The 72,089-nt window shown below is 33.1% G+C and overlaps 3 protein-coding genes and 1 long non-coding RNA gene across 7 annotated transcripts; 2 read left to right on the forward strand and 2 right to left on the reverse strand.

Annotated features, from left to right (window-relative positions):
* The first annotated feature begins 6,686 nt into the window (after window positions 1–6,686).
* Window positions 6,687–16,004, forward strand: LOC124840704 (protein NRT1/ PTR FAMILY 5.5-like). The gene is made up of 4 exons (XM_047316806.2): window positions 6,687–6,961; window positions 7,040–7,260; window positions 8,953–9,753; window positions 15,158–16,004. Exons 1-4 carry the CDS (start codon window positions 6,856–6,858, stop codon window positions 15,830–15,832), a joined length of 1,803 nt encoding a protein of 600 aa, XP_047172762.2. The 5' UTR covers window positions 6,687–6,855; the 3' UTR covers window positions 15,833–16,004.
* Window positions 16,005–17,803: 1,799 nt separating this feature from the next.
* LOC124840705 (protein NRT1/ PTR FAMILY 5.5-like) lies at window positions 17,804–28,309 on the forward strand. Of its 2 annotated transcripts, XM_047316807.2 has the most exons (3): window positions 17,804–18,231; window positions 18,311–18,531; window positions 26,560–28,309. In XM_047316807.2, the coding sequence occupies exons 1-3, from the start codon at window positions 18,126–18,128 to the stop codon at window positions 28,048–28,050; spliced, it is 1,818 nt and encodes a 605-aa protein (XP_047172763.2). In that variant the 5' UTR covers window positions 17,804–18,125; the 3' UTR covers window positions 28,051–28,309. The 2 variants fall into 2 exon arrangements, with proteins under 2 accessions (XP_047172763.2, XP_047172754.2); XM_047316798.2 differs by lacking the exons at window positions 17,804–18,231; window positions 18,311–18,531 and adding an exon at window positions 22,158–25,153.
* A 1,005-nt stretch (window positions 28,310–29,314) lies between these two features.
* Window positions 29,315–33,378, reverse strand: LOC148190756 (endo-1,3;1,4-beta-D-glucanase-like). Of its 3 annotated transcripts, XM_088102272.1 has the most exons (8): window positions 33,156–33,378; window positions 32,621–32,734; window positions 32,384–32,544; window positions 31,337–31,406; window positions 30,596–30,797; window positions 30,300–30,390; window positions 30,107–30,196; window positions 29,315–29,599 (listed from the first exon to the last, which is right to left on the reverse strand). In XM_088102272.1, exons 5-8 carry the CDS (start codon window positions 30,761–30,763, stop codon window positions 29,511–29,513), a joined length of 438 nt encoding a protein of 145 aa, XP_087958398.1. In that variant the 5' UTR covers window positions 30,764–30,797; window positions 31,337–31,406; window positions 32,384–32,544; window positions 32,621–32,734; window positions 33,156–33,378; the 3' UTR covers window positions 29,315–29,510. The 3 variants fall into 3 exon arrangements, with proteins under 3 accessions (XP_087958398.1, XP_087958397.1, XP_087958399.1); XM_088102271.1 differs by lacking the exon at window positions 32,621–32,734 and having other exon boundaries at window positions 32,384–32,563; XM_088102273.1 differs by lacking the exons at window positions 32,621–32,734; window positions 33,156–33,378 and having other exon boundaries at window positions 32,472–32,587.
* Window positions 33,379–36,404: 3,026 nt separating this feature from the next.
* Window positions 36,405–38,300, reverse strand: LOC148190757 (uncharacterized). Its single transcript, XR_015783114.1, has 3 exons — window positions 38,229–38,300; window positions 38,026–38,112; window positions 36,405–36,979 (listed from the first exon to the last, which is right to left on the reverse strand). It is a non-coding gene; the product is annotated as an uncharacterized LOC148190757 (long non-coding RNA).
* Between the last annotated feature and the right edge of the window lie 33,789 nt (window positions 38,301–72,089).

The raw sequence follows: 72,089 nt of genomic DNA on the forward strand, positions 1-72,089 counted from the left end.
ATCTATTACAAAGGGTAGCCATTTTCATGTCCAAAGGTTGTTTATGGTTGTCTGAGTGATTAGTTATTGTTGAGAAAGTTTTTACAAGTGTTGTTGGATGTTGGACCAAGGAAATGGGATTCAAAATTATGATTTTTGAAGGGTTTCACCCACTAAAAAGACTGTTGGAAGTTAGTCCAAAATTAGTTGTAAGTAATGTTTGATGCAATTCTTTTTGCCCTATTTTGGATAAAAATAAGATGGCAACAAGGAGGTCACATAAACTATTGTGGTGCAATTCTAGAAAATGTGAGCTTGATGAAGTGGTTGGTGTGGCCACTCATTCTTACGTCTAAATAGAAGAACTAGGGTCACTTTTGTATAAAAAAATGTGTGGTATCATTGATATCTAGTGGAATTTTGTTTTGTCCAATGTTTTTTTGTGTGAATTCACTCTTTATTTTAGTATTATAGATGGGGAAAATGTAAAATATATTTTTGGTGAGGAAAGTGTTACAATTTTGAAAGTTTTTTTTTAAAAAACAAAGTGCTGGACAATTTTCATTGATCCTTTCTTTTCATAATAAGTTGCCTTTGATTAGCGGATAATTTGTCCTATTTTGGTGGCATCCAAAGTCGTTTACGTAACTAGAAAGTCACTAGTCCAGTCAAGGGAAACGATAACGGTTATTTTTGCCTATAGGCAACAGTTCTTGAACGAAGGCATATACATGTGAGGCAAAAAGTCTACCATTTTTTGCCTCAGTTCAAAAATCGAGGCAAAAAAGGGTAGGATTTTGCCTCGGTTCATAGGTAACCAAACCAGTAAAGTTTTTCATTTTATTTATTTATTTTTTTGACAAACTTTTCGTCTTGGTTCCTATTGAACTGAGGCAGTATGTGAGCCTCTACTACCTTGGTTGTGACCTGAACTGATGCCATAGAGGACTTTCTGCATTGGTTGTGGTCACAACCCAGGTGTATTTCCTTTTTTTTAAGAACATGTCTGTTTCTGCAACATTTCCAACTGTAGAAACAGACCTGCATATATTTAAGAACCCAGAACAGTCCAGAACAATCCAAAAGCATATATTTTCAATAAAAACTATATTAAAAAATAAATCCATTCAATGTAATCATAAATCAACTTCTTAGAAGTATAAATCAATTCAATCATAAATCAACTTAGAAGCATAAATCAATCCAATGTACAAAGTTAAACTAATAATAAATATGTTAAGGTAGAACTTACTATATCCTGATATCTACATACTATTATAGAGTTGAATTATATATTTAGCAAGTGTTTTCCTTATGTGTCTAAGAGACTTCTCTGGAATTGAAGTAGTAAAATTGAATCTCTACATAAAACACAATGATTTCAATTAGTGTATATGAAATCTAAAATATAGAGAAAATAAAATTCAAACCAAAATATTACTATTTTCCATCCACTGGTAACATGTGCATGAATAGTGGTCATCATCCAATACATGATGTAGTAACCATACTCATATGACCTGATTTGTCTATTACACTACAATATATCGTCATAATTATAAAATGTTAAGTAACATCATTGGAATGGTACAAAATGTAACAAAGTATGGACTAAAATACCAAACGTTAAGGGCCAACCATACAAGCTTTTTAGCTTTATAATAGTTGATCTTCCAAATAACATCATATGTGCTGCAAGGAAACAATTAAAAAAAATTGCTTTAACATACATTTATATAATAAAGAAAGTTCAAACATTGAGTTTCTTACCAATCTATTACTTGTCTAAAAGGGTTAGGAGGAAACTTGAACAAAACCATAGAACAGTGTTCTCCGGTATGGAGATCACAAGTAGCTACCAATGACGCCTGAAATTTGTAATAACTTAATTGTTATATACTAAAATCATAAATGAAACTTTAAAGTTAACGGACTTTCATTTACCCTAGTATATAAGGGAGAAAATATAGCTCCTTCCCCATTGCAAAACAACTGATGACATATTCTTGGATGTCATCAAATTTATTTCCTTCGTGAGTCATTTGGGGGTCAATGAACCCATACACATCATTGAACCCCATCTTGTTACTTACACCAAACATATACCTGAAATCAAGAAATGATCTAATATAAGTAACTTGATAAATCAATTTTATATAAAAAAAGTTGTCATAAACTTACATCATCCACAACAGAACGAGTGAAATATTGATCTCTTCTCTCCCAGACGCAATCTCCTTAATATCTTGCTGATGCAAGTACAATGAGCTCTCATAGTGTCTTCCAAATGTAATAGAATCCAATGGTACAATCATCGACGCATCTGTAATGATGTTATAAAGCTCCTCTAACGCACCAAGAGGGTCATCCTCAGATAAATGAGTCTTCTTCGGTGTAGGACTTCCCTCTTTTTCTGTATGTTGTTAGATGAAAAGATGGTTATGTTTTGACGTCAATAAAAAGTAAAGTTTAAAATTGAGAAGTATATAGTAGGAGTCTTTACTGGGCGGTCAGATACAACACTAACCAAATGTCTAGGCCAAGCAGTGAAGCACTTAAATGCCTGTGCCACAGTGTCAAACTCTTTTGTAGGCAAAGGAACAAACGCATTTGATACGACAACTTCATCAACCGTGACCTCACTAGTAAAATATTGGCTTTTTAAATCGCCTAATAGACCTCGGTTAAAGCAAAACCGAAACATATTCAAAAGCGGTGGCAATATGGTAGTTTAGACGAACTTATATGACCTGATTTTTGCAGAACCGAAGCCTGTAGTGCATATTACCTCGGACCAAAGTATAACCAATGCCTAATACTATGTCAAAAAAGTCATTTTGGATCTGATAGTGATATAGTGCTTCGGTTCTACACAGAACCGAGGCCTAAAAGTCTGTCACAAGTCTGTCAAATCACATTGGTACCTGCGAGAAGGTGTTTATGCCTCGGTCAGAGATCTACCCGAGGTAATAGTATCCAAACCCTACTTCTAATTTCTGATTCCATTACTCATTTCTTCTCTCCCTCCATTCCATTGCAGCTTCTTCCTTACCCCCACGAACCTCCCACAACTAAACCACACCACTGCCAGCCCCAATTCTGCCACCGTTTCCGTAAAGAGCACGCGATGAAGAGGAAGGAGAGGCATATCGCGCAGTCGGCGGCGGCGGAGGAAGAGCAGCGCGTGACAGAGGAGAACGTGAATAGCGGCAGCGTGTCGATGACTGAGGCAGCGACGGCGGTGGTGGACAATCTCCGATGAGATGCGGCGGCTGGAGGAGAATATCGGCATGGCGGTGGAGGATGCGGAGGGCGCGGCGGAGGAGGAGGAGAAGCGACGGAGGCAGCAACGACTGAGGTGGTGGAGGAGGAAGAGACGATGATGAGAATGCTGGGATTGAGGCTCTGTAACGGAGAAGAACAGCGCGGGGATGGGGCCCTTGTGGCGGAGGCGGATGCGGAAGGCGTGGAGGCGAAATCCAGAAGCTTTGCACAGAGGTAATTTACCCTAACGGAGGCTCTGTAACGGAGAAGAACAGCGCGGGGATGGGGGCCTTGTGGCGGATTCGGATGCGGAGGGCGCGGAGGCGAAATCCAGAAGCTTTGCGCAGAGGTAATTTACCCTAATGGAGGCTCTGTAACGGAGAAGAACAGCGCGGGGATGGGGGCCTTGTGGCGGAGGCGGATGCGGAGGGCGCGGAGGCGAAATCCAGAAGCTTTGCCGCAAAAGGGGGGCCGCTTTCTTCTCTCAAAAAATGCAAGTTCCGCCATCCGGGCCCAGCAAGCAGTAGAATGATGTTCCAAGGCTTCGTTCGTTTCATTCCAGCAAAAGCAGTATATGGTTCGAAGTGCCTTGTTCCATCCGGCGAGAATCCCCTCAATTCTTTGACTTTGAAAGGAAATACATCTTTGTAGGAGGCCTAAGACGAAGAAACGCAGTTGCTCGATTGAAAGGTGAGGACGCAGAACTTCCCTTTTGGCTTTCTTCCACTAGGAAATTGGACTCTGACTGAGTGTGGATGACCGGCTTGGCATTCTCAGCCGGCCTCCTTGCTACGTTGAAATTTGTTGAATTGAATCTGAGAAGGATCCTTTGTACTAAAAAATTTGTTTGGTCTGCCATTGAAGCGTGATTCAAGCGTGTTTGGTCTGGTTTGTTTGTTAAATTTGATTGTCAAGAAGCTTGAGCGGAGACATAAAAGAAGCTTGAGCAGAGACCGAGGCACCAAAATTATACGAGTGGCTTCCAAAGAAGAAAAAAAAAATAAAAAAAGGACCCTACTGCCTCGGTTCAGGCTCCAACCGAGGCAGTAGAGGGAGTGAAACAATTTCGGTTACAATAACTGAGGTCTAATCGTACCATTATATGTCTCATTTCAAAACCGAGGCATAAAGTCTACCGCTTTTTACCTCGCCTGAATATGCCTCGGTTCAGGAACCGGTGCCTATCAGCGAAAATAACCGCTGTCATTTCCCCTAACTGTACTAGTGCCTTGACTTCATACTCTCCTAGCTTCATACCATGCACTATAATGGCTACCTCATAGACTATGCCACGAGCCACTAGCATGGTCCCGGTAGGATGTAGAATATATAGCTGACATGGACGAGTGTCGTCCATGTCGTCCCCTAGGGCACCGATAGTTGAGCAGCTTCCTTTGTCGCTTCTACCTATCAAATTAAATGTTAGTTTATACAAAAAGTAAATTAACAAACAAAAATGATTATTAAGTTTACTTATAGGAGGCCCAACATGTTCCGCTACAAGAGATGGCTGCAGACACATGTCATAACTCTAAAACTGTTGGAATTGGTGCATAACCATTTCAACGATTTTATCATACAACTATGTCCTGACCTTCTATATGATATCCTGCTTGATCTCCTTTGTGATGTTCTGCTTCAGGCTTTGTTCATACTCTTTACTTAATTCGTATGAAGATGGACGCGAGAAAGACCTAACGAACTGTCTACTGCCTATGCCAGTTCCAGCAACACACACTCGTCTTGGGTGCTCAGGTCGTCCAATAGCAGTGGTAAGAATATCCTGACGACCTTTCTGTGTGAATTGGCCTTGGGAGCACTACTTAACCAAGGAGTCTTGTAACATAACAAAACTTGAAAATTATTTGAAAGATCTATGTAATATATATAACAAAATTGTTGTCAAAATAAGAGAAATGACATCTTACAATTCTTTCTTATATGTCTCTGGCACTGTCGGAAGTGTAGGAGTCTGATGATCTTAGATGGACTAACTTCCACTTCTCGTGCCAAGATGATGGTAAAGGAGGAGGAGGATCACCACGCTCAGAAATTGGAAGCTTACTATCTAACTTCTGCTTGGTTATTTTTTGCTCAAACTTCATGTATCCATCATGAGATAGAAAGTGTGGATTTTTAAATTGAGCACTTATACCTTGTATTTTAGACATTGTTTCATGTGACAAAATGAAACAATTGTTATGATATAAAATTGAAAAAACTATGAATTGAATGATTTTACCTATACTTACCTGCCACGACTCGAATGAATAGAATTGTACAAACTAACGCCAAGTTTCTTCGTAAATTGCGGAATATTTTGAACATAGAATTTCATTTCTTTTTGCTCCAAATATATATATATTGATGTCAATTTTGTCTTAAAATCCAATAGCAGATTTGTAGAGAAACCAGAGAGGCAAATCATGACAGCAGGGAATCCTAAATCCAACTCCTCGCACCTCTACCACGGATTCACTACGAACGCTGTAATCTTGCACAACCATTGAATCCTAATGGTGCCATTTTTCGCAATCACAGAACCATCGTCTTCTTGGCGACTCCGAGCTGTTCAGAAAATAAACCAACAACCACCACTATCCTCTATCGGAATCTTGATCGCATAAACCCTTAAGCCACCAATAACCACCATTGAACAAAAATCCAACACTGAATTCACCAAATCAGAAAAATCCCATATCACCACTATAATTGTTTTGAAGCATTGAAGTGAACTTATACTTCCATTGCATTGTAAAACACACATAAATATATAATAGATAAAAAGTTTCATTGCGATTTATCTAAACCCATTATATCGTCACCCATTTCATTATGTTATTCCTACAACTAATGCAGACATAATCTTCCTATAACTTAGGAAGTAATTTTCGAAGTCAAAATTCACTTTTAAAATGTAAAAATATCATATTTGAAGCCCCCGTCTGTTTTTCTATTTTTTGTAATACAATTTTTTTGTGTTTTTTAATAATACCAATCTAGTGTTTAATTTTAAAATATATATCGTTCGACGTATATAATAAACATAACTTGTTTTTGGCGTCATAGCTACATAAACAACTTGCTTTTAAAACTAGTTACACAAAAATGTTAAAATCACTAACTATTTTATATTTTTTTTATCCTTATAACATTTTCTTTTGTAATAAATAAAATCCATTGCATTTACTCTGTAACACGACTTTTCAAATATATTAGGTTAAGATTCTTATCGTGTGGACATATAGTTTGAAAAGAAGTGCTTATCGAGCTTTTTTTATACCACACTTGCTATGCTTAAAGTTACAATAATGCTTGTTGCACATTGTTTAACTAAGCAAATAGTCGTGTATATAAAAAAGTTGACTTACTGTTTGAGTCTTCTTAGTACTATAAATACAATCCTTTTGTCGAACCAAAAGTCACCAAAACCATCCAAAAGCCTTCTTCGATTAACTTCCCTTGTTGTTTCAAAGAAGAGAAGAACTTTTCAGAAGTGCTTTTGCTTCTTCCCTTACTCCCCAACGCCGTTTGCAGAAGTTCGCATCGAATTCTATGCTTCCGTCATTAAATTGGTTTAACTGAGCGTTTTGCTTTTTATCAAACATCATCATGGTGCGGCAAGAAAACTCGTCTGCTTTTGTGAAGAAATTTTTGTCAGTAAAAGCTCGAATTCGTTATGTAATCCTCCGCGATGAGGCCCTTACTTTCATTGCTGGTAATTATAACTAATTGCGCTGTTTTGTTTATGGGAAGTAGAATTCAACTTAACTCTTTCTTCCTAATTTATTTTCAGTATTGGTTGTAAGTTACACATTTATGGAGATCGCGGTGTTGGCAATAATGATGGATTATCTCACCAATGCACTTGAAGTGCAGAATCAACGGATAGCTGCTATTGTCACAAATCTGCAAGATGCTTTATCATCTCTCTTTTTTGTTGTTGTTTCTCTGATCTCGCAAACATATACAGGTTCTTTCACTATGATCACATTTTGCGCTGCAGCTTCCATCGAGGTATAAATTCTTAGATCTGTATTATTGTTAGAATGAGGAAAGAAGTTTAGTAGGGCGAGTAACAGTATATTAAATATATAAGAAGATAGTTTTGGAGATGGCTCCAACCTGGATCAATTTATATTAATTTTAATTTATAGTTTAGATAATTTAATTTTCTTGAATCTTTAGAATTACTAGTGAATATTTATGGATAAATTTGTGATAATCGGGATTATCAATAGTTTTCATAAGTTATCGGTAAAAGTTATTCACGACTATTTTATTTACCAATTTTAGCTGTTATTAATTCGTCCATAAATTTGAATTGTCCATAAATTTTAATTATTACTGACGGATTATGTCCGTATGCGATTTTCTTATGATAAGTTATATTTAAACACCGTGTGCTTTGTCTTTGAATGACTGACATTATTCTTTTTCCATTATATATAGCTAATTTGTTGTTGTTTCTATCATTTTTGTCAACTATTCTTCGAAGTTATATTGTAAGACTTGTAGATTTTCTAGCTTTCATGTACTTTGATCCGTGTGCTATTGTTGATTTTTTTTTTGCCAAGAAAAAAAGTTCTCAATCTTAGTGCAAAGGCATAACCCGAGGTAATCTTTGTCATCTATTATTGTTATCCAATCACTATTAGTGTAGCTAACCAATCTTTAATTTGTCATAGTTTGGTATCATATACCAAACTCTTTTTTGTCTTTTTGAAAATATCTTAAAATTCTTTAGTTAAGTCTCAGTACTTTCTTTGAGAAATAAATATTCATTGCTTTTCATGTCTTACCATTATACCAAAAAGGAAGTAATTCAGAAAGTCAAGATTGTTCGTCTCAAATATTTTCATCATGTCTTCTTTTAGTTCCATCGTCATCTTTATATTATTTATAAGATCATCAACATAATTAAGGTTAGATAATAATCGTAGGGTCTTTATTTATCGTGTGAATCACTTTTGCTTCTCCTAAATACTTCAATAGAGAATTACTCAGTTCATTTATACCATGCTTGTGGGACTTACTTCAAATCATATAGATTTTCTTATATTTTGTACTTTAGTTTCAATTCCTTTGCTTACAAATATATATGGTTGCTCCATGTATATTTATGCTTTAATAACGCCATTTAGAAAGGCTGTTGCAATAAATAATAAAACTCTAACTATACCTAGGTGAGCAACTGGGGAAAATATTTCATTAGGATGTTGCTAATATTCTTTTGCATTATTCTTTTATATAATACCATTAGAATTGAGCTTTGTTTTGGAAGCCCATTTAAGTTCACTATATCTTTTCCATTTGAGTAATCTATAATATCTATTTTAGGTTGTCAAAACTAGCTTTAGATACGGAATTTGTAGAACTTTATATTGATTTTTCCTCTATGTTATTGCCTATTTATAGGCTTGATCCACCACTTCTACATTCTTATAGTTAATTCTAAATTATATAATTATCTAAACTTGTAGTTACAATTTCTAAATTTATAAATTACTTATATGCATTTACACCGTATATCTTTATTTTCAAAATTTTCTTCTTTTAACTTCTAAAAATTGGTATAAAATTTAACAATTATAATGTTCATTTTTCTTTCCCGTATAAATATAAGTATGATAAATTATGTGATAGGAAAACAGAACTAAGGGTTGTAAATACGATGGTTGATATATAAGGTGTCTAACTAACTGTCAGGGTTTAATGCTATTATGGACATCTACATCACCTGACCCTTCAGCGTTTGGTGCGGTGTATGCCGCCATAGTCTTCCTTGGAATGGGAAAAAGTGGTCAAAAGCTTTCAGAAAGTTTCCTTGAGTATCAGTTGGAAGAGAAAATTAAACCAAAGAAACAAGGCGAAAAAGATGGAAGCACACAAGACAGAAATAAGAGAAGCCTCGGCCATACAATTTATATTAGTATCTGGTTGTTCGTTCCACTGGTGGTTGGATATATCATAACAGTTTGTCTTGTCTTCATCTTCTATGATGCAACATACGCGGACCTATTTAGATTTTCTGCACTTCTCATGGGAGCGACTCATCTGTTGTTCCTCATCGGTTCTTTGGGGTATAGCCGCCAAGAATTACCCGTTGAAAGCGATCTAGGCAAGATCCATAGAATCTTCAGCACAGCTTTTGGAAAACTGAGTTCAAAATATCCAACCTCATCGAATTCTTATTACTGGAAGGGCTACAAGAAGCAACACACGTATAATCGTGGTGAAGGAGTAAGGTTATTGCCACAAGTTCCTCGGTTATTCAGGTGGTTGGACAAAGCGGCCATTGTTAAAGCAGAAGAAGAAGAAGAAGAAGATTCAAGACATCGTACAGAGAGTCTTGAGACGCAAGAAAAGAGAAAGAAGATTTGCACTGTGAAGGACGTGAGAGATGTTAAAAGTCTTGTTCATATGATTTACCTTGGCCTTACCATCTTTCCCTATAGTTTACTCATTGCCTCTGGGACCACTTTCTTTGTTGCCCAAGCAAGTGCGTTGGTGTTATAATATATTATTATTATATTGCAAAATATGAAAACGTTGGCAACGTTAAGATTCTTTCATAATTGCCAACGGAAATTTTTTTTTTTAATAGCAACGTTCAAAAACTTAATTGGTGCAACGGTAACATTTAAATGTTTTAATTTCATTTTAATTTCTTTTAATTAATTGATTCTCTCCAGCTCTATAAATAGGGAGTTCCTCCTCCATTCCAAGACACACCAAATTCAATCTTCTCATTCTTCTCTTTTCTGAATTTCATTCTTTAGCTTTTTCTCTCTTCTAAAAATATTCTGGGTTATCCTTATACTCTCTTTAGAGTTCCTTGCTAGTTCTGAGATCCTCAGACATTCTGAGAAGTTCCTGTTGTATCCTGGGGGACTTGCGCAACACACCGCGGATAAGTCCTTAAGGACAGTGACTCTACACGCCTCAGGAAATACTTTTTGTGTCAGCTTTTCCAACAATCTTAAGGACTTATGGCTGACATCAACAACATGCCTTCAGAGAGCCAAACCATTGCTTCCGGAACCCAGACGGTCTTCGCAAAATCACTTCCGGACGTGTCAAAAATCGAGATTTTTTCTGGACAGAACTTTCGACGCTGGCAAGAACGCGTTTCCACCCTTTTAGACATGTATGGAGTTGTTGCTGCTCTTTCATCTCCAAAGCCCGACTCCACTATTCCTTCAAACTCAAAACTAGTTGAAGAGTGGACTTACGCGAACAAGGTATGCCGACACACTTTGCTTAGTGCACTTTCTAATGATTTGTTCGATGTGTACTGTTCCTACAAAGAAGCAAAGGACATTTGGGACTCGTTGATTCTCAAATACACTGCCGAAGATGTCGTCAGACAAAGATTCGTCATAGGAAATTACTACCGTTGGGAAATGATTGAAGACAAGGACATAAAAACTCAAATCAATGAATACCACAAGTTGCTCGAAGACATCAAAGCAGAAAACATTGTACTACCGGATGAATTTGTTTCAGAACTTCTGATCGAGAAATTGCCGCCATCCTGGACAGATTACAAACAACAGTTGAAACACAGGCACAAGCAAATGTCTCTACCAGAACTCATTACACACATAATAATTGAAGATACCAACAGGAAGGAGTCTGCTACTACAAGGGCCAAAGCTTTATCTGCGAAAGCAAATATGGTAGAAGTAAAACCTGCTCCAAAAAGGTACGAATACAAACCTGATCACAAAAAGAAAAATAATTTTCTTAAATCTCGTCCCCATGAATCTAAACCCACCTTTAAAAAGAAAGGAAATTGCTTCGTATGTGGGAAGCCAGGCCATCATGCACCACAGTGCAGGCGTAGAGCGAGAAACGACAATCCTCCTAGGGCCAATATAGCCGAAGGAGATGACATTATTGCTGCGGTCGTTTCTCAAGTAAATCTGATGACCAATGTGAGCAAGTGGGTGGTAGACTCTGGTGCTACCAGGCATATCTGTGCAAACAGAAGTGCTTTTACCTCTTACACTAGTGTAGGGGATGGAGAAGAACACGTCTACCTCGGTGATTCCAGGACCACTCCTGTTCTGGGAAAAGGAAAAGTTCTTCTCAAACTCACATCTGGAAAGACTCTGGCCTTGAGTGATGTGCTACATGTGCCATCAATTAGAGTTAATTTAATCTCTGTATCACTATTGGGAAAGGTGGGGGTTAAAGTGTCTTTTGAGTCTGACAAGATCATCATGACAAAAAATAATGTGTTTGTGGGGAAGGGATATTGTGATCAAGGACTCTTCATTCTAAATATTTCTGAAAGTATTAATGAATCAAGTTCTTCTGCTTATATTGTTGACTCGTATAATATATGGCATGCTAGATTAGGACATGTGAATTCTTCGTATGTTTTAAAATTACAACGACTAGGATTGATTAATATGCATGATAAACAGAGTATAAAATGTGATATATGTGTAGAATCTAAATTAACAAAGAAAACATGTTTTTCTGTAGAACGCCAAACTGAGCTATTAGGGTTAATTCATACTGATCTAGCTGATATGAAACAAACCATGTCTAGAGGAGGTAAAAATTATTTTGTGATCTTTATAGATGATTATTCTAGATATACCAAAGTTTACTTAATCAAACATAAAGATGAAGCCTTTGATGTATTTTTAACCTATAAGGCAGAAGTAGAAAATCAGTTGAATAAGAAAATTAAAAGGATTAGATCAGATAGAGGTGGTGAGTATGTACTTTTTAATGACTATTGTGTTAAAGAAGGAATTATCCATGAAGTGACCCCACCATATTCACCTGAGTCTAATGGAGTAGCTGAGAGGAAAAATAGAACCCTTAAGGAAATGATGAATGCTATGCTTGTTAGTTCTGGTGCACCTGATAACCTTTGGGGAGAAGCTTTGCTTACTGCATGTTTTTTACAAAATAGAATACCCCATAAGAAAACCGGTAAAACTCCTTATGAGTTGTGGAAAGGTTACCAACCTAACCTTAAATATTTAAGGGTGTGGGGGTGCTTAGCTAAGGTGATGTTACCTGATCCTAAGAAAAGGAAAATAGGATCTAAAACCTCTGATTGTATGTTCTTAGGTTATGCTGAACATAGTGCTGCCTATAGGTTTCTAGTTGTTAAAAGTAACATACTTGAGAGAAATTCTATAATGGAGACGAAAAATGCTGAATTTTTTGAACACGTGTTTCCCTTAAAGGTTAGTGAGATGTCTCAATCTGTTGATGATAATGATAATAGTAATACTATAAATGAGGATTTGAGGAGAAGCAAAAGGCAGAGAAAGGAAACTTCCTTTGGAGATGACTTTTATACTTATCTTGTTGATAATGATCCAATAAGCTTTATAGAAGCTACTAGTGCTCCTGATGCAAAACAGTGGGATAAGGCCATTAGGACTGAAATTGAATCAATTCAGAAAAATAATACTTGGACTTTAGTAGATTTGCCTAAAGGAGCAAAACCCATTGGTTGTAAGTGGATCTTTAAGAAAAAGTATAACCCTGATGGATCCATAGAGAAATATAAGGCAAGATTAGTAGCAAAAGGTTTTACTCAAAAACCCAACATAGATTACTTTGATACTTTTGCTCCAGTGACTAGGATTTCCTCTATTCGAGTGTTGTTAGCCTTAGCTGCTATCCATAAACTAGTGATACATCAGATGGATGTTAAAACAGCCTTTTTGAATGGTGATTTAGAGGAGGAAATTTATATGACTCAACCTGAAGGGTGTGTTGTACCTGGTCAAGAGGATAAAGTATGCAAACTCTTAAAATCCTTATATGGGTTGAAACAAGCACCAAAACAATGGCATGAAAAACTTGATGACATGTTAATCTTTGGTACATGCGATGAGATTGTCACTAGAACTAAATTGTTTCTAGGATCAAAATTTGAAATGAAAGACATGGGTGAAGCCAATGTGATTTTAGGTATTAGAATCATAAGGAAGGGAGATAGTATATTACTATCTCAAGAACAATACATTGAGAAACTTCTTAAGAAGTTTGGATTTTATGACTTAAAACCAGTGAGTACCCCTTATGATGCTAACTCTAAATTAATGAAAAATAGAGGAGAATCAGTATCTCAGCCTCAGTATGCCCAGATAATTGGGAGCTTACTGCACTTGATGAGCTTTTCTAGACCTGACATTGCTTATGCAGTAGGTAGACTAAGTAGGTACACTCAATGTCCAAATCAGGAACATTGGGATGCACTTGCTAGGCTTATGAGATACTTAAGAGGTTCAATGGATTATGCCATTGAATATAGTGGATTTCCCGCTGTACTAGAAGGGTACAGTGATGCTAACTGGATCTCTGATTCAGATGAGACAAAATCCACTAGTGGTTATGTATTCACTCTTGGGGGTGGTACGATTACATGGAGATCAGCCAGACAAACAATTATTGCAAGATCAACAATGGAATCTGAGTTTGTCGCTCTTGAGATGGCTGGTAGTGAGGCTGAGTGGTTGAAAAACTTCTTAGCAAACATTCCACTAGGAATGAAACCAACCCCATCTGTGTCAATACACTGTGATTGCCAATCGGCAATAGCTATAGCTAAAAACAAAAATTACAATGGAAAGAATAGACATATTCAATTGAGACACAATTTGGTGAAGCAGCTGCTAAAGAGTGGAACTATTTCCATTGACTATGTGAAGTCAGAACGGAATCTAGCAGATCCTCTGACAAAACCCATGGGAAGACAAGTGATATTAGAAACATCGAGGGGAATGGGACTTAAGCCACTTGCAAACAAACAAGTGATGGTAACCCAACCTTTGTGATTGGAGATCCCATGAATAAGGTTCATATGGGTAAAAACAAGTCACTTGTTAGTTCTGATAGCACTAAATTGATTTTAATCAATTATGTCCCTTCCTATGGTGTTTATGTGAAAGTGCTAGAGACTGCATTATGAGAGGTTAAACTTTGTCGTTAAAATTCTATATGGTGAAAGAATTTTAGCTTAAACAAAGTTTTTAATGATTTTTCATATCCCTTACGGGTGGTGTATGATTTGCAGCATACACTTGATGAAATCACCTATATGAGTGTCAAGTGGGGCCGCTTGCATGAGATCTTGGCATGATCTCTAGAGCACTCATGAATACCGGGCAAGCGCATGGCCTAGTAAGCGCAACACAGCGATAACAGCAAGGATTGTGGGGGTGTATTGTGATTGATAAACCTCTAACACACGTCAAATGTCTATGGTTCATATAGCTTGCTATACCAACTACATTGTGTGTTAAGTTTATAAATCTAAGACTGGTTCATATAGCTTGCTATACCAGCTCTGATGCATTACATCCTATGAGACCCAGAATAAAAGTTTCTTGTTTTCTGTTAGTGTTTGAACTATTTGAGTCAAAGACTATTTCTTTCAACTCTATTTTGCAATATGTGGGGGATTGTTATAATATATTATTATTATATTGCAAAATATGAAAACGTTGGCAACGTTAAGATTCTTTCATAATTGCCAACGGAAATTTTTTTTTTTAATAGCAACGTTCAAAAACTTAATTGGTGCAACGTTAACATTTAAATGTTTTAATTTCATTTTAATTTCTTTTAATTAATTGATTCTCTCCAGCTCTATAAATAGGGAGTTCCTCCTCCATTCCAAGACACACCAAATTCAATCTTCTCATTCTTCTCTTTTCTGAATTTCATTCTTTAGCTTTTTCTCTCTTCTAAAAATATTCTGGGTTATCCTTATACTCTCTTTAGAGTTCCTTGCTAGTTCTGAGATCCTCAGACATTCTGAGAAGTTCCTGTTGTATCCTGGGGGACTTGCGCAACACACCGCGGATAAGTCCTTAAGGACAGTGACTCTACACGCCTCAGGAAATACTTTTTGTGTCAGCTTTTCCAACAGTTGGAACCAGTTATGAATAAAAGAGGGAACGATATCTCTATTCTATTCTTGATCAAATCCGTGGCAACTGACATGTCAAAGTTTACTTGTTTTCTCCTAAGTCTTGCATTTCGAAACAAACAAAAATCAAGAGTTGCAAGTTTCATGTGGGAAAGAAAAGCAGCGACAATCATGAGGATTGGATTTGGTATTACGTGTGCTGTAATATGCGGCTTCACAGCATGGCAAGTGGAGATTCGCAGGTTGTCGTCAAAGTTGAATACAACAGTGGCTTTGGTTCCGCAATTTGTGTTACTAGGAGTGACAGAGGGACTTGTTGATGGGGGATTAAAGAGATTATTCGATGACCATGTAGCGAAATCGTTGTCGAATTTTGAGGATTCGTTTAGTGAGTTGGTGGTTGGTGGTGGAAAACTTCTGATTATACCAATTGTGTTGATTTTCAGCGGGTGGATCAAAGAAACAATCGACACTAGCCATTTGGACAGGTACTATCTGATGCTGGCGATAATGAACGCTTTGTTGCTTCTAGCTTTTGCATACTACTCCGTGAGGTATGCATACAAGGAAGTGTGTCCCGAAGATGAGAAGATTCCGATAGAGGAAGGAGTGGATCATGCTCATCAACCAGACTCAGAAGACACCTATCAGAAAAATACTCCCCCATTTCCATAACAAGTATAGTGTTCAGGAAAAATTTTCTTAAAATAAAGGTTACTTTTTGTTTTCTAATGTAATATTAGTTACCAAGTGAATGTTAACTTTATTGAAAATGTCATCGACCAAAACACCTTATTCATCTCTGTCCACATGGGAATCAAAATACACAAATCAATTGTTGATGATTGAATCCTGAATACAAGATTAGGAAAAATATTTCAGTTGTATCATTGTCATCTTATTGTAAAAATTTTACTTCATTATTTGTTTAAAGATTTGAATTTGAATATGCATAATCTGGTTGTCAGGTTTGTGAATTGGAAAAATGCAGAAAGTGTTTTATTTCTTCCTACTTAACTCTCTTTATCTTGTTCGTACTGATATGGGAGGTCCTCTAATGTTCCAAATACTTAGGAGCTAAATGTTGGAAATCTTAAGTTAGTTATGTTGTTATGAAATTTGTGGCACTGATTAAAATTCAATTCAGGGTGTTGTCAAAAAAGTTAGGTATGATAATGCTAAAGATTATTTTACACATTAGACTTTTTTTCTTTTTCAAAATGATAGGATAATTCATGAATTCTCATATGCCTATACATCCTAACAAAATGTAGTTGCTGAATAAAAAAAATGAACATTTAGAACAAACAAGAGCATTACTCTTTCAAAACAAAGTTCAAAAAGATTCTGGGGAAGTCATTCTCACCTACACTTATTTATATAACAATAGTTACCCTTTACTGTTTTACAATTACAAAGTTCAATGGAGATACTTCATTCTTTTCAACCGCATATAAATCATTCTTAACAAAAGAGAAAACTTGATCCGTGGTCATTTAAATATATTTTCTTAGGTACTTTGTCAGTCAAAAACTTGAAATTTATGTCAAACTCATATCGTTTGATGTAAATGTTGAATTTTGCATTATATTAAAAATAGTCTTATGTAAACAAGTTTAACCCATTTAAAAAAATAACACTACATTTTTTTTTTGACATTTTTCTCAGAGTTTGATTTAAATTGTGTGACGTGAAAGATTAGTTTTACACTATTGGGCTAATCATTTTTTTTTCCTTTGATATGGAGTTGTATTTCATATGTAACAAATATATTAAATTATAAAATGACCATTTGTAAATTTTATACTAACCATTTCGTAAAAAATTACATGAGAATTAAAAAATTATAACTAGTTTCCATTATTATTTTGAAGCAATGAAGTGAACTTATACTTCCATTGCAGTATAGATCACATATATAAATATATAATAGATAAAAAGTTTCATTGCGATTTATCTCAACCCATTATATCGTCAGCCATTTCATTCTGTTCATTCCTACAACTAATGCAGACAGAATCTTCCTATAACGTAGGAAGTAATTTTCAAAGACAAAATACACTTTTAGAATGTAAAAATAGCATATTTGAAGCCCCATCTTTCTCTTTGTTTTTTGTAATACAATTTTTTTGTGTTTTTTTATAATACAATTTACTGTTTATTTTTAAAATATATCGTTCTACGTATATAATAAACATAACTTGTTTTTGACGTCATAGCTACATAAACAACTTTCTTTTAAAATTAGTTATACAAAAATATGTTAAAGTCACTGTCTCTGTTTTATATACTTTTTTTCTATCCTTATAACATTTTCTTTTGCAATGATATAATGCATTGCTTTTACTTTGTGAGACGACTTTTGAAATTGTGGTGAGATTCTCACCATGTGGACATATAATACTTTTTTCATTTAAATGTGTGTCCGAGATAGTGTTGAAAAGAAGTGCTTATCGAGCTTTTTGTATACCACACTTTATGATGCTTAAAGTTACAATAATGCATGTTGCACATTGTCTAGCTAAGCAAATAATTATATTAAAAATTGACTTACTGTTAGGTCTTCGCATCTATCACCTCTATATAAAACAAATATTTAATATTTATTTTCTCTCTTATGTCTCGTTTCTGTCTCTCTTTTTTTTCTCATTGTTCTATGTATTTTTCATCACATCATTTATTTATTACATTCTGCTCTTCTCTGTCTCAGTCTTCTTAGTACTATTAGTACATATTTTTGTGGAAAACCAAACGTCACCAAAACCATCCAAAACCCTTTTTCGAGGAACTTCCATTGTTGTTGTTTCAAAGAAGAGAAGAACTTTTCAGTGCTTTTGCTTCTTCTTTTACTCTCCGTCCCAACGCTATTCTTCTGTTAATAATAGAATTCAGTGTTGTCACTTTGAATTCTATGCTTCTGTTATTAAATTAGTTTAACTGAGTGTTCTGTTTTTCCTCAAACATCACCATGGCGCGGCAAGAAAAGTCGTCTACTTTTGAGAAGAAAATTTTGTCATTAAAAGCTCGAATTCGTTATCTAATCCGCCGCTATGGGGCCCTGACTTTCATTGCTGGTAATTTTAACCAATTGTGCTGTTTTGTTTATGGAAAGTAGAATTCAACATTAACTCTTTCTTCCTAATTTATTTTCAGCATTGCTTGTAAGTTACAAATTTATGGAGATCACGGTGTTGTCAATAATGATGGAATATCTCACAGAGATACTTAAAATGCAGAATCAACGGGTAGCTGCTATTGTCATAAATCTTGGAGATGCTTTATCATCTCTCTTTTTCGTTGTTGTTTCTCTAATCTCGCAAACGTACACGGGTTCTTTCACTATGATCACATTGTGCGCTGCAGCTTCCATCGAGGTACATAAATTCTCAGTTCTGTATTATTGTTAGAATGAGGAGATAAAAGAAATTTAGTAGGGCGGGTAACGGTATATTAAAAATATAGTTTTGGAGATGGCTCGTACCTGGATAAATTTATATTAATTTTTTTATGTGGTAATAAGTGGTATTTGCTTATTTATAATCTTAATCTATCATTTCTACAACTCTTTTTGATAATTTTGGTTTTTTTAATCTTTAGAATTATCTATACTTTTAGACACAAGATATATCTATTGTTTTCAAATCTAGTATAATATCTTAATTTCTAAAATTTACTTTTTCTTGTAATCTTCAGAGATTCATATCAAGACACTTCCCTTAGTGTAAATTTCAGCAACTCCAAACGTAAATTGTAAATGGTCAAATTGGACTTTTGGCAGTGTCCTTTTGCTATCTTTTGTCTCATAGCACTCAAGTTCAATTATTTTTATTGATTTTGTACTTTTTGGTAAATTGCGATAATTTTATTGGACTTTTGACAGTGTCCTTTTGCTATCTTTTGTCTCATAGCACTCAAGTTCAATTATTTTTTTTGATTTTGTACTTTTTGGTAAATTGCGATAATTCTTTAATTATTGATTACTTTTTATTGACGGAATAAAAAACTCTAATTTATAAATAATTTTTATCGATAAATTTTAAAATTTAAATTACCAACAAATACTTTAATGTAGACAATGAATTAGTATGTTATATCAATCTCAAATTAGAATTTCTAGTATCAATGGATATTTCTGTGTAATGTACATTATGATCAATTTTTTCGTAAATTTTATTAGTAATTTAAAATTTCAAAGAAAATTTTTCATTGGTCATTCGTCAAGTATTATGAGATTATTTTATATATTAAAGCGAGATGCGTGAAAAGAAGAAAAAAAAATAAGAGAAGGAGAAAGAAGAGGAAGAGAAAGAGGAGAAGGAGAAGGAGAAGGTGTGACTTCAGTGGAGACACATTGGGGGTGGAGGTGCAACACAACGTGATGCAATAATGACAATGGTATGGCACTGGTGGTAGCGCAACAATATGGTGACACGATAGAGATTCGATAGTGATGGCGGTCGGAGTTGAAAAGGTGGGGTGGTAGGAAGAGAAAGAGAAGGAAGAGGAGGAGAAAGAGGAGGGAACTAAAGGCGATGATGACAAATATGTCAATGACAACGACGTGGAGGCATGATAAGAAAGAGACAATGAGGATGAGGAGTAGAGGAGGAAAAAGATAGAAAAGAAGAAAAAAAATGAAACATAACAAGAATAAAAAGATACAAATGAAACATTTGCCGAAAATTTTTACCAACGACTAGAAACCATCAATAATTACTAACTAATATTTATTGATGAATTTGTGATCACCGGTAATTATCGACAGATTTTAAGAGCCATTAGTAAAATTTATTGACAATCATTTTACTCATGAATTTTTGGTTGTTGTTGAAGGTGTGGGGAAAACACTAGATGGGGTTTGAATAATGTTTTCATACTTTTTTCGCAACCTGCTAGATAATCATGATGTTCTTAACACTTAGTGAGCTGATTGAACTTTAGACAACAAACGTTATTCCATAAAGATTGTTTGCTTAGCCAACTCAACGTATCAGAGTTAAAATATGGCAGTAACCTTAAATGAAGTGACACACAACCTTAAATGAAGTGACACACATTGTCAGAGAGAGCGCATAGGAGAAGTTAACTAGACTACATCGTTTATCAACAAAACAAAACATATAAAATATATACTGGTTTACCTGTTAGAGCTACGTCGAGTTCTCCTTTAAGTTAACTTAGAGGATTTCATTAGATATTCAATGAAGTACATTAGAGTTTAACTCACTCCTGATTGCGTAGTATTATTCACCACTCCTGGATTCCCTAGACGCTCTCAATACAATTGAGAAACATTGTCTAGTTTAGTTTCTTCTACTTCTGATTGCGTAGTATTGTTCACCACTCTTAGTATCCCTAATCAGCGAATAACCTCTAGTTACCCTATATCAGTTGAATATTCACACTACTCCTGGTACTCAGCTACCTTGCTAATATTTCTTTGAGTATTCACACCACTCCTGATACTCACCAACCCTGCTGAGATTTCCTTGAGTATTCGCACTACTCTTGGTACTCAACAACCCTGCCAAGATTTCCTCGAGTTAGCTCACTCTTGGTTGTGTATTATTCTTAACCACTCTTTGAATCCTTGATCAATGAATAAAATTTAGTTACCCTAGATCAGTTGATTATTCGCACCATTCCTAGTGCTCAATAACCCTACCGAAATTTCCTTGAGTTCCACCCACTCCTGGTTGTGTAGTATTTTTCACCACTCCTAGTATCCCTGATCAACGAATAACCTTTAGTTACCCTAGATCAGTTGTGTATTCTGACCACTCCTAGTACTAGACGAGCTCGCCTAGATTTCCCCAACTTCTCTAATTTAAGTTGTAACTGTTTTGATTCTCTCCAAAATTGCAATCATAGATTGCTTACAAATCGTTCAGACCTCAACTCTCACAGAGAGGATATTCTACAATACAAAGAAGTCTAAACACTCACAGGTGTTTCTCTCATCTCTCTTTTTCTCTCCTTACATAAGTAAGCATATAATACAATGAAGTACTAGAGGCATACTTTACTTTGCTCTTTCTCTCATTATCTCTTATTACAAGCACAAGAAAATATTACAATGAAGCTTGAGAGATTTTCTTCTATATGTCACTCTTTCACTCTTTTTTCTTTAAGTGGATATTCTGCTGAAGTTTGAGAGTGTTCTTCTTTTTTTGAGCTCTTCTCTTTCTCCTTTTTCTTAATAGTATGAATTTAGCATTAATAGCTTAAAGACATTTCCTCACTGCATGGATGATGAGATATCTTTATATATATCTTCACATTTTTTCTCCTCTTCATCATCATTTTTTTTTTCTTTTTGTCGTCTATTTATACACCTTGTTCATATAGTTGTTAAGACAATGCTTGTCTTGATTTGATAATATGACCATGTTTACAAAGCTTGTCTTGAGATTTGTTGTCTTCTGGCTATTGGTGTAGGTGCATCCATAGGATGGTGCAGACTTGTTTTTCAAATCTTTTTATCAAAAGTAGTCTTGTCTTATCTATTTAGCACAACTTTTGATAATCTGATTAATGCTTTTTTTGTCTTTTTCTCAACGTTCATTTTGATGTATATGAACATTTGTAGTGATTGTTCGACACAAGATAGATAAGTATATAACAAGTATGTTTACTTCTTTTTAATTAATCTTTTAAGTCTTTTAATTATTTGTTTAAGTTTCGTAATGTTTTTGTGTCTACTAGATTTCTTGTTTTTGATTAATGGTTTTGTGATTTGTTTTGACATGGTAATTATGTCTCGGTTTTTTAGAGGAAGAACATTCCGTGAATATCTTTCTTATTACCTACTATTGATCTGATCGAATTTTGGTGTGCGATCAGTTCATCAGATATCCTATTTGTTGTTTTTGAACATTAAGCACTAAATGACATTTAATGCTTGCTCAGATCAACAAAGTTCTTTTTCATTTCCTATCGTTAGGTAGCATTTTACGATTAAGCTATTTTCTGAAGATACTAAGCGTATCAAGATACTTCATCGTTAGACGAGGTACTTGATAAGCTCATGGTATCGTTTAGTTAAGTAAACAATTCTTTTGGTTTTGTCTCTTTTTAGATAGATAACATTTAGCTTGTTTAAGCTTTCTTTAATGTTTTGATTTTTATGTCTTTTAAGATATTTTGTCAAAGACATCGTCTCGACCTGTTATGTTTTCGAGAGCTATGTTGAAGACCTTTTTTAGGTATGATCAGCATCAGGTGTTTAGCTTCAACTCTCTTAGAAGCTTTAGACACAACATCATTTAGTCATGCGTCTAGGTGTTTTAACCTAAATGATTTTCTATTTGCTAAGAACTTAAGTGTTTTCTTAAGGTTTTCTATGTTGGGAATTTTGGTTCTAGGTTTTGTGTGTTTGGGGTTTAGGCTCTTAGTCTTTTGTTTCCACCCTTAGTTATTTGTCTTCGGCTAGTGTGTCAAGCTTTTCTTCTGATTTCCTTAGCCAGTTTTTCTATGTTCAATCCTTTTTCCTAGACGATCATCTGCATCTTTTGGGTATGTTGTTTCTAGCTTAGAGTTTTGTTCTAGTATTTCAGGCCTTTTGTTTTCTCTCTAGTTTTTCTCTATTCAGTTTTTCTAATTTAATGCATTCTATCCTAGGATTGGTCTTAGGGTTTTTTCCTTGTGTTTGGTTTTCAATGTTCTTTCTTAGTGTTTGATGTTTGTTTCCTATCTTGAGGTTGGTTTTCTAACTTGGGGCTTTCTATCCTAGTATGTTTGATGTTTGTTTTCTATCTTAAGGTTCATCAGCTTGGAGTTTTCTATCCTAGTGTGTTGGAGATGTTTATTTTCTATCTTAGTGCGTCTGACCTAGTTGGTTTGCTAAGTGTTCTTCTGGTTTAGAGTTAGCTTTCCATACACAAAGACTTCTTTGTTAGTTTTCCACACATAGAGACTTCTTCGTTTCATGTTATTTAGTTAGACTTCCAAACCAAGGTTTTATTAGACGAGTTTTTCTTGTAGTGAGCTTATCGTATCCTGATAGTTGCTAATCCATCGATAAACTCGAATTACCCACGAAAAATTTAGTTATTACTAACATATTATGTATGTCAATAATATTCAATTTTCTTATGGTGGTTAAGTTATATTTAAACATTTTGGGATTTGTTTCTTAATTGCTGACAATATTCTTTGCCATTATATATAGCTAACTTTTTGTCATAATAGATGATAGTAGAGTCATAATGTAGTTTCTCTCATTTTTTTTTCAAGTATTCTTCTATTATATATTGTCCAACTTGTAGTTTTTTTTAGCTTCCATGTACTTTTCTTCGAATACTGATTGTGCTAGACTTGTAGAATTTTTTTAGCTTCAGTGTACTTTGCTTCGAATATTGATTATGCTATTGTTGCTTGTATTTGTGCCAAGGAAAAAAGTCTCAATTGAAGTGCAATAACCTTAGGTAATCTTCATGTAATCTATCATTGTTATCCAACCACTACTAGTGTAGCCCAACAATCTTGAGTTTGTCATAGTTTTGTATCATATAGCAAACTCTCTTACGATAGTAATGTACTTTTAATTGCCAAAGTTTGAGGTTTCTTGTGTCATGAACACAAGAGAACCATAAGACTCTGTTGAGGAAAAATGACTACTACTTGCTAGTGAAATAAGATTTTATTAATAGTCAAACAAGGATAGTATCAAATAAGATTTTATTAATAGTCAAATTCAAACAAGGATAGTATCAAATAAGATTTACATGAATAAAATTTTATTAATATAAATAAACATACTTACTGTTACAAATAAGGTGCTAAGTACACTTGTTTTTTCTTCGTTTTGAAAGGCCTCTAAAATGTACTTTTGCATCTTTTCACCTTTATTCCCAACTCCGGGAGTGGTAACAGGGTTAATAAATCCATAAACGTGATCAATCTTCCTCTAAATGCTCAACCAATGTAAATACCTTAAACATTAAAAGTGAATAGTGTTAGAATAACATATTAAATATATTCTCATTTGTTACTAGATGCTTTATTTGTGACTTTAGGTGGCATTTGTAACTTTATAGGAAAAAGAGATATCTTTGTTGCCAACATACTAAGTTCTTCTATAATTGTTTGTTGCGACGATTGTGGCGATTGTGGTGGTTGTGGTACTAATTCATTAACATCTTCCTCCCTATGTACTCCAATTTGGTATCCATTTTTATAAATTTATATAAAATTAGTACACAGTTACCAATAAAAACAACAAAGTGCGAAATTAAAACAATTACTTCCTTTATAATTGGTTTTGATAATCTAATTTGCCAAAGGATAAAATTCTCAAGAGCTTGCCTCACTGTCTCAACCTCCTAAGTGGGCATAGAGACTCAAGTAGTGGCTTCTCAAACATCTACAACCACCACCCTCATTATATCAATTGTGATGGTTTCATGGTGTATGGTTAACCCTAATGTATACATTTTACCTAATTTCAACAAATAATATTTGTAAAATATATTAAAGAATATAATTAAATAATCATGAAAACAATATAATTAGACAAATTACCTAAGGCCACCAAGCACTTTAGGGCATCATCATTGAACAACTTGTAGTCTGGATCAATAGTGGGAGAAGCTTGTCGAGGGGAAACATAAAACCTCCCATTTGTGCTTATACAAAGAAGAGATGATTGAGGGGGATTCTTAGGCTCTGTCTTAAGGGAGAGGCTAACTCTACTCGTACTTTTGCTGACAACTATGCTAGCCTATTAGAGTACTCCTTCTTCTGTTGTGCCTGTATATCATCATACTCCTTTTTCATCTCGCTGATCTCATCCTTTTTCTCTTGTTTGATTTGTTCTCTAATATTCTTGAGGACCTCCTCAAAGATAAGGGCTTTACTATGCTGACTTGATGAAGGACCAAAGAATTGACGGATGCCAAAATATTTTCCATAACCAATATGTCCTCATGGCCTTCTGAAGTGAAGGTACCCTGTGTGCTCTACTCCACCAAGTCATCCTACGACCAAAAATTTCAAGTTAAGTTAACCAAATTTGTGAGATCATATGTTTTTAATTTATGAAATTATAATACGCCTAGTTATGCATGTTATTTCGTCATATATGTACTCTCTTGTTGGCTTCTGATGAGCTCTCTTCCATGTATTATGGCAAGGAGGATGGTTTATGATACTCATATCGGAGACCCTACTAAGATTAGAGGCAACAACCTCTTTCATTATTTTCTACTCCAATTTCTCATAACCTCCACCAGGCAATATATCGGGGTGGAGATTAGTCTTTTTTATCTTCTAGGAAACTCTCCTCTTAGCCTATGAATAAAAGGTATCCAACATAGTGATGACCGACAACCTCAAAACTGCTAGAGCGGAGAAGGAAGAAAAAGAAAAACGCAACAGAGTAAAGAAGAAAATCAACATGGTTTTGCATATTTTGGCTTTTTAAACAGGATATTCAACGGTGGTTTTGTAGTACAATAATCATTTTCCATCCTATCACCACCTTTAGTAATTGTTTTATAATATAATCGTCATTGTTTCCTTTCTATATTGATTTTTGACCATGGTTTTGTATTTCAATTGTCATTGTTTTCCAAAGAAAAATATCTTTTTAACAACTTTTTTTGACAATTTTTTTACAACAACCTATGTGGCAGTTTGTGATTGGTCTGTTTCAAATATACATATCAATAAAATAATGACATAGTCTATTGTCAAAAAGTTGTTAAAAAAAGTTGTTAACATATCATAGTCCTTTTGCAAATTTTGAATATTTGGCGACTTTTTTCTTTCTAAATGTCATTAAAAAAGTTTAATTTAATTATAACATTGCCAATGCATCTTACTTATGATGGTTACGGTCAATTGTTGTCATAGACTTTTACTTTCTAAGGTGACTTTTAACTAAGACTAAATATAGTTGAAGATAAAGTAATGATTCTTTAACACACCTATATTTTTTACATTCATTTGACACTATCCTTGTTCACTTTTTCCTCTTTTCTTTCTTGAAATAATACAAAAGTTTACACTTTTATGATTATTTTACCCTTGTAGTCTGTGTCAAATAAATGTAAAAGTGTGTCATGGTACCATTACTCTTGTGGATAGAGTAATGATTCTTTGACACACCTATAGTTTTTACATTCATTTGACACTATCCTTGTTCACTTTTTCCTCTCTTCTTTCTTGAAACAATACAAAAGTTTACACTTTTATGACTATTTTACCCTTGTAGTCTGTGTCAAATGAATGTAAAAGTGTATCATGGAACCATTACTCTTGTGGATAGAATAATGATTCTTTGACACACCTACATTTTTTACATTTGACACTATCCTTGTTCACTCTTTCCTCTCTTCTTTCTTGACACAATACAAAAGTTGATATATATAGGGTTTCTAAATATAGTTACTAAATGTCAGGGTTTAATGCTTCTATGGACATCTACATTGCCTGTACCTTCAGCTATTGGTTCGGCCTTTGCGGCCATAGTCTTCCTTGGAATTGGAAAAAGTGGTCAAAAGCTTTCAGAAAATTTCCTCGAGTATCAGTTTGAAGAAAAAATTAAACCAAAGAAACAAGGGGGAAAAGATGGAAGCACACAAGACAGAAATGAGAGAAGCCTCGGACACACAATTTTTGTTAATATCTGGTTGTTCTTTCCACTGGTTGTTGGATATATCATAACAGTTTGCCTTGATTTCGTCTTCTATGATGCAACACTCGAGGAACTATTCAGATTTTCTGCACTTCTCATGGGAGCGACTCATCTGTTGTTCCTCATCGGTTCTTTGGGTTATAGCCGCCAAGAATTACCCGTGGAAAGCGATCTAAGCAAGATCCATAGAATCTTCATCACAGCTTTACGGAAACTGAGTTTAAAATATCCAACCTCATCGAATTCTTATTACTGGAAGGGCTACAAGCAGCAACACACGTATAATCATGGTGAAGGAGTAAGGTTATTGCCACGAGTTCCACGGCTATTCAGGTGGTTGGACAAAGCGGCCATAGTTAAATCAGAAGAAGAAGAAGATTCAAGACATCATAGAGAGAGTATTGATACGCAAGAAAAGAAAAAGAAGATTTGCACTGTGAAGGACGTGAGAGATGTCAAAAGCCTTGTTCATATAATTTACCTTGGCCTTACCATCTTTCCTTATAGTTTACTCATTGCCTCTGGGGACACTTTCTTTGTTGCCCAAGCAAGTGAGTTGAAACCAGTTATGAATAAAAGAGGTAACGATATCTCTATTCTATTCTTGATCCAATCCGTGGCGACTGACATGTCAGAGTTTACTTGTTTTCTCATCAGTCTTCCCTTTCGAAAGAAACAAAAATCAAGAGTAGCGAGATTCATTTGGGAAAGAAAAGCAGCGACAATCATGAGGATTGGATTTGGCATTACGTGTGCAGTAATATGCGGCATCATAGCATGGCAAGTGGAGATTCGCAGGTTGTCGTCAAAGTTGAAAACCACAGTGGCTTTGGTTCCGCAATTTGTGTTACTAGGAATGACAGAGGGACTTGTTGATGGGGGAATAGAAAGATTATTCGATGACCATGTAGCGAAATCGTTGTCGAATTTTGAGGATTCGTTTAGTGAGTTGATGGTTGGTGGTGGAAAACTTCTGATTATACCAATTGTGTGGATTTTCAGCGGGTGGATCAAGGAAACAATCGACACTAGCCATTTGGACAGGTATTATCTGATGTTGGCGATAATGAACGCTGTGCTGCTTCTAGCTTTTGCGTACTACTCCGTTACCTATGCATACAAGGAAGTGTGTCCCGAAGATGAGAAGGTGACCACAGAGGAAAGAGTGGATCACTCACATCAACCAGACTCAGAAGACACCTATCAGGAAAATACTCGCCCATTGAAAATGGGAAAGAGTGGATCATTCCCATAACAATTGTAGTGTTCGGGAAAATACTTTTTGTTTTCTAATGTAATATTAGTTATCACAAGTGAATGTTCACTTTATTGAAAATGTCATCGACCAAAACACCTTATTCATCTCTGTCCACAAGGGAATCAAAGTACACAAATGAATTGTCGTCTATTTCATGATTGAATCCTCGATGATAAGGAAAAAATATTAGTTGTATATCATTGTCGTCTTGGACATTCCTCATTTCTTGTTATAAAACTTTTGTTTTATTTGTTTATGGATTTGAATTTGAATATACAAAATCTTGTTTATGAGGCTTTTGAATTGACGAAATGCAAAAGCATTCTATCTTTTCCTACTTGCAATAATCTTTTATATATGGTTGATAGTGACGTGTGAGGTCCTTCTAATGTTTCAAATATTTCATATTTTAGGAGCTAAATGTTGCAAACCTGAAGTTAGTTTTATTGTTATGAAATTTGTTTCGATATATTAAAAATCAATTTGGGGTTGTTATCAAGAAGTTTAGGTATGATAATGCTAAGGATTATTTTAAACACTAGACTCTTTTTCAAAACGAAGGTATAATTAATGAATTTTCATGATACTCGAACCAAATGGAGTTAGTTGAATGAAAAAATGAACTTCTTTTAGAACAAATAAGAGCACTCGTCTTTCAAAACAATGTTCCGAAAATATTTTGAAGAAGTCATTGTCAATCACTACACAAAAAACATATTACCAACTGTGAAAATTTGTTAGAAACATTAAAAATCCGACTTAACTCACTACAAAAAAAAAGTTATTTAGAGGAGGTTTTTTTTTCGATTTGTGGGGGTTTTCACCCTCCGCAAAATAAATTTCGGGGGTTTTTCAAACCGCCGCAGTTTGAGTCGCCACAAACTATCTGCGGGGGTTTTTTGCGACCCCTGGTATCGCGTTCAATTTGCGGAGGTTTTTCTGCGGAGGGTAAAAACCTCCTCTATTACTGACTATTAATTTGTGGGGGGTTTTAACCTCCTTTATTTTCAACTATTTGATCACAAAAGTTTTCTATATTTTTTGTCAGTTTTTTTATTTGATGATTATTAAAATATATAAAATCGTTTTTTGTTTAATAATTATTAAAATATATAATAACTACCTATTTTCACCAATTTCTTTCTTTTCTTCTTTTTTTTAATTTCAAAATTAAGTAATTTTTTTTTAAATTATTAAATACCAAACAAATATGATTCCTCTGAATAAAAAATTGATACCATAGAACTTAAACCCCTGAGTAGGAAGGAATTTAGAAAAATAAATTGAGAAACAATTGTATGTTACAGAAGGATAGGCTAGAAGCCAATGTAATCCTATTGCAGAAATAGTTACAAAGAAAGAAATGTTACCCAATTCATAATAAATTCCTAAAGGTTACTTCCATCAAATGATTGTCTTGTTCCCAAAGGAGAGTCTGGCTCATTTGCATCACGAGCTTACTGAAATAATATAAATTCTTTCACAAGCTCTGGAGGACAATATTTGTCACTCTCGGCTCCAAGTATAGCAATTGGAGTATCAACAGCTGCATGTTAGACCAATTTATAATTAATCTTTTCTACATAAAAATATCAATCACCAGTTTGTGAAGAGTAAACATAAAGCAGGCTTTTAAAACAATTCATTGTCATTGCAGGTATTCCTCATCTTTCAGACAAAGTTTTTAGTTAGCCAGTTACAATTACAATTAAATAGCACACTCTGGTTTTACTGAGAAATAGCTTTCTGCAGAATATTCTTTCTATCAAATGAAATAGCTTTCTGCTCAAAATATTCTTTCTGCAGGTTTACAAAATGTTTTTTCATGAAAAAAATACCAAACATGCAGTAAATGTATATGACTATGTTATGATAATATAACAGTAGAGGTCAATGTAACTTTAGTATTTCCAAAAATTAAAAGAAAAGAAAGATAAAGGAAAGAGAGTATTATAAATAACAAAGGCAACTCTTAATAGTTAATTATACAATTGCAGTTACAGGGAAAGAATATATTAAGGAGAAAAAAAATCTAAACATTGAAAATCCATACCCTTGAAGTCATCCACAGAGACAAATGATGGATGCAACAGCACTGCTGTTTGGATCAGTCTGGATTTGGCAAGTTCAACCACGACCTTAGCTGAGAGAGAGAGAATAGATTTAGTGGATTCTATGAGCTCAATTACGAACTTAGTTTCTCTTAAAAGGAAGGAGGAGATGCACAGAAAACAATTAGTACTCACCACCCCAACAAAAACCAACACCAGCGATTGCTGAAAACCCTTTACTTTTTAAGGCTTCAATTACGGGTTTTGAACCTTCAGCACCTTTCTCCTATTAATATATATATATATATATATATATATATATATATATATATATATATATATATATATATATATATATATATATATATATATATATATATATATATATATATATATATATAACAGGTAAGTATTATAGAATGTCACCATTTTATATTTTTGATTTCAGACAATCAACAAATTAAAACAGTCTCAAAATAATAAGAACTAACCACGGGTCCATGATCTTTTAACCAAACAGGTAAGTTATCGAGAGAACCATCAGGCTTATAGGGGTCACCCTCCAAGAGGTCAGGAACAACCACATAATACCCAGCAGCTGCAACTTTGTCAGCAAGTTTACTATAAAATGTAGCAAACTGGACACAGAAAACAGACATGAAAATTGACCATTTAAAAGTGGCGCTTCATATCCTGCAAAAGAAAACCGGAGCATGCCAAGTTAAAATAAGATTTTGGATTTTAAATCTTTCCTTCCTTCATTATCATATATGCTTTCAACGCACCCAAGGTGGTTTGAACTTGGGATTCTAAATTCATGTACTTTTGTTCCCACTTATTAGAAGATGTTTCAAGCCCACTTATTAGTTTGTATTTGACTTAATATCACTCTGCACACTCTCACAGGTCTCGTAGACTCATGCTTAGAAATGATTCTTCATTATTTAATTGTTAAATGGCTTTCTGGTAGTAAACTAAGAAAAAAATGTGAAACAAAACAGCAATGATCTGTCAATGATCTGTCAATGTAACTTTGTAAGTACCTAAACTACACTAACACATATCTGTCAATGATCTAATAACTGATAATTAACTTTGTAAAATTTACAAGTTCATCTCATGCAATCAGATTCAAGAAAATCAATTCTGAAATAACAACAGCACATATGAATGATAATCTATGTCATCCAGCCAAATACATTGCACATATGAATTAGTTAGGATCTTATTACCTTTCCAAATGAGAGAACGAGCTAATAAAGAGTCACAATTCAGAAAAGGTAACTTCTTCTTAACCTGAAACTGAGAAATCAAACATGTGGTACATATCATCACCTTAAGAAATCAACCATGAGTCAATTATACACAATCATATAACAAAAGATACAAAAAGTAAAAGTTGTTAGTACCTGTCCTCTTTATAATAATATAGAAAATGCTTTCTCCATGTAAGGTAAAATCATATACACAAAACGTAGTTCTGAATTGTGAAAAGTATAAGGACTATATACACTAGCACAAATATATTCATTTATTTTATATATTTCATTTATTCATAATATTGTAACTTGAACTAAGTGAAGCGCAAGCAAAGTTCAAGAGAGTGGAACAATGTAGAAGACACTCTAAATATCATGTTGAAGCACTAGAACGAGAGAAAATGTGAGAAACATATATTGAATTGAACTAAATTTTATTCAATGAATATCATACTTGAATGTTCTGTACAACTTATATTTATACACAACATGTACTGTTGTACAAGAGATTTAAAACTAATAATGATTGACCATTGACCATAATTGACCACTAACTATTAACTTTACACTAACATTATAAAAATTTAAACTTATTAAAAATCCCAATAATTGACTTTCTAATTAATAGTTATTTTTGAGTACTGCAGACAATTTACAATTTTTTTAACTGCTATAGTTATCCACCACTGGTGTCTACAGCTGCATTGACTTTCTAACCTATAATCAACTTTAAGAAGTATATTACAGTGCATAAACATCTTATCATGCAACTGAACTGGTGGAATTGATTGCTTACTTGGGCTGGAAATGAAATCTTAGATGCGAAAGTGATCTTTGTCATATTATATGTCTTCCCTTAAAAAGTTTCCATTATTGCACAAATAAAAAATATTTTTATTTATGATAAAGATCTTGTTCACATAGTCCTTCTAAGGATTCACATGTCACAAAGAGGCAACAAAACAATTACAAGTGAATTGAAAATTAAAAATTACTTGGACTATAAATACATATACATACCAGTAATATTACTGCCAACTATGTTAGAGTTTCTAACTATTCCCTTAACTACCAACTGCCATTAACAATCTTGAGTGTTTTTAAGAACCTTCAAGTGAGATGCGACACAATGCTTAAAAGAGCATGTTTCCACTGGTTCTCAGCTGCAAACTCTAACACAACTTCATAGAAGAAATTGCCCTGTTATCCAATATTATGAAATTTTCAATTGCAAGTTAAGGAATAAAGAACACTTACAATTTGGAGATTAACAACTTTGCATAATAGAAAATTGTTTTTCCAACACAAACTGTTATTGCATTCAATCCACATTATCATCCTAACAGGTGCAATCCGCTTTATCTTTCGAAGCTGCAATCCGCTTTATCTTTCGAATCACATAACGGCAGGATTCAATTTATTCAATGCTAATTAAATGCGATTAAAGCACATAAGAAAAACCAATTCAAGAAACATAACAATGTAAATTCTTGAATTGCTTTCAATCCATACATCCAGGCTACAAGTGAAAAAACTTTTCAAATTATAATTGTTTCTATTTCGTGCTAGCATATATACACTAGCACTAATTAAATAATTAATTAACTTACACAAGTATTGAAACAGTGAAATTAATAATGAGAGTGGTATGCCTATCTTTCCTTCCAATAAAATCTGATTACCCTTAACCAAGAACTCCTCGTTCATGAAAAACATGATTGAGACTGAGAAGAAGATATCCCACTAAAACGTTGCACCAAATAAAAGCACAAAGGGTTGTAGAACGATGTACCTATCGACCATGACGTTATGAGCTCCGTTTTCTGCCAGTCTGCAGAACCATCGTTGCAGCTCTGTCCGCCGACTACGAATCTGAAAGGAAAAGGAAAACACTGGGCAATCTAAAGGAGAAATGAAAGAAGAGGGAGAGAGCGGATGGAATGAAGGGAGAAACTAGGGTTCAGGTGGTGAAATGAAGGGAGAAATTGTCAAAAGATTTTTAGAGGAAAATTAACTTTTAGAAAAATAATGGGTTTAGGCAGAGATGAGTTTTAGATCTGGAGGGAATAAAATTTTAGAAATGCTAAAATGAAACTTAGTCTAAAATTTTTAGAGGGAAAAATGTAAAAGAATTAGAAAATGATGAATAAAAATTAAAGCTATATTGCATCATTGTGAAATTAATTAAAACTTGCGAAAATAATAAAAAGTCTCAATACAACTCAAAACAACAAACTAAAATTCCTCAACATAATTTATTTAAAATAAAATACATGTTTTGAAAACCCCTATAATAATTCCCCACTCCTCTCTCAATTTACACAGCATCAACATCATAACAACATCCTCTATAATATTATCTACTCTTGTATAAATACGATCATCCTAGGTGAAAACCATCACCACAAATGCAAGGGCGAGCTAACAACATCAACATCAAAAAACACATAATAATACAATGATTATAATACAATTATCTAATAGTATATAAGCTCCAAATATAAATCAGTTTCACAACACAAAATACATTGTTAATCCAAACTTTTATCTAGATAAACCATGTCACAACCATTAATCACTATCGCGTTATATGTCGTCTTTCGAACTCTAGGACACAGAACTCGTTCACCAAAATAAAGCCTACGCACCAACGTAGGACTTTCTCGTTCACCAAACCAGGGGCCCATGTACCAATGTGGGTCTTTCAAGTTTACCAAAATAAGGCCTACGCACCAATGTGGGACTTGACTGTTCACTAAAAAACAACTTCCATCAAACAAGGACTTTCTCGTATCACGACTAAAGAGTACTTAAGATGACATATGACCCACTGCCTCAACCACAGTGGACACAACAACATGGTTTATTAGACAACAATAAGGAGAAACAAATCAACCAACACCATAAACACCCTAAACAACTCGACGCACATACTACAATACTTAGCAATCACATCACACAACATAGAAGTAATTTAAACAGCTCAACCTCACCTTCGAAAAAATGCTCAAAGAGGTCGGCCATCACCATAGACAGCTCAGTCAGGTGTTAAAACCCTCAAGCCGACCTAAACCACACTAAAAAATAATTTCTAAAACCCGAAATTGAGGTCTCTAAACAACACCACCATACAACTCGACCAAAACTTAAACAATTCAAAGAACAACTCAAATAGCTCGACCAACCTCACCAAGAGGTCATCCAACATAAAAAAAAACCAAAACAACTCTAAAAATGTCAAAATCCGAGCTCTAGAACCCTAAAACCGATGTCTCAAATAACTTAGACAAATAGCTTGACCAAACCACATACAGCCCAGCCAACACCTCAAACAGCTCGGAGAACATAACTAGGAGGTTGGCCACGGTCCAAAATCCCAAAAGAGAAGTCCCAAAAAACTCAATTATACAACTCGACCAAACCACAAATCCCCTTGCTAACTCCTCAAATTGCTCAGCCATCATCACCAGGAGGTCGGCCAGTATAAAAAACCCTCCCACAACAACCCTAAAAACGTTCGAAACTAAGCTCTAGAACCTTGAAACCGAGGTCTGAAACATCTTGGTCCTGGACAACCCAACCAACTTGGTCAAAAACCATGGATAGCTCGACCACAACTCGTTTAGCCTGGAAAAATGCAACCTAAACACCTTGAACATCCCATAATATATGAAATCATCATAACACGTCAATCCAATCATTAAACATCATGAAAGCAAGTTAGAAAATAAGGCAATCATAAAACATCATGAAAACGTGGATATCTCCTTTGTATGCCACATCCAAAATTTCCCAATCTCCTTTTGCCGACTTTACATTAGTTATTTTCTCAAACTCGATTTATCCACTACATTATACAAAAAATACAAAGCTGATATGTCTTTTTCAATGCAGCAATCTGGGTCATTGTCTGATGTTCATCATCCACTGATTCATTGTACCCATTCTCTACTATGTCCCATACATTTTAGAATCCAAGAAGAACCTTCGTCTACAAAGACCAATTGTTGTAATTGATCTTTTCCGACAATTGTAGCACACTCGTTTCGTTGACTACCTTTGTTATCTTTCTCACAAAACACCCAAACACTTATTGTTTCCCTCACATTATTTGACTCTCCTCTCTCTTTTTTTTTCTTGGTACTCAGAACATAAAGATATGATACCACTTTGTTAAAAACCTCATGCACAAAAGAATAATCTACTTTGTATAATATGCGCTACTTTCATTAAACACGAGCAAGCTATTTAAAATAGTGGTGTACATGCATCTAAACCAATTAGAATAAAAACTTGAAATGCAATAAAAAAACCAGAACAGAAAAGTGTACTAGAATCAAACCAGAGTTATATCCTGGCAAAATAAAAACTAAAACACAAACCAAACTACCCTATGCGACTATGCAATTTTAAAAATAAAACCAAATGAAATTACAAAAACACCCTTTTCTTAATTTAAGTTTATTTAACGACACCCATTTGTCACTAAACTTGTTAATACCACTAGATGATATTATGAATCCTTTAAGTATCATAAACACACGTATTAGAATATTCAAATAATGCATTCACATTCAAATAAGTAAATCACAAAAGAGCGTTTGTTAATATCAAAACTCATAGTGGGCTTAGAGGGTTCACCGTATAAGGCTTAAATAGTCCTGAAAAAGTACTTGATTTTTAGAAAATTTTGGTGGAAAAGGTGTTGCGTATGACTGCCACACATTGGGCTGCTTAGGAGCCTACTTTTATTGAAGATTGGGCTTAAGTTGTTGTTGTTGAAAAGTGTTTTATTGTTGCTGGATTCCTCACCTCGGTGATTTCTCCAATTAGAATAGTATTTGTTGGTGGACAAATTAACTATTTGATTTTGTTGAGAAGAACTTGACCAACTTTTGTGGGATTTGCAACAAAAACTTGTGACATCTACCTACCTCGATAATGTGAAAATTCATGTGTAGCATGATTAGGTGAAGTACATATCCACAAAGAGACGTGACAACTAATTGGAAGTTTGTAGTTCTTGATGATTTTGGTGAAGTACATGTTGTGGTTGGATTATTGCTCCAACAATGAGATTAAGTTATCAATTTTATTTTGTCGTCGTTGTTGGAACACCAAAGCAAAGTTAATTTATACCTAAAGAATACTTCTTACAAGTGTACTTTTTTTCATGGTGAATTTTTGTGATTTGATTGCCATGGTTTCAATCAAACTCCTCGTGGTTAGAATTTTGTTCACAAGAGCCTTTCCACTTGGTGCATCCATCATACTCTTATCTATAAGGGTCAATCCTCATAAAAATATTGGATTAGGAGTTCCTCACTAATTTGATAGTGGGACAACTTGAACATAATACCTTAAATCTCTGCCAATATTCACAAAGAATATCACTATCAAATAATTTATTGCCACAAGTTTGTTTTAATTTTTTTGACAGAAATTGCTCTTGAGGTTGAACACATTTATCTAAAAACAACCTCTTCAAACTCTCCCAAGTATTGGATTTTGGTCCTTCATTTAGAAATATTGAAAATACTTTTCTCTTTTAATGGTTAGGAGCCTGGTTTCTGATGTTTCCAACAGGATATGTTGCTCGAGAAAGGTCGATTACATCTGTAAAAAAATTCATCAGCGCCTGAGGTAGAGAAGTTTTGTAAGTTTGAATTTATTCATGACGCACTAAAATAAAAATATCGTATATTACCATAAAAAAATAGTCATTAACATTGGATATAACTTGTTTTAATTGAAAAGAAAACCACTTGTATAAATATTAAAAGTATATACTAACAATATGCATAAACATTGAAGGCTCTAACATATAAACTCACATTCTGTAGTCTAATATATAATAATATTATGCAAACAATTAAATATATCTTAATTCATAAATAAAAATTACTCTAAAAAATAAGTCTGATGAGCAAACAATTTTTTTCTATTGGTATGTAATAGTTTTTAAGTATCATTTTTACCAACTAGAGACATTTGTTCAACATATTTAACAAATGTAATAGCAATTTCCTTGAACTAATTAAAAGTGATGGGGTAGGGCATAATCAAATAGTGCCGCAGAGAATATCATAGGCACAGAAAGCAACAAAAAGAACAAGAACAGGAAAACCTGTTAGGAAAACGGGTAAAGAAAATAAAGTAACATGAAATGAAAGGTAAAGCCTAGAAGGTTCTTATTCGTCAAGTGTTAAGGGCTAACAAAAACCTTCGTTATCGGCTTTGTTGCTTTTCCAGAAAACGTAGACCACAATGAAGTCATTACAAATTATAAATAATTGTGAAATAAAAAACACAGACATGAATAGTTTCACTCAAACTCTCGTTTGTTAAACAGTGAGAGTGGGAATACAACAATGACGTAGCAACACTAAATTTTATAGCATTATTGTTGTTATAGGATTATATGTGATTAACGAAAACAAATAAAGACAGAAGATGAGTCAATTATTTGTTGAATTGGAAACAAGAAGTGACATTTGTTTGGAATAATCGATGTGCCGGATGACATTTACAGTTAATCAAATTCTTGATTTCTAATCAAACTGTTGAAGAGATTATCCAAGTCACAGCCACCATAGGCACTAGAAAATGCAAGATGAATAATTTACAAAGCAAAAGGGACTTGGAAGTTGTCCAGTTAAAACCTGTCCAACAAGAGTATGATTGATGTGGGTAACATGAGCTTGGTATGGAGAAAAGGTCCTACCAAGATCGAAATTCATGCAAAGAACCTGTGAAAAGTGAGAACAAGGTCATGTGAGAAGGTGAAGAAGTGCATGCAACAAAGGAAGGGATGAGGAAGGGAGTGGGTATGTATGTGTGAAGAAGACGGTGGTTTGTTGGGCACCTGTCTTTTGTCTTACAAATGCTGGCACGTGATGCTCACGGGTCCCCCACGAATGTCTGTCTTCGATCCCTCCAAACTTTTAATCAATCAATAACCATCTTATAGCCTCTCACACTTAGGCTACATTAATGCATGAAAAAAGTTTGTCAAATTTCTAAACTATAACATTAAATGCACAAACACATAGGTGGATGGAACCCTTATGCAATTATCTTTAGCACTATCTAATCCTTTGGTAAATCTAATTGGCAATGGGTCCTGTGCTAGGGTTATGATGTTATCCATTCATACCACAGCTAAGCTTGATGGACCCAACTATTGGTTGAGAGTGAGTGAAGATGAATTGTTGGAAGGCATTAACTCCAAAATTGCCCTTATCTTCCATATCTAAGTGGTACCCACTTTGTATTATAGTTCCCAAAATGGGTCCTCAAAGGGTACCCCACCATCCATTAGGCCACAGTTTGACAAAGGCCTCACTTTGACTACAGAAAATTCTGATTGGGCTTTCCTCAATCAAAATAATTACAATACACTCTTATTCCTTAAGGTAATGGACCTTTAACAACCTAATGTACCCTCAATAGTTTGAAAGGGATTATTGAAAGGCCAGTGATGGCCACATAAATTGAAGTAAATTTTCAAAATGTTCTCATCACCCACCATGACTAATCAAGGTGATGTTATTGCAGGTTGTAGCATTGAATGGACTGATGGGAAATGAAATTTGGGTATTACTGTTATCCCATTATGCCTTTAAATTCCTTAGCTAGTAGTTTGTAGTCACCAGTTGTTTCATTTAGGCGCAATAAATTCTCTCTACAAGGACCAGACCCCATTGCTGCACCAATTTGCACGGAACCAAGTGGGAAGATGATAAGACGGACTATCACTGAGAGGTTCTCGAATTAAATTCACACCTTTTCGCTCAAGGACCATCCTAAGGTTCCATATATGTAAGACTTGCAACAGCATTGTGTAATCAACCATCCTTGGGACCAAAATCACTGTCATTATATAATTCCCTTCCCATTCTAATTGTCCAGTCAGATTTTGTAATAAATTTTTCAGTGCTTTTATCAACTCATTATATATCTATATTATTTTCTCCTTATTTCAAAAATATTTTTCCCTGACAGCTAAGAAACTGTCAAATTTAGAATATGATACAGGTGTAGTGAAAATTTGCTTTTTCTGCAGAATTTTGTTGTGCACGTCTGTGGAAAATGAAACTCAACCAATGAATTGGTTATTTCTAGGCATGATTTCATGAGTAGGCAGAGCTACCAGTGCCCATGTAACAGTGCACAAGTTAAGGGACCGCCATAGTATTATAAAGAATTTCCCAAATAGACATGTCACATGGCTAACAACCTAGCCTACATGATTTCAAGCCTTGAAATATGTATTATAGTAAATCAAAATTGCTATTTCTGCAACATGTTTTATCAATCAAATGTGGAGAGCTTCATGTGGAGGTATATATGACAATCACACCACCAACTCTCGTATCATATACCTTAATTAGAATCTATGAATATGTTAAATGCAGCTATTGTTGCTGATGATTGTTCAAATTGTAAGAGCTTAAGAGATTCTTATTTTCAATACGAAACTTTTCAACACCACCGAATCAGATTTGCCAGAATCCTATATCTTATATATCTGTGTGTTGTCTGTGCTAGGGTGCCAGCGCAAGAAACGCAAGCAACAAAACATTTTAAATTGTGAAATCAATCAAGGTCCGAAATCCAATGCAAGTTGGTGAAATTTCTTATAGGGAAAAAGGATCAAACCATAGTAATATTTGGTTGTAATACGACACAACAATGAGGATTATAGAGAATGGAGCACGTGCTTCTTCAAGAGGATATATTCCATCTCTGACTCCCACATGTCCCTAGCTGTTCATTGCACATTGTGACCGTTTTCTGTTAGCACTGAAAGACGTAATATCATTTTTTGGTGGCAGATCCGTAACCATGTGCACACAAAATTTTTGATTCCCTATTAACCAGAGACAGAGAGAGATTATAGTCAACTTTAAACACGATTATTATTTCTAATATAGTATTAGTAACTGTTAGGTGGGTTGATGTACAAAAGTCTAAAAGTAAAGCATAATCAGAAGCTTTTTTCAATCTCTCCTATCATCAAAATTTAATCCTACTATCTGTAGTATCATAATTGACAGATTTTGAGTATGATCTAACTCAAACGAGAACTATGGTGGGAAGAGGTCAAGTTTGGCACGCATACACGACGCATTAACATTGTTGCATGTTATTAGAATTTAGAATTTACATACAAAGAGGGAAGTAAAGAGGAAGCAAGTGGGCTAGGAGGAGGCATATGGCAGCAAGAACTGAACCTCAGTTCTGAGAATCTCTGACCGAAAACCCGTATATGATTTTTGATGGAAAAAACATGCCGTGAATCAGTGTAACAAATAATGTCTTAACGTCATGTGGCAGCTCCATTTTCGGCGTGTACCGAGGGATGCCCCTATTGCTTCCCTCAAATCAACATGCATTACCCTTTGGTCTCTCTTCGCTCACTCTCACGAACAGACACTAAAATATGTTTTTATTATTATTATTGGATATCTATTGCAACTGCAATTATGTGCAAAAGCCATGCCACAAGGTCCTAGACCATGACTCACCTCACATGCTAGTGTATGCCTAAAGTTAAGCAGCAACCAATTTTCCTTAACCCGACGCGTCTTTGTTAAAAGTTTCTTTCATATAAAAACTCAGTAACTGTGATCTTTATTGGGCCTAGGAATATGAAGAGACGTTGTCAGTTCATAAAGTCACTGACAGTTCCTTTATTAAATTCCTCCCCCTTTTTCAGCACTCACTCTGTTCAACAGAAGAAGGGAATGATTTAAAGTCAACCTCTTCTTGCGCGTCACCTTTGGAGATTTTAGCATAAGTTGCTTGTTTTGGTTGGAAATAGTAGGATAATGGGGAAATTAGCATCCACTTAAAAGAATTATGTAAATTTGCTTATGTTATAGCACGTTATATAGTGCACAGTTTGCTTGAAAATTCTCAACTTGATAACCTCATCCTAAAGATTAAAAGAGAACTTTTCAAAGGAAAAAATGATTAAGCTCGTATCTCCATACCACTAGTTCAGGAAGACACAGAAATTAATGGGATAATCATCGTTTCTTCCACAACTAAAGAAACCAATAGTAGAAATAATGTATCAAAAATGATCCTTAAAAAAAAATTCTTCGAAATAAAAAGATAATTGTAAAGGTCCTAAAGTAACGAGTTTGACAAATTAATAGAGTATTCAAGAAGTTTGATCTGGTTAAGCGAATGCTAGGTAATCGGTAACTCTTTTATAGCATTGCATTAAGAATACATATAATTAAAATGAATCTACATTTTTTTTTAAATTAATTTACCTACTTTTTTTTTAAAACATTTCATTTGAAATAATATCACGTCATATTACTATGAAAAAACTAATATTTAGTGTTAGTTAAAAAGAGACATTAATTAACAAACAAAAAGCTGTCACTAAATACTTATTAGTGTTAGTTTTGTGTCACAAATGTATGTAACACTAAAATCATAAACATTAATTCGATTGCATCAACTAATTTTTTAATTAAATTAGTTTTGCGTCGGTTAGGCCAACTGTTAGACATTTTTATAACTTAAATAAAGGAAATATAAAAAATAATAAGATTAGTGTTTACGGACACTAATTTTATTCATTTTTTCATATGTATTTCTTTTAATAGGATCTCCCTACTACTAAATTAAATAAATAAAAATATTAAAAATATATAATATTATTATTAGCTAAATTGACAATAATCATATTTATTTTAAACATTTATTTAATTTTATTTTTATTATTTGGAATCTTTTTATTCAACACTAACTTAAAAGAATATAAATATTAAAAATAAACAAAAATACTAATATTTATTTTATTTAACATTCAACAAATTAAAGATAACACAAATATTTATTTCATAAAATTTTAAAAATATTTTATGTTTTCTTAACTTTTCTTATTTTAAAAATTAACTAGTGTGTATGAAGCGAGAAATAATTCCAAAATAACACAAATATTTAATTATTAAAAAAGTTTAAAATAGTTTCATCTTTCTTCTTTTTGGAATAAAAATTAATAGTGTGGGTCATATCACAAGTCAACTAAGTCAACATATATGTAATATCACATTTAAAATAGTATTAATACTAAAAAAACTATCATATAGTCAATAAAATAGAATAGTTATAACAAACAGGAGTTATAATGTTTTATTAAAGTTATCTAAACATAATTATAAAATCAAACTTTATATACAAACTCCTAAACCAAAACTGAAAACAAAACTATTGTTCTAAAAGAAACTAAATGTATGTTGCATCTCCTTCGAAAGCTTGCTTTTCAGAGACATCATCACTCTCTACTCACATCTATCAGACGATCATCGTCCAAGAAAAATCAAATACACAAAAACAACCAAACCAAGAACAAAAAAAACAGGGTAAGCTAATAACAAAAGAATCAAACATGGTATTATAATATTTCATCATACATCATATTTTAAATAAAGTACATCAAGCATCCTAATCATGCCAAAGACCTATACTTGACCATCCAGATATAGTATAAATGTCGAGCTATGGCAGTTATACACTTATGGTGGTCTCTACGGGTCTGCAGAGCCAATGCCAATAGGTTTCACTCTACCACATATGAAAGGTTAGTCTATACCGCTTAGGCCATACTAGAAGCACTTAGACTAAGACCTCTTACTACTCTCACCACATGCATTACTCCTCTCAAATTGAGAATGAATGATCATTAGGAAACTCCCAACACTGAGCTTCCTACATTCATACCAACGACATACCCAAACATGTCATAAGATACTGAGCTTCTCCTTAGAAACTCCCAACACTGAGCTTCTCCTTAGAAACTCTTAATCCATCACACTTTGAAACATACCCAAACATGTCATAAGATACACATCAATGCTTAGAAGAAACCACAAATGCCAATAGAATAGAAAACAAAACTTGAAAACCATGTAGATTGGAGTTGAGCAGCACCTCCCTACCGCTGAGCACCATTCTCCTTGCAATTTTGGCGCCTGAGTGCCACCCCTTATAGTCGGGCACCAAACCTCTTGCATTTCAGGCGTTCAAGCCCCGTTGAGAGCCATTGAGCGCCACACCATAACACTCTCAACCCCTCTTATCTAGTCTTGAATGTCTTTTATACCTTTTCAAATGGTCTGTATGATGTCCTACACTTGGAGAACACTTTAAGAACATGTTTCGAGCTTAAAATGGATACCTTACACCAAATTTACCTACTCTAACCCACCCAAACTCACTTCCACCTATTCTTATATAAAGTTAGACATACTCACTACCAAATTTGTGTCATGGTCAAATCTTTCAAAATTCAGTCGATGTCGTCTTGGTTGAATTCGATCGGGGTCTGCTCGACTAAGTACAGTCAAATTTTGTCTAGGACTGACTTGTTTGAGTTCCGTTAGACTGTACTTGGCTGAATTTGGACCGAGGCGTACTCGACTAAATTTGGGCGAATTTCGTTCTTGGCCAGCTCGGCCTACCTAGTAAAGCTCATATGGACCTTTGTTTTGAGCTAGCTTGTCTCAACCTTCAGCTTGAGTCGGCCTATCTTGACCTTTTATCTGTGTCAACTTGTCTCGATATTTGGCTTGAATCGACTCGTCTCGACATCATTTTGATGTAATCCATCTTAACCTTCTGCCAAGTCTTGTTCTTTGACCCTAACTGATGAGTCTCAATTTTCAGGCCTAGTCAGCCCATTCCGAGTTTTCGATGAGTTGACTCTAACTGACCTTCAATTAGAAAAAACTCATCTCAATTTTTTTTCTTCTCTAAAAAAAGACTTTCTCAATAATAAATTAGAAATGATCCATGAGCCATGATAAGTTGACTCTCCTCATTTTTATTATTATTTCTCAGATTATAATTAGCTTTAGCTTTTGACTATTTTGTATATATTATTGTCATAACAAGTGATCAAGATCGTGATTATAGGATACGTCAAATATTTTACTGGTATCAAAACACAAGATGCAATCATCACAATATCGAATAAGAAAACAATATTCAAATATTTTATTTTAGTAAAAATTAAATTAATAGAAAGTATTTGAGGTTTTGTAACCATTTTACAGAAAAAGTAACAACAAAGTTCTTGTTTGCTAAAATTTATATAATTTGCTCAAAGATATAGACCAAGAAAATTCAAGTACAGTTTGGATTTCCTTTTATTTAATTCCAACCTTGGAGTGTTTTAAAAGGAAATTAAATTAAAGAAGTATTGATTTCATAGGAAAATTGATGTTAATATTAGTCATCATTAATTTAGTATTAGTAATATGTGACTTTTTTCTAGAACTGAAAATAAAAAACTACATAGAGATAAAACATAAAGTCTTAAAGTCTTAATACGAGTGTTAAACTGTTTAAAATTTGGTTCTTTTTAAATACATGTATTGTATATATAGTGATTATTTATAATGTTTCCAATTATTAGCATTATTAAAAGATTTTTTTACAAAATTTAAATATTTTAAGATTTGATTATGCTGCAAATTATGATTAACTAAATTATAAATAGCATGTATTGATATTTTATTACATAAGGAATTTTCATCCAAGCATCAAGAAATGAACAAATATACAAAGAGTTGGTAGATTATGGAGAGATAAATTTTAATCCTGTGTTATTTTCTTATGGGGTTAAATATGTTTTTAGTCCCTAAACTATCGACCGTTTCTGGTTTTCGTCCCTCTTCCAAAGTAAGGTACAATTTAGTCCTCAATCTTTAAAAAACGTTCGTTTTAGTCGAAAAAACAAACGTTTTGAGGACTAAAACGAGGACTAAAAACAAAATTTTGAGGACTAAAACGAACGTTTTTCTAAAGAATGAGGACCAAATTGTACCTTACTTTGGAAGAGGGACGAAAACCAGAAATGGTCAATAGTTTAGGGACTAAAAACATATTTAACCCTTTTCTTATGCAGAGAGAAAAACAAAAAAAAATGAATATAAATGATTCCTAGGCAAACTAATAAATAGGAGTTGTGGCTATGTTGAAATTTTAAACTCTTTTGATGCTGTCTTATCTGTCAAGTCCGTTAACGGATTAAAGGCCAATCTTTTTTCGGGGTTTATTTTGTTTTTTACTTTTTAAATTTAAAATTAAAATGATAATAATTTAAAAAATAAATTTTTTATATTATATTTTTGTAAAAATGTAAATATATAATTCTATTATAAGTCAAATTATTAATATTTATAAATTATAATTATTAGTTATAATAAAATAATTTAATATGAAAATATAATAAGTATTTTAATGTATCCAATTAAAAATATATAATTAATCAATTAAAATTTTAAAACATATTTATATTATTTAATATGCTTTAAATATTTATTTATCAGTATGTATAAATAAAATTAAAAAATAAAAATTTAAAATTTAAAACTTAAAAAATTAAAAATTAAAAAGCCAGTCCTGTGACATAATGAATTATAATTTCTGATTGTATTTTTTTGTCTATGATGGATTAGCCTGCTTTTAGATGGAGGAAGGATAAACCAAACAAAAATCCATATTAACACTAACATAAGCTACTTCATCTCAAAATATGATGCATAATTAAAAAAGGTTGAAAACTTTAAATAACCATTTCTTCAGTCCTCTTTTCTCTCTTAAAAAGGTTTTGTTATGTCTGCACTTAATTCTTACTTGGATATAAATGAAAAAAACATATATATATATATATATATATATATATATATATATATATAAGTTTTGTTAACGCACGTCCGTCTGTTTTTCAGTTGGTACATTTTAGTAATGTGTACCGAGTTTTAGTAGACAAAAATATCCTTATATATCATGGATTCTATGTTTTAAAACTTAAAAAATTAAAAATTAAAAAATTAAAAATTAAAAAGCCAGTCCTGTGACATAATGAATTATAAATTCTGATCGTATTTTTTTTTGTCTATGATGGATTAGCCTGCTTTTAGATGGAGGAAGGATAAACCAAACAAAAATCCATATTAACACTAACATAAGCTACTTCATCTCAAAATATGATGCATAATTAAAAAAGGTTGAAAACTTTAAATAACCATTTCTTCAGTCCTCTTTTCTCTCTTAAAAAGGTTTTGTTATGTTTGCACTTAATTCTTACTTGGATATAAATGAGAAAAACATATATATATATATATATATATATATATATATATATATATATATATATATATATATATATATATATATATATATATATATGGGTTTGCTAACGCGCGTACGCCTGTTTTTCAGTTGGTACATTTTAGCAATGTGTACCGGGTTTTAGTAGACAAAAATATCCTTATATATCATGGATTCTATGTTTTAAGGTTAAGGGTATTTTAATAATTTTCATTCTCAAAACTAAAAAAAAAAAAAGAAACCCCTAAACCCTTACTCACCTCTCTCATTCCTCTCAACGCTTTCTCTTTCCTCCTTCTCACTCCAATCTTTTCTTTGTCATCCCTATTGTAGCCCCAATTGAAAAAATCAGAAACACTTGCTGTTAAACAATCTTACAAAAAAATGATTTTATAATGAGTTTTCATCTTATAATTTTTGTCTTATCTAATTTTATCCAATTTTCATAAGCATAAAGGAATTGGTAATTGACCTGGAAAAAATCAGAAATACTCGCTGTTAAACAATTTCTTACAAAAAATGATTTTATAATGAGTTTTTATTTTATAATTTTTGTCTTATCTAATTTTATCTAATTTTCACAAGCATAATGACATCAAAGAAATTGGTAATTGGCCTGGAAAAAAAAATCAGAAACACTCAGTTGTTAAACAATTTCTTACAAAAAATGACTTTATAATGAGTTTTCATTTTATAATTTTTGTCGTATATAATTTTATCTAATTTTCACAAGCATAATGACATCCGAAAGAATTGGTAATTGGTCTGGAGGGTTTTTTTAGAGATGATGATTTAACAAATACAGATTATGAAATTAGAGAGGTTAGTGAAGATGGTGAAATTGAAGAGATCTTGAATGAACCTTTGTCTTGAAGGTGAATATGTCAATGACTCAACTCTTTACAAAGGAAAATTTTTTTAAAGGCATGTGTTTCTGATTTTTTTCAATTGGGGCACTAGTACAGTAAGAGGTTATGGCACCGGTTATTTTAGCTTATAGACACCGGTTGTTGACCCGAAGCATATCTAGACGAGGTTAAAGATCTGCACTTTTATGCCTCGGTTGCTGTGAACCGAGGCAAAACAATATACGATTAGAAATCGGTTCAAAGGAACCGAGGTAGTATCCTCTTCCTAGTTTCCCCATCAGGCCGTCGTCGTCTCGTCTTTCTCACGCTGTCAAACACCACACGTTGTTAAACACCACACGCCACAATACACCACCGTCTTTCTCACAGACCACCCACCGCCAAACACCACCATCTCCCTCTTCTCTTCCTTCTTCCTCAACTAATAATGTTACCCTCACATCCACCACCACAACAACTACTCCTACCACCACCACCACTACTCCCACATCGGAAAATCAAAACCACAGGTGCCCGCGATGCGATTCATCCAACACCAAGTTCTGCTACTGCAACAACTACAACCTCACTCAGCCCCGCCACTTTTGCAAGACGTGTCGCCGCTACTGGATCAAAGGTGGCGATCTCCGCAACGTTCCCATCGGTGGCGGCTGCCGGAAAAACAAAAATATCAGTGTGGCAAACTCAGTGGCAAAGACAGCCTCAACCAAGATGAAAGCCGTTGCATTTGAGAGTGGATCTGGAGCGGATCTGGAGCGGATCTGTAGTGGATCTGGAGCAGATCTGGACGAAGCTGGTGACGACAGGGAGCTCGACGACGAGACAGTGGTTGACCACGCGACGGCGAGGCAGCAATGGGGAGGCCGCGGCGGTGAGGGAGCAACAGCGGGGAGGCGCGAGCAGTGGTTGGATGGCAGCGGGAGAGAAGAATTTCTTGGATGGCAGTAGAGAGAAGAGCGGGTAGACGAACGGGAGCTCGACGACGAGGCAGTGGTTGACCACGCGACGACGACGCAGCAACGGGGAGGCCGCGGCGGTGAGGGAGCAGCAGCGGGGAGGCGCAAGCAGTGGTTGGATGGCAGTCGCGAGAGTTTCTTCGATGGCAGCAAAGAGAAGAGAAGCACAGATTATACGCTTGCAGAGAGAAGAGCAGGTAGGTAGGGTAAATTGACTCGGTTTTTCTTTAACCGAAGTAATTTACTTTTACTACCTCGGTTCTTCCTCCAACCGGTGCCTATACGTAGATTATACGCTTCGGGCAGTTTTTAACCAATTTAATATGTTTATTATGTCTCGGTTCCTGTTGAACCGAGGCCTATAAGTTCACACAAATTACAATTCTGCCACCGCATTTATATATGCTTCGGGTCTGTCCAAACCGAGACCTATTAGGCGCGTTAGAAAGCCTTTTTTTTACTAGTGGGGCTACAGTAGGGATGACAGAGAAAAGGTTGGAGTGAGAGAGATGAAAGAGAAATGATTGAGATGAATGAGAGAGGTGAGTAAGGGTTTGGAGGGTTTCTTTTTTTTTTTTTTTTAAGTTTTGAGAATGAAAATTATTAAAATACCCTTAACCTTAAAACTTGGAATCCATAATATATAAAGGTATTTTTGTCTACTAAAATTCGATACACATTATTAAAATGTACCAACTGAAAAACAAGCTTACGCGCATTAACAAACTCCATATATATATATATATATATATATATATATATATATATATATATATATATATATATATATGTATGTATGTATGTATGTATGTGATTTGGTACCCAAGGTCGTATTTTCAGATGCTACATTCTTTAGGTGATTTTCAAATGGTCAATTGTTCTCATCCGAAGATTTAATGCTTCAATCTTTGACTAATATTAAGTAATAGATCTCATTTTTCCAAAGAGTAGAGGTACCACATATTAGCATGCATGAAAGATATGGACATGCTGTGTCAGGGAATAGGAACTTGGAGCAAATCCACAAGATGAAAACCTAAGTCCACATGACTTGGTCCAAGTTTTGGGTCCCAATATAAATTTTGCATCTACTTAGAAATAATCAACAACCAACAAAGGGTAATGAACTAAACACGTTCTAGAATTAAGTGACAAAGATATGAATATACCAGTTTCTCACAATTTATATAGAACAACATTTCCAAAAATAATTTAACTTAAATATAAATTAAAAATACAATTTAAAAGAAATATATAAAAAATAGTTCATACAATTTTAAAATGCTTTTTTTGCATAACCAAATTTTAATTTATAAAAGAAACTAATTTTAATTTCTCTAATTGATTTTCTTTCCTATAAGTATTTCATGTGCAAGCTTGTCCAAAGAAAAGTTCTAGTGATACAAATCTTTCTAGTGTTTACACCTAAAAGGTTGTGCCAATTTAAAAAAATAATGTTGAAATCTTGCATTGCAGTTGGTTTCAATTCAAAAGACATATTTATAACTCTATAGAACAAAAATGTACGTGTCTCTTTGTAATTGTTAATGTTTAATTAATCCTATGCAAAACTTAAATATTTGTTCGGCTGTTTCTTTCACTCTTTACCTACACAGATAAAGAAATTCTTAAGAGATTAAACATTTTTCATCAATTCTTTTCATGAATTATTAAAATTATTGGTAGATTATTACCGATGACTTATAATTTGTCAGTAAAACACATTTATCGATAGATTTATCGACGAATTAGAGATTAGGTAGTTATTGATGAATTATGGTTACTGGTAATGGATTTTGCAAATTATTGACAAATATATATATTGGTAATACTGTTGGTAAATGACATTAGTCATTACCGATGAACGATGACCGTTGGTAAGTGTTTCGAGTTTATGAAATCAGAAATTGAGTTTTCTTTTCTCCATTTTTGAAGTTGTCGACCCCTTCCCACCAACAGTCGTTCCACTACTCTCACCACCAACTCGCCATCAACCCTAACCTCTATTCGTCTCCTTCACCAGAATCATGATTCATGTGCCTTTTCTCCCTTGCGACATTCATGGAGGCTTGGTGGTTGATGGCAGTGCATGATGGTTACCGGTGGGTCCGCGTGACGGTGGTGGACAATGTGCATTGTGTCACGGTTGCTGTTGGCGGTGTCAGGTTCGTCCTTTGTTGGCACGATATTGCTCGATAGTGGTCGTTGCGTCACGGTTGTTGCTGGCGGTGAAAGGTTCGGGTTCGTCCTTCATTGGTACAGTGTTGCTCGATAGTGGCCGTAACATCACTATTGTTGTTAGTAGTGAAGGGTTTTGGTTCATCCTTCGTCGGCGCAGTGTTGCTCGACGGTGGCTGGTGTGTCACAGTTAATATTGGTAGTGGAGAGTTCGGGTTTGTCCTTTGTTGTGTCACAGTGTTGCTCGACGGTTAGAGGCTTCTTTGTGGAGGGTTCTTGCTTGACGGTTGTTCGTGCATGTTTAGTAGCTTGCTATCGAAGGTTCGTACTTGTTGTATCTTTATCCAGGTAAGTTTTGTGTTCTTCTTTGTTTGTATATGAATCTGTTTGTGTATCAATGTATTTGTGCTTTATTCTTTGTGTCTGTGGTTGTTGCAATTTGTCTAATTTGAAACCCTTGTGCAATCTGTCCAAATTGAATCCCCAATGTTGTGTGCATTTTGTCCAAATTGAAGTTGTAATGTTGTGTTCAACGACATTAACATGAATGTGCCTTTTGTCAAAATTGAAGTTGTTATGTTGTGTTCTAATTAAATCATTGTTTCCATCATAGATTGGTTGATAGTATTGTCACACCTACTCTATTGTGTGTACCTTTGTGTGTACCTTTGCTTCGTGTTTATGGAATTGGATATGCATAATTTCATTTGAATTTAGAAAAGCATACTTTAAGCATCACTATTGTCACCAAAGTTCTCTTCATATGGTGGTCACTGAATGAAAAATAAACATGTCTTGAGAAGTCTCTATTTAACTACTCAAGGTGTAGGTTTCTGTTTAATTGTCGCACTTGAGCTTGCTATATTTAAGCGTGTTTATAGATATTAGGCTAGTAGATAGAAATGAGCTTCAAATTTTAGTGGAGCGACCTGATGAGCGCAAGCAAGCTCCCGATGAGCAGTTTCACAACAAATTTTAGCCCATTAGCCACCGTGTGTGTCACCAATGATGGTGAATGGTGTGACCTTCTTGAGGATGTTATTGACTTAGTTAAGAAGGATCTTGAAGTCAAGAAGGTATCTCTTGTGATTATTGTGAGTTTTGGGTGCTTTCAAGAGAGGGTGGATCAACTCTTAAGGAAAGGTGGCTAGAGGAAACTTTGAAGGGGTGTCCTAGCCTTGGTGACCTAAGTTCAGTAGTATGTCACAAATTTGGCAACATAACAATACACAATTCAAAAGTGAATTTACATAGGGTAGACACCTATGCTTATTAGCTTAGGTAATCCTAAAGATGTTCCTATATTGTAAAAGCAAAACCCTAATACTTTAACTTAGAGATCAAGGTAAAGTCATCACCATTAAGAGGATGACACATGACCATTACTTGGAGAAATCCTCCACATTAAGACAATGCCACATGACAAAAGTATGTGTCTCATAAAAAGAGAGAAACTTGGAGACCACTCTAACCAAGAGCCCACAAGCTTCTAGAAGGTTCGCTCTCTAAGCTAGAGTTTTTACCCTAGATCCAAGTGTTTGCTTAGGGCCCATCTCCTCTAGGTCTAAAACCTCACACTACAACTTGAGGTTCAAATACAAGACCCAAAAGAAACCCTAGGTTACTTTGCCCATTGTACAATACAAAGCCCAAAAGATATGGGCTTGGCCTCACTTTTCTTAGGTGACATCCATCCTCTTCTAAGCTCTTAGTCATGGCTAGGTAGGTTACCATCATACAATTATAATTGCTAACCACTTGGATAAGGTTGTTATAAACCATATTGAAGGATTGAATCATAAAAAGAAGGAAGAAATGATAAAATGTTTGAAAGAAGTAGACAAGGCTACAAAAATTTTGTGTATTGAAGCTAAAAAATTGGAGCTCGACTTTGAGGACAAGCCACAGGAACAACAACATTCATTAGAATTGAAGCAACCACCACCAAACCTAAAATATGTTTTCCTTGGAGAAAATGGTGGTAAACATGTAATTCTTAGTATCTCACTCACAAAGATTGAAGAAGCAATTAAGGTTGGTTAGGGTATTAAAGGCCTACAAAGAAGTTATAGGATGGACTCTATCAAACTTGAAAGGTATCAATCCATCATATTCTATTCATAATTTTTTTATTGACGATCAATTAAAGCCTCTAGTTCAACCTGAAAAAGGCCTTAATCCTACCATGAAAGAAGTTGTGAAGAAGAAGGTCATAAATTTACTTGAAATTTGAATGATTTATCCTATCTTAGATAATTCTTGGGTAAGCTTTGTTCTAGTTGTACCTAAAAAGTTAGGAATATTGATTATTCAAATGAGAACAATTAATTGATTCCTTCTAGGACACTTACTCGGTGAGAATGTGCATTGATTACAAAAAATCAAACCAAACAACAAGGAAGGATAATTTTCCATTTCTTTTTATGGATTAGATGTTGGAAAGACTAGTTGGACAAACATATTACTGCTTTTAGGATGTTGGAAAGACTAGTTGGACAAACTTTTACTTGTCCATTTGGAGTCTTTGCATATAAAAAAATGTCATTTGGCTAGTGCAACACTCTAGCCACCTTCCAAAGTTGTATTTTGTTCATATTTTCATATATAAATGAAAAAAGCATAAAGGTTTTTATGGATGGTTTCTCTACATTTGTTTCATCATTTCTTTCTTGTTTGTAAAACCTCAACATAGTGCTGAAAAGATATGTAGAGACAAATTTGGTTTAATTAGGAAAAAAAATCCATTTTATGGTAAATGAAGGAATTGTGCTTGGTCATAATATTTCTTAGAGGAATTTAAGTTGATCCAACCGAGGTAGAGATCATAGCAAAACTCCTTCCTCTAACTAATGTTATGGGAATTAGAACCTTCTTACGAGATGCTAGGTTCTATAAAGGTTTATTAAGGATTTCTAAAACATTTTGTTAGAAAAGAGAAGTCTTATATCTCAAACCAAGAGGGGAGGGGACTAAATTGGTTTTAGCCCTTTTCGAAATATTTATTAGTTCTTGAAACTTGAAATCAATAGTCAAAGGCAAATGAATCAATAAAAATAAAGAGAATGATAGAAAGATCAAGACAACAATCTATATTGGTTCAACTATCACAAGCCTACATCCAGTCCTCCTTCAACAACCTTAGTTGAAAGGAATCCATTATAATGATCGAGTTTACAAGAATATAATGACAACCCTCAATTTCACTCCTCTTACCACTCAAAATCAAAATAAGAGATAAACACACTCAATCCCATACGAATCACAAAAGCAATCCCAGGTCTCAAACCTGGCTATCCTCACACAGGTATCCAATGTCAAAAGTGGATGAAGAACCTGATCAAAGTACACTCCCAAAGTGCATATTTATCAGAAAGTATGAAGTTCAGAGTTGTCTTGAATGAGATCTTGATGTATAATCACCAAATGAAGCTTAAACTCTCCAAGAACGTTTCTTGAGATCACCTATAATCAAAGCTCCACAAAGGTGTTAGTGTTTGAAAATTAGAAAGTTAAAGAATCAATCTCAAGTCACATATATATAGGATTTTGAAATCCTGACGCACTTTAATCGATTACGTTATGTGCATAATCTATTATGTTTTTGTCTATGTTTTAACAGATTATTACTCGTGCATAATCGATTATTTTTACAATTAAGCCTATAACTGCTGGTTTCAAGTAACCTAACAAATTAGGTTACTTGTATAATGGATTACACCTTATGTTCTATTTTAATCGATTAAATAATTTACATAATCAATTATATTGACACTTAGGCTTATTTGTCATACATATTCCTTCTTTAACATATTATGTTACTCATATAACAGATTAAGCCTCACTTTATGTTTTAGTCGATTATACAACTTATATAATCGATTATAACATAATGCATTGCCTCTATTATACAATCTAAGTGTTCTGGTTTGATCTAATGAATTATACCACTTATATAACCGATTAATATTACTAGAAACTAGATTTCTAATCTCTTTTAAGCATGTTTCACTATCTATGAATGGATTAAACATCAAGCATCAACATGTTAAAGATATAAATTATTTGTTATGCCTTTTTGTTGTGCAATAATGATTAAAACCATTTCTAATAATTTAGCTCATCCTATCAACAAATTTCTAACCTTCTTAGGATCCTATTGCTCAAGGATGCTAAATTCACATTTGATGATGATTGCTCGAGGGTCTTCTCCATGATGAAAAAGAGACCAAGTTGTGTGAAATTAGAGGAGTCCCAATAACCAATAAGGCTTTGATGATAATAAAAACATACTAGATAAGTAAGTCTCTAGTTAGAAGTTTAGCTGCATTAGACGACTATAAGAAAGTGTCTAACATATACATTTTAGATAAGAAATTGATCAATATGATTTGAAGATCAAAATAGATTATGCATTTAATAAAATTCTAGAAGGGTGGTATGGGCGTGGGCGACATTAATTAAAATAATAAATAATAAGTTATACAAATATGGGTTGGAGGTCATGTGTTCAATTCTTTGTGTGTGCATTTGATTTGATTTATTTCTTTTTATTATTATATTTTGGGTGTGTTGTGTGTGATGTTCTTTGTATTGTTAGTTGTGTATGTGAATGCCAAGATTTATGAGATAGTTTGTTTGGTTTGGATTGTTAGTAAAATGATGAAGATGAAGTTTTAATGATGTCCAAATCAAGTCAAGAGAAATCAAGATTCAAGAAGATGTTATGAAGACTTGTATTGCAATGGAAAGCTTTTGTAATAATTGTAGTTCAGTGTCTAGGACTTAGATTTTTAGTGGTTTTGATTCCATGTACTTTTATATTATATAATTGATTTCTAGAGTCAAAATCACACTATTTTAATCGATTAAACATAGTGTTTATCGATTAAAACAAGTAAAAGCTGAAAACTCAACATTTACCGATTTAATAGATTAAAATAAATTTTAATCTATTAGCTAATCGATTAAAATATATTTTAATCGATTAAAAGTGACTGTTGGAGTTTTATAGCCGTTAAAACTAGTCGTTATACTCATTCTAATCGATTAACACTAATATTAATTGATTTAAAGCGTTAAATGGCTGGAAACGAAAAGCGGAAGAGTATTTGCGTGAACCTATAAATTGGCTCTCATTTTCCATCAACAACAACTCTTCCCTTGTGCTCTAGTACTCAGAAATCATTGAGACTTGTGTGTTCTTGTTCGGCTTGTGAAACTCGTGTCTGTGGAGCTGGTTAAATGCTGCTAAGGTGACAGAGGAAATAGCCGGTTCATCCTTGGTGTGTCTGAGGAGGTGTTCGGAAGAGGAAGTTCATCCTCAGTGAAGTATTCTGAGGAGGTGTTCATCCTTTGTGAAGACTCAAAGGAGGTGCAGGTTCATCTCTTGTGGTATCAAGAGAGGTGGTTTCTAAACTTTTACAAATTGTTTCTTTGTGATTGTAATTTGTAATTGTTTTGTGAGTAGTAAACTGTTTATCTTGTTTTGAGATAAGCGACTGGACGTAGGATTGGTAAGATCCGAACCAAGATAAAATCATCTGTGCAAATTTCTCTCAACTTTACTCTCTTTATTTGTCTTTATTATTTTCTTGGTAAGTTTAATTGAGTAGAAATTAAAAGGCACACGTTCATATTAAAACCCTCTTGGTTTGTTATCCCACGCTAACCATTTCGCTGCAGCCGCTCTAACATGGACTATTGGTTTAGAACTTAGGGTAGTGAGATCGAACTTTGGCATAAGCAAAGTATAATTTTTAGGGTTTTATGATTTTTTGGAAAGTAAAGAGATGAGAACAAATTCATTGTATCTGTTCATAGGCATATGAAATAAGGATTCGTTAAGGTGAATTATGAGGTAGTTTCATGAGTGAATGTATCGTAGGTTTTTGTAGGGTTGATGATTGTTGTTTTTCAATGTGCAAAATAAGATAAAAGGGAACGTGAATTTTAGTGGTGCAAATTTGGCATAGGAATTATATTGTTCTATTTTTGAGAGAGAGTTAGCAGAGGAGTTATCTAGAAGGAAAAATGAAATAAGAGCTAAGGACATGAAAGAAGTTGTTTACAGGAAATAAGGTAGGGGGAGTTATCCTTATTTAGTTGTCTTTGTATGTTTATGAATACATGACATAGATTTGTAGTAATTTGTACCTTTTTTTTCTTGATGTAATTATGTTTGCAAAATGTCAAAATTCTTTTGGTTGTGTTGGTACCAGCAATCGGTATCATCGAGTCGCGCAGCGGAATAAAATAGCCTAAAGCGTGTTCGATCAATTAAAATGGTTTCTTTAATTTTCTTACAAAGATATTATCGAACAGTTGATGTGCAGAAAATAAAAAGAGTGTATGGAGTAGAAAAATCACACAAATGATTTTTATCTTGGTTCGAATCAAAGGATTCTACATCCAGTCGTTAATAATTGTAAATAGTGATTAACTTTTTCACTAAAATATTGTTCACAAATTACAATAGGATGAAATACAAATAAGAACATAGAGAACCTTCCTTCGACAAACGAATCAGAAGTGAACTACTCAGCCAACTTGAAGAGAACCGCTCTGACCTTTGACACACAAAGCGCGAGCTTCTCCTATTCACAAGATAGTGCATAATGTTGAATATCTACATTCTTTTGGGGGTATAGGATATACCCATATTACTATAGTGCATAATTTTTGTTGGCAAAGATAAATGTTTTGTTATTCAGTATATGGCTAATTATGGTTATAGTGATATATATGTTCAATGGTTAAATTGTAGGCCGATGTATGGTGAAGTGCATAGTGAAATAACACATAATTGTTGGTTAAACTAGAAATAAAAGGGTGTCGAGTTATTTATAGTGTGAATCGTGCTATTAGATTTGGTAACCTGTTGTTTTTAGTTTAGCCCATATTGGTTTAAGTTTTATCTGTGTTATGTAAGTTTTGAATCAAACATATGTTTGTGGTTGTATCGAGCTATTGGTGATTTAAACCGAGTTGTGTATGGTTTTATCAGGTTGTTTGGAGTTTGAATAATGATGTTTTAGTTTGAATCAATGTTGTCGTTAATATTATTGAATTAGTGTTTGTCTTTTGAAGTTGAATCCAATAGGGTTTTGGGATGGGTTTGTCGGGTTGTAGTGGTCTTTTGTCGGGCTGTTTTGGTGTTTGGTGAGTTGGGTTAGTCTTTGCAGAGTTGGGTTAGTCTTTGCACACCTGGGTTGGTCTTGTCTGGGTTGTGTTTTCTTTTGGCTAAGCTACGCTAGCTTTGTCGTGTTGTGTTTTTTTAAGCCGTGTTGTGTGATTTCTTACCAAGCTAGGTTGGTTTCTACCAATTTGTTTTGGATCTCAGTAGGGATGTTTTAGAACTTGCCATATAGGTTTTGGAGATCGATCACAAGGTTTCTGACCTTGGTCGAGCTGTTTCCATTATTTGTGGGGTTGTGGTTGAATGTGGTTGAGCTTTTTGTTTTTGGCTGAGTTGTTTATGTTGTTTGTCATGCTTTCGTTGAATGTGGATGAGTTGTTTTGTTCTTTTGGCCAAGTTGTTTTTGTTAGTTGCTTGGTTGTTTTTTAATGTGATTGTCTGATGTGCTTTGTCGGTTCGGTTAGTGTTATAAGATGTAGTTATGTGGTTTGTCTCATGAGTTTAATTGGTGTTAGAAGACAAAATTGTGTGTTATGTCTTTTTGTCCATAATTGTAAAGTCAGGCTTGGTTCCTTTTTGCCCAGATGGTTTTGGTGAGCCGGGGAAAAGGGGAGGTTAGGCTTTGGGCTTAAGCTGAGTATAGTGCTCTCTATTGGTAAGACTTTAGTGAATAAACATAGTTTTATTGATAAGGCTTATGGAAGCAAATATGATTACTCTTACTATAAGACTTTGGTGAGCAGGCACGATGACAGTATGTTACGAAGGACGGGCATATTATTTGAGTATTACTTGATTGTAATATGACTAGATGATTTTCATGATGTGGTTTTGTTTCATGGATGTTGAATTGTTGGTTTGAACCGTATAGGTGAGTATTATGGTTATTACATTGTAATGTCTATTTTCTGGTTAGATAATTCTTGCTTGTTTCTGTTGTTTCAATGATCGTATTACTCATGTTGTTATACAAAACATATGTTGGTATAGATAATGCTAGAGATGTATAGAGTAAGGAGACATGGTGGTAAAACTTTCACCAGTTATTTTTAATGTATTGGGAAAATGTTTTAAGTTGTAACATTTGGCATTTTTTTAATTTTGAATTGACATAAAGATGTTTTGGTTTGGTTTTATCATTTGTTTATGTTGATTAAATAAAAGTTTTTTTTTTTAAGTTCACAATTTAGTGATGGTATTAAGTTATATTTATCTAAATTAGTGAATGTTTTATAAACTAAGTGACGTCCTGAAAGGAGTGTTGCATAAAACATTAGAAGACCTAAGTTTATAGAAACTTAAGTTAGTATACATTAAGGTATTAGACGACTTAGGTATTAGAATACTCAGTATTAGATTTAAAGAATTAAATGATTAAAACAACTTAAGCCATTAATTATATGACCAAAATGTTAGACGACCTTTACTGTTGAAACATTCATAATGCACTATCTAAAACATGTGATCTCTAATTTATCATACAATTAATACATTAATCTAAATATTTTCCAAAAAATAATAAAAAAATCAGAATAAAGATAAGCTTACTCAAAAAAAATTCTGATTATGGGATTGCTCTATCATGCGCTAAGTTCTATACGACAAATTTTAATATTCAAAAGATTAATAAATTCATTAAAATCTTATAGAGAGAAGGCTAGAAAAAGAAAAAGAAAATTATAAGAGATACTAGTCTTTTTTAAATAAATTGAATAGTCAATTTTTTATTTATAAACTTTACCTTTTAATAATAAAATACTCAAACATTATCTAAAAAAACTACATTTACTTTTAATTATTTTTAAATATGATATATAATTTATTATTTTATTGATAATCAATTAACTATTTTTTTCTAATTAACCAATGTGGGTTTCCTATTTATTGGTTTGTCTTTTAGTTAAGTTTTAGTTTTATCCGTCTCTTTAATTTTAATACTTTATTATTTTTTAATATAATTTGAAGCGAGAATTTACCACTTCTAGTTTAAAACAAAATTAAGAAAAGAGAGAAACAAGTTTCAAGATTAGAATGATGACAACATAAAAATTAAAAAATTGAGTGAAATGCATGTTTGAAAAGAGACTTTATGTCGTTTATCGATATCAGTTATGTGTGAACAAATCTAGAAAGTTTCTCTACCTTAATTGTATGCTTCTGATGTAAAATAGTTCGTCATGAATCTCAAAATTTGAGAAAAAAAAACAAGATTTACGTCAATCGGGAAATTACAAGTTCAGTTGCTCAATAACCTAATCTAGAAAATCCTGTTTTTTGTTTCTAACAACGTTTTTCTAATATTTTAAAATTGCCATCGTATGACATATTACATTGGTTTCGAAAACTTGATGTAAAATATATGTTTTTTTTAACTTTTTTATGATAATTATGAAGTAAACGTTATCCAATTAATCTTACCAGAAAAATATAGTGTTGTTAGTTGGAATTGATTTACATAAAACTTAAAATTAGATTAATTCGTGGTTCTTACAATATAAAGCACGTTATTAATCATTAACAGTTTTCAATGCAATTTTACGTAAAAGGGTTATATAATCTAATTTTTTTTCTTAAGTCCTTGGATCAAAATAACTAGATATATTAGAGACTAGTTTATTTCTATACACCAATTAAATACATAAGTGATATGATATAATCATAAACATGTTGAGTTTAGCGTTTAGATTTTAACAATTTAGCATCTTTGCATCTAGAAGGCTTTGAAAAGTATAATGTCATTAGTTTAGATATTTATATAATTCATTATTCACTACAATAAAATTATTAAATAAAAAAAAAAAAATAAAAAAATAATAATTTATCACTATTAATATTTAAAATAATTTTTATTATAAATAAATAAAATTACAATTAATTTGTGAGTTAAAATATAAATTGATTTCTAAAATTAATTATCAACATTTTATCTGTTTACTATTATTTTGTAAAATAATAGTAATTAGTCTCTAAAATTTTGATAACAAACATTAAAGATTAATTTAAACTCTAATTCACAAATCAGTTATAATTTTTTTAATAATATAGACTATTTTAAATATGAATTATTTTTTAGTTTATTAAATAGTTTGAATATAATGAATAATTATTTTTTATTTTAAAATTTGGTTGTTATTTAATCTTGTACTCATTAATTATTTGGTATTATTCTGAAGTAGAATGAATAAAAAGAAATATAGTATTACTTAAGGATGTGCTTCCTTTATGTTTGTTTTGTTTTGGAACTAAGAATGAAACATCCATCAAAATCAAACAAATTATAAAATTATTTTAGGTTTAAACTAATATATAATTTAATTGGTTTGTTTGAACACCAACTTGTATCTCATTTATTAAGAAGATGTACCCACTAATAAACGTTTGGATCCCAACTTCAATTTGGTCCAAATTATATGTATCTATAATAGTATTACCCTATCATGAACTCGTACAAGTTAAAACATTCCTTGTTCGTCATATAACCATCACCAAACAATCAGTCCTTTTCGATGGAAGAATTACCATTATTATTTTACATGTTTGAAGTGTATATATGATCGAAGATAATGATGAAGAATATAGAATTTCAGTTCCTAGCCTATCATCAATAAGTAGGGTTAGGGGAATAATAATAAATTTCTCATTGTCATATATAATATATTGACCCTTTAGACGTTTTTCTTTAATGCATGTTATTCAAATTTGACCTCGGAACTGAAGAATTTAATGACAAGTCTTTATCAGGTGAATATAATATAGTTTCCGAAAACAAAGAAGGAGCAATCATGGGAGCTTAAAAAAAATAAAATATTTTTAAAATAAACTAAGCCATAAACACTCATTATCAAGGAATATTTAATATAACTCAATTTCTTATTTATTTTAATTCATGTTACTCTTTCAAGTGTTTTTATACTTTTCTTTTTTAATTTTCCAGGTCAAAGATGAGACTTTTGGTTTTGTTGTTTGGAAAAACTTCTCAATAAATACTTTAAAAAAAATGTAATGATTAATTTTATAAATTAAAGTTTTACTTATTTATAAGGTGAATTGATAAAATTTCTCCGCTGTAAATTTTCTATTTCTTTTTACCTACACATAGAATAATTTTAACTTATGAATAAATTTACTTTATTTTTATTACTTTCTTTTTCTTTTAAACATATTTATGTAAATAGTTTTCAAACATTCATAGTCTTTCACCTCACGATGTTTGTAGGGTTCCCATAAATAAAATCATTAATGAAGTCACATGATTCACAAATCTAGACTCCAATTATTCCTAGAGAGAATAATTTTTTCTTCTCAGTAGTGTCTATATTTGTTTTGTGGCTAAAACCAGTGCCTCAGGTTTATCAGTCTGATTTAGTCAACAGTTTAAACATATTCAGATTTGTATTCTAATTATATTCAATCCAAATCGAATTAATACCGACTAGAACACTTTCTGCATTTATAAATGTAGGAAATTAAAAAAATAATAATCTAATTTTTAGTTAATTATTATACATAAAATTTTAATAATATAATAATGTGATTTTATATTTTTTATTATTTGTTTAATTTATAAAATTCAATTACAACAAAAAGTATCATTTATATTTATTTTTTATTGAAAAGGAATCAGTTAGATAAATATATATTTTTAAATTCAATTCTGCACATATAATTTTAACAAATCTACAATTAATCCTATTTGTTTGGTTAAAGTTGTGAAAAAAGTTGGAAATTCTGAACCAATAAAATTCAATCAATTCATAATTTATTTTCTCTCTTATCTAATCTAAATCCATCTATATACACCCTTAATTACCACACGGGTCAATATATATTTTTAATTGTGCATTGGTATGAACCAATTTTTTTTATTTTATATTAATAACCAAATTTTACATGAAAACATAATTAACTGGGATTAAAGAGGTCAAATTTCAACTGTGTTCCTTTCATTCATAAAGGTTTTTCATTTTGTATGAATAATTTGTTATAATATAATGAATAACTCATTTTAAGAACGAAGATAAGGAATGAACACGTTTTTAAATGATTATAGTGTGAACTAGAAATTAAGAGTTAATACAATAAATAAATATAAAACATCTAAACCAAATATTACAATTAAATACTTAATAAAAAAACTCATACAAGTACTCATAATTACAAATGTATTGATATCGAAACACATGGGATCCTAGAGTTGGTCCCTTAACTTACATGGAATTTGACGAGCTGGTCCCTTAACTTACCTAAAAATAATAGGTTGAATTACATGGTTGAGCCTACTAATCCAAATGATTTCGACCAATTGACCTGTCAATTTGTCGGTCTACAACACAAGCTAGCTCATCACAATCTACAACACGTTTAAGATGTTTATTTTCTTTTTTCTTTTGCTTTATCACACTCACCACACACAACACTTTATCATTCTCACACAACCACAACACAACATAGAAAGACGAGAGAGTTGTCCTACCACCACCATAACACACAAAAACTTAGCAAGCGATCACCACCATGCGAGCTACCACCACCACAAAGATCAAAAGGAGGCGCACGATATGTAATGCGAGGGGGAGCAAGATTAGGAGAGGAGTCTCCACAATGTCAAGGTAACCCACAAAGGCATTTATGAGATTTCTTGTTGTCTTAATTTTTAGGGATTCAGAATTTTGCAAATTTTGATTTTTGTGATGTGAGCTGGATTCTTAATGCAGAGATGAAAATGATGAATCTCATGTCTTTCTTTTTTATGTGTATGAAGGTGGAAATATGATGGAGAAAACAAATGTCTATAATGATTAAGAAGAAAACAATGACAAAAAATACGAGTGTTGATGAGGGGATGAAGAAAGGCAGACAAGCTACCCTGCTAGCTCACTAATTCATCTAAAGACTGGACGAGTTCACCTTAGAGTTCATTATTCCAACTCTAAGGGCAAGACTCGACTTGTTTTGACATCTCAATATAAATGTCGTTCATTATAATTTTATATGCATGCTCCAAAAAGGTTTTAGTTTCTTGTAAAAATATGTATTTATTTACCTTAGCTATAACCTTTTCTTTATGGAAAATGTTGTTAATGAGGTTTTAAAAATATACCAAATAAGAATCATTTATGTTACTTTCAAATTATAATTTTACAACAATAGCTAAAAATCATTGCAAAGGATAGTGTATTTTGAAATGTTTTAGAATAGAACAACATAAGAATGTTGTGGGAGTGAAAAATACTACTTTTAGATTCTATACTTTAAGAATAAATAAAAGACAGCTTCATGAAGGAAAACACTATATTCGAAAAAAGCTTTATTCGTGATTTTGAAATTTTCAATATGGTTCTTTTTAAGAGTGGAATTTTCTATAAAGTTGATATAGTGTTAAAAAAAATGTGGGTTAACCTCCTGAACAAAATTTAACTTTACACAGCCATAGTGCGATATTTCTCCAAACTTGTGTACATCTAGTGTTTGTGTTATGCAAATATTTGTGGATAAATTTTTCAATGAGCATTTAATGAAATTTTTGAAATAAATATCTATTATTTGTAGGGGTAATTTTCTTCATCCTCATATTAAATAGGTGAAAGCGGGAAGTATGGTAGTGCACCCATATATGTAATTCACAAAAATTATATATATTAGTTCATAGAGAGAAAATTAAAGAAATTTTCAATTAAAAATAGTTAGTAATAAAATATTTGTAATAAACTTATTTTTTACGCTTTACAAAATTAAATGTGGTCGAATTAAGATTATTGAAAAGAAAGTTATCAAGTGACTTTTTATTTTCTAACTTTGTTTTAATATACTTGTGGTTTTTTATTTACATTTTAAAGAGACTAGTTTGTATTTAAATGGGCGAATTTTTGTAAATGCATCCACAAGCAGTTAAGAATTATTTTCCCTTCAAAATTTTCATGCTTTTCAGAATTAAATGTGATCGAATTGAGATTATTGAAGAGAAAGTTTTGAATTTACTTTTTTTATTCCAACTTTGTTTTTATTTACAAGCGCTTTTTTATTTACATTTTAAAGAGATTAATCTGTATTTAAATGGGTGAGCTTTTGTAAATGTATCCGCAGCCGTTAAAAAAGATTTTCTTTAAAACACCTTCATGCTTTTCAATTGACCTTTATTTCCAGATTTTTCTTTTTGATTTACATGTGCTTTTTTATTTACACTTCAAAGAGATCAATCTGTAATTGGATGGGTGAAGTTTTGTACGTTAAAGAAGATTATTTTCTTGACATGTTCGTCTCAATTTATAGGAATAAAAAGTTGCATTTTGGAAGTTTGAGGTGTATGTTAGGGGTATTGTGGGTTTTGCAATGTACATCGACTGCAAAATTCTGGTATGTGAATCATAAGCTTGAAGTTGAAGCTGAGATGAAAATTCGAAAAGAGAGATAGAGATATGAAACAGAAGGAAGAAGGCAAAGAAGGTCGGTGTCATCATGAAATTTAGTGCAGGCATCTTTGGGTTAGTAGCCATTTATGGCTATGAAAGGAATGGGTCGTAAGAGTGTCTGAGGGGACCAAACTACATCAACTGTGCCAAATAAATGAGAGGTACGATTTTGGGGCCCTGAATGAGATAGGTCAGTTTCTATACTCTATATTCATGGATCCATTCATTCCACCACTGCTTCTTCTCTTATCTCAATACACTTTATCTGTATGGTCATCTATCACCAATTATTGAAACCCTAATATTCTTAAGTTTCAAAACAAAACAATGCATTCGCTATGCCTAAACCTACATACCCTCACCCTAAAGCAAGTTTAATGCACTCTCTTTCTTGTGTCCATTTCTTTGTTCTATTATGTTTTTAAGAATGTTTTGTTTTGTTAATTAATATGGAATTAAAAGACTATAACAGAGGATCCATTTTGAATTTGTTTACAACAAAGAGTTCTTGTTTGTGATTGACCGAATTAAAATAAAAAGATAAAGAACTTTCCATCATGTTGATTCATGCTCACTCAAACTATAGAAACTATAATTTCGTTTTCACTGACAAGTTTTAGGTATGTACTAAAAATTGTACGCGGATTCATTACCTGAATTTCCCTGTGTACGAATGAATTCATGATGTTTAAGTAGGATGTAATACGATCGGATTAACAGCATCCAAATATAAGCTTTCTAATATTGTGCAGAAATCTGGGATGAAACTTTTACTGCGCTAGAATCCCTTTTAATATGAAAAGTATTTCAAAGATTATAGGAAATTATTTTGAATTAAAAGAAAAAAATTTGGAAGTCAACCGCGTTGAGAAAATATGAGTGCCTTATTATAACCTTTTGTTATATAAACATCGCGGAGTGAAACTATTAGGGCATCCCCTATCTTGTAAAATTATTAAAATAATTTATATTTGATTTTTATATGCAAATATATCAATGTTTTTAAGCTAAATTGTTTCAATATTCAAGTTTTCATTATTTTTGTTCTTCCTCATTTTTCTCCTTTACTCAATCTTCCTTAATTAATGATATATGCTATGAATCTCTAACTTGACTTAAAAGTGGCTGACGCATCGTGAATATAAACATGCAATAGATTTGTACACGACACGCATCAAATACACTACTCTAGGTCAAACACGACCTTATTCATGGATACGCTAAAGATGAAATAGTCGTCTTCTTTTTAGATGACATAGATACTTTTTATTAAGCTTGAGTAACGAATACAAGTTATCCATAATGGAAGATTTCCTCAAGTCCTAACTTAAGGATCAAGCCATGAAGAATACTTCACATAGAAACAATCTTAGCAGGCTTCAGTCCATAACTGCACAGCTTAATTTTATAGAGGAAACCTACCTAGAAAGAAAACCCCATGGTTAGAGCCATGTTGTTAAAATCTATAAAAACATAATTTCTACTATGTTTTAAGATATTTTTTGGAGACGTTTTTTAGGGATTTTAAGAGATACTTATAGGGCTCCTTAGAGACACTAGTGCAAGGAAGAGATATGACATTGGTTGTTTTCGACAATCGATATCGGTTCTGTAATCGAGGCGTATATAAAACGAGGCAAAAAAAGAAAGATTTTTGGCCTTGGTTATAAATCAAAGAAAAAAGGTCTACATTTTGCTTCAGTTAAAAAAGGAAGCACTAAACCAAAAAGAACCCCTGTCATAGGCCATTTGTTTCTTCGGTTCCAAAAATAATCGAGGCAATATACTATATCTAACTTAATTAATTATTTAATTTTAAGAGTCTATGACAGTAGTTGTGTAAAGAACCACTAGCATAGACCATTTTCTACTTCGATTATAGAAATAATTGAGGCCAAAAGATTTGTTTTAAAAACATATCTTTTTAAAATATTTTTATATTGAATCTCAAATAGAAAGCATTTGAACCAAGCTTTCCTTTTTCAGTGGTCGAGGATAGCACAGTCTAGAAATGAAGGAGTAAATGAGTGGTGCATTTTGTTCATCTCCTTTTTGCATGTTATTATCCAATGCCACGTAGCTCCCCAAACCTATACAGACCACAACGTTTCAAAATATAAACAAAAGTATTAAGCTTTATCTTCATTGTAGAGGAAAAATCTGAAACAATCTAGGAATTAACTAAATGAGCACAATCAAAGATAAGATGTGGTTTACATGAGCCACTGTAGAATTTTTTGTTGCCAGAATCACGAACCAAACCACTATCTTTAATTGTGTACAAGAACCAAAACATATTACACGTGTTAATATGTCAAATCTGCATTATTCTTAAAACACAAAAACACAAAACAAGAACAATGACAATCACGCTCACCACAATGGTAGAGACGAACGAAGCGGTGCCAACAACAGGCAACGGACATAGCATGACAACGACAACGAGGTGCGAACCAATGATGAAGGTCAAGAAGTGAGGGTTAAAGTACCTGAAAAACACTAGAAGCGAGGTTGAATAGTGTTTTTGGACGCTTAGACGCTCGACTTGAAATATAATGATATAATTTGAAAGGGTTGTTGTGTTATTCATAATGTTTCTACTGTAGTGTTTTGTAAGAACTTCCTTTAAAGAAAAAGAATCATTTAGTTTGAAAGTTTTTGTATTTTGAAGCATAATGCTCAATTACAGGTTTTTCAAGAGGATCGTTTAGTAAAGAGAAGAGAAAATTACACAAGAGATTTTATATTTGTTCGCTCCAACTGAGCTATATCTAGTCTCCTCTGCATAAGGGTCCACTATGATCTTCACATGATTAGAAATGAGTATTAGCACCACTCTTGGTACTTAGCTACCTCACCGAGATTTCCTTTGCGTATTAGCACCACTCTTGGTACTCAGCACCTTGCCGAGATTTCCTTTGAATATTCACACCACTCCTGGTACTCAACTGTTTGCCAAGATTTCCTTTGAATATTCGAATCACTCTTGGTACTAGACTATTGTGCCTAGATTTCTCAACTCAAAAGAGTTCATTTGTAAGTATTTTAATTCTCTTCAGAATTGCAATCAACAATTACTTACAAGTAGTTTAGACTAAATCTCTCTACGAGAGGATTTGATTACAATACAATGTAGTCTAAACACTCGCATGTGTTTCTCTCTTCTCTTCTCTTTTTCTCTTATCTTCTCTTTTCTTCAACTTATATGTATTATTTTCTTTGACCTCTTTTCTCTCTTTTTCTCTTTAAGATGGATATGTCGTTGTAAGCTCTTCTTTGCTCTTCGACTATCCTCTTGATTTTCTTCTTGAGAGATCTTCTATCTATAGGCTTTGTGAATATTTCTCTGTTAGACTAAGTTTGATGTTTGTAGCCTTGATACTTGTGTTTTCACTTTCTTCTTTTCATATCAACCGTTGTGTAAGTCAACTTTGTCAGAGCATGCATGCTTTTTCACTCTTTTGCTTGAAGAAAGTTGTACGATCTTTTTTAGACTTTACTTCAAGAAAGGAACATTTTGTGATTATCTTCTATCTCTAACGTCCATATTTTGGTATTTGATCTGTAGCGCTATGGATGCGTGCAGAATAAATTATCTGCAAAATTAGAGTAAATTGTGCATGCAACAAATATGACTTTTCTTATCACTTTTAATGCTTTTGAACATTGAGCATTTAATGTCATTTAGTGTTTGCTCAGAAAAACAAAGTGTTTTTTGATATCCTACCGTTAGATATGCTTGCTCACACATATTCAATAATTAAAACAACATTACCTGCTTAGATAATCAAGAAAACATACAACATACCATATACAACAAACAAAGTAACCTTCCTCATACCTTCGCCAATCATAGGGCTCTATCTACGATTACAAAACACCATCAATCTCCCTTTGCACAAATGTTTTCTACAACTCCTTTTCTTCTTTCTTAGTTTCTCTCCTTACCTTTCTCTTTTCTCGCTTTCACGTTTTATAATTAGGGTGTAAAATATGTTGACCTTTTCTTCTCTTCTCCTTTTTATCTTTTCCACTCTATCTCTATATTTTTTATTTTTAACAAAATTTCTCTCTTAACAAAACTACTTTTTAAAATATCAACAACTAACTCTTCCAAAAAAATTCACATAATCTTTTAAGTTTCAGATTATTTCAATTGTATACTTTTACTTATCACACCCCCTAAATTAATTTACCCATCAATTAATAAAGGTAAAAAGACCATTTTTCCCCTATGCCAAAAATATAATTAAAAATCTATGTTTTTCTTAAACTCTTCTCCCTAGGATTTGATCATGGTTGTCCATCATCAAAAAAGGGGGAGCACTGTTTAGCCCACAATCTCAGTGATATCTGTGTTTTTGATGATGACAACACATAATTAATAACACATGAGTATTCTGTTTTACATGTTCTGTGCTTACATGTTATATGCTTTTTCTTACTTTGATAAATTTGTATAAGCATATTTGCGAACATGATTGTGTTGTTCATTGCATATCATTGTGTTTAATATGTGATTTTGTATGTGTATGCATGACATAAGTTTTTGGAAATGGAAAACCACAAGCACTTTGGTTGAACTTTAATGTGTACCAAAACAACAATTTTAAGTCGATTACATTATGGGGTGAATCAATTAAAACTCATGTGTTTGCACAAACTTTTATCAATTGTCATGTGATTTATTTTGAAGAGAAAAATTTTCACAAATGTGCTAAGTGATTTTTCTTAATCGACTGCATGCAATTTGTATTCGACTAAGTTGGTTGTTATTTTGAAAACTGGTTGAATGCTTCACATAACTGTTTTAACGGTCATATTTTTAAATATATTGACCAAGCATTTATTGTGAGTTTACTGTATTAAATGTGCATTCAATTAATGAGCTTGATTGATGTTAGTGTGTTATAACTGCAAGATGTATTCGACTACATTAGTAGCTAAATCGATTAAAGTGCGTCTAACGTGTTTATTACTATAAATTGAAGCTGATTTGAATTCTTTAAGAACTTTTGTGCATTTGACACTTTCATATCTTTTACATAACGTTGTGTAATCTTACAGAGAAAGGAAAAGCTCCAAGAACCAAGATTGACCGTGGTGATTAAAGACTTGAGGTTTCTTGAGAAGTAAGGCTTGCTGATTTGAACGTCTGATCAATCTGCACAATTGGGTGTATTCTGTGCAATCAAGATTTGTAATCTTTGAAGATTGGCTTGGATTCCCTGCGGTGTTTGCAGGAAGAAGAACGGTGTTCTTGACTTTGAGGGTGCCTCAAAGGGATAGATAGTAGAAGAGGGTGTTCTTACTGCTGGTCTTGTTTTTTTGTTGCCTATATTTAGATTAGAGGGTTAGAGAGGTGTTTTACACTTTTGACGTGAGGTCTATGTAAAAACCTTGATGTAAAAACCTTGATCTTTATAGTGCATTTGTTTCCCGTGGTTGGAAGGACACTGATTGTAGGCAGGTTGACCGAACTAGTATAAAAATCAGCGTTTGAATTCTCTAATCCTTACACTCTTTTATTAAGTCAATTAAGCTGTCAGTATATTCAATTAAGTTTACTGCTGCATTGCATGTCTTTTAACTTGCGATTCAAGAAAAGTGTAAAAGCATCTTATTTTGTGAAATAGATTTCGAAAGCTTATATTTTTACACTTTACAATTCACTCCCCTCTTGGTTTGAGAAACTAAGTCGTTCTATTTTAACAATAATCATGCAATTATAAAGGAATATTTTTAATTTTATTGCTATAATTATAATTGTAGTAATTATAATTAGGTTTAATACGTATTTTGGTCCCTCTTTTCGTAGGGTCTGTTCAAATTGGTCCTACTTTTTTTCAAAAGTTCACTAAGATCCCACTTTCGCAAAAACGATGCACGTTAGTCCTTTTTTAGGTTTAATACGTATTTTGGTCCCTCTTTTCGTAGGGTCTGTTCAAATTGGTCCTACTTTTTTTCAAAAGTTCCCTATTTTGATCCCTCTTAGTAAACTTTTCATATTTTGGTGAGTTGTACATTTTGATCCCTCAAAAGTTCACCTCAACGAAAAATGTACAGCTCACCAAAATACGAAAAGTTCACTAAGAGGGATCAAAATAGGGATCAAAATAGGGAACTTTTGAAAAAAAGTAGGACCAATTTGAACAGACCCTACGAAAAGAGGGACCAAAATACGTATTAAACCTAAAAAAGGACTAACGTGCATCGTTTTTGCGAAAAGTGGGATCTTAGTGAACTTTTGAAAAAAAGTAGGACCAATTTGAACAGACCCTACGAAAAGAGGGACCAAAATACGTATTAAACCTTATAATTATTTTTTGGAACATGTTTAACAGTCTTTTTTTTTTAATTATTGCTACATTCAACATTGGTTGTTTTATTTAGAGACATCTTTTTAGTTAAACAAAAAATACATTCTTCACTTTTGGTATATTTACATTTCTCATTATATAATATTTTATTTTTCAAGTCTTTATTTTCTTCAAGAATATTTTCATAATTTGATTTTAATTCTTTAAATTCCTTTTTTAATTTCTTATGAGCATTATCTAATTCCTCTCATTCAAATAATAATTCCTTATATGTGTCAAGCAATTCACTCCCACTATAATATGAATTTTCAGAATCGCTAGAGATACTTACTTGATTTTCAGAGATGTCATCATCAACCATCAAACATATATTGGCTTACTGCCTAGAGTCGATTGAGCTTGTTGTGGAATCATTGTATTCTTCCCAAACAATATATTCCTTCTTCTTCTTGAAGCACTTTTTTTGGCCTCTTTCTTCACGTTTCTTTGGATTTGGACAATCTGTCTTCATGTGTCATTTTTCATCATTGTCATAATAATGATAATTTAGCGAAGGTTCCTTGTTTTTCTTCTTTTTGCCTTTGAATCTTCTTCTTCCTTTGAACTTCATGAACTTATTAAATTTCTTAACAAAGAGACTCCCTTCTTCGTTTTCTTCATATTCGTCTTCTTCTTTAAGACTTTTATCAAAATTTGCTTTGAATGCCAAAGTCTTTTT

Source organism: Vigna umbellata, chromosome 11 (genome assembly GCF_029865625.1).
Source record: "Vigna umbellata cultivar VRB3 chromosome 11, Vumbellata_1.0, whole genome shotgun sequence".
In the NCBI taxonomy this organism is placed as follows: Eukaryota; Viridiplantae; Streptophyta; class Magnoliopsida; order Fabales; family Fabaceae; genus Vigna; species Vigna umbellata.

Bases quoted from the DNA above. Each gene is read 5' to 3' on its own strand.
- LOC124840704 (XM_047316806.2), top strand. From the start codon at position 6,856: ATGGTGCGGCAAGAAAACTCGTCTGCTTTTGTGAAGAAATTTTTGTCA. The intron at 6,962-7,039 runs GTAATTATAACT...ATTTATTTTCAG, and splicing joins GGCCCTTACTTTCATTGCTG to TATTGGTTGTAAGTTACACA. The intron at 9,754-15,157 runs GTGTTATAATAT...CTTTTCCAACAG, and splicing joins TTGCCCAAGCAAGTGCGTTG to TTGGAACCAGTTATGAATAA.
- LOC124840705 (XM_047316807.2), top strand. From the start codon at position 18,126: ATGGCGCGGCAAGAAAAGTCGTCTACTTTTGAGAAGAAAATTTTGTCA. The intron at 18,232-18,310 runs GTAATTTTAACC...ATTTATTTTCAG, and splicing joins GGCCCTGACTTTCATTGCTG to CATTGCTTGTAAGTTACAAA. The intron at 18,532-26,559 runs GTACATAAATTC...ACTAAATGTCAG, and splicing joins GCGCTGCAGCTTCCATCGAG to GGTTTAATGCTTCTATGGAC.
- LOC148190756 (XM_088102271.1), bottom strand. From the start codon at position 30,763: ATGTCTGTTTTCTGTGTCCAGTTTGCTACATTTTATAGTAAACTTGCT. The intron at 30,391-30,595 runs GTTAGTTCTTAT...ATATATTAATAG, and splicing joins TAAAAGATCATGGACCCGTG to GAGAAAGGTGCTGAAGGTTC. The intron at 29,600-30,106 runs GTATGGATTTTC...TCTAACATGCAG, and splicing joins CTCTGTGGATGACTTCAAGG to CTGTTGATACTCCAATTGCT.